Genomic DNA, 72,089 nt, shown 5'->3' on the forward strand with positions numbered 1-72,089 from the left:
TGTGAGGTCAAGGTCATGTGATCATCACATGGGGTGTTAAATACCTGGCCATGAGAGAAAGTGGGTGTCGTGTCTTGGGAGAGCAGGGACTCCCAGATAGCTCCTGAAGGAGCTAAGGACTGTGCGGGTTAACTGCAGGTTGAAACCTGCAGAGATAAGGACATTATTTTATTTGTTTTGTTTTTCCGTTAAGCCAGAAAGGCTCTGCTTTTGCTTTTGTGAACCCTGCCTTGGTGTATGCTGACGTTAATAAACCAACAGATGTTTCATCACTAAAGTGTTCCTGTGTCTACCTGAAGAAGCAGCTAAGCGTGTCAACCCTTCACATGTGGTGTTTTCAGTGCGGGCAGCGTTACAGGAACAAGCACAGAGGAGCTTGTTAAACATCTTGTCCAAGTACAGCATCAACACCAGCTCACCAGTCAACAGCAGCAAGTGGCGCAGCAGGAGACAAATAAGCTGTTAGCATAGCAGCTTCAACACCAGCTACAGCAGCAGCGACAGCAGCAGGAGGCGCTAACATGGCAAATGGAGCTCTTCGTAGAGGCGGTTCTTGTAAGGCCGGCGGTCTCCTCGTGATGATGCATACATCCGGAAAATGGAAAATGACCCCGGGGGATAATATCGAAGCCTTTTTGACTGTGTTCGAGTGGATAGCCAAGTGGGAGAGGCTACTGCCAGAGAAGTGAGCAGAGATGCTGACCCCCTATTTGACTGGTGAACCCCAAAAAGCATATTATGACCTAGCCCTGCAGTATGCCAAAGAGTATTGCAAATTAAAAAATGAAATTCTGGCATGCCTGGTAGTGTCAATGTCTGTAAGGGCTCAGCGAGTCAACCACTGGACGTATGCTGGCGACAAACCCCCACGTTTCCAGATGTTTGATCTGTGCAGATGACTTGGTTGGCTGAATTGAGAGACCAGACCTCGCTACTTCCCCATACTGGGATACCCAAAAGGGGGCAGGCTCACCACGGAGTGTGGCTAGATCCACAACTGGGGAGCGTCCCAACCCTGCTGATTGGTCACCTAAGCCTGTTATAAAGGATGTGGTCTGTTTGCAGTGTCACAATCCTGAGCATGTCGCTGCCTGAGCCTATGGACTGTAGTTTATGCAGGCTCTGCTCCTTCTATGCCTATCCAGCCTGCTGTGTGGACTGTCAACCTGGCAAGGGTCCCCAGTTGTGTGCCATGTCCATCAATGGGGTAATGGTTCTGGGACTGTTGGACTCTGGAATTCTGGTGACCCTAATCAGCGCTGCACTGCCCCACCAGTTAATCCCTAACAAGTTTGTGGGCATCTTCTGCATACACAGAGACGCCAAGGACTACCCTGTAGCTCGTGTAACCATGGGAACAGACTGTGGTGATAGAGCCCATGAGGTTGGGCTAGTAAAGGACTTAATCCATCCTGTCATACTTGGGTGAGATTTTGCTCTGTTTTGGAACTTGTGGCAAAATCCAGGCCCCTCTGAAGATGAGTCCGTCAAAATCAGAAGTGAAGGACTTTCCCCTATGCGTCCTTGCTGGAGAGGAGGACGAGACGGTAACAGAGGAATCCAGCTTCCCTGACTTAGAGGTGCCCGAAGAGAACTTTGGGACTGCTCAACTTCGGGACCTTACATTGAAGGGGCATTTGAGAATGTGACTGTATGCAATGGAGTTGCTCAAGAGCTGGGGGAAGACACCAGGTTCCCTCATTTTGCAGTACATGGGGAGTTATTGTATCGAGTGACCAAACTGAGGGGAGGAGAGATAGTAGAGCAGTTGTTACTTCGGGGACCCTACTGGCAGAGAGTTTTAGACATGACCCATTCACATGTTTTGGGTGGACATCTGGGAGTGGAGAAAACTCAGGAGAGAGTGTTACATAGGTTCTATTGGCCAGGGTGTTACGGAGAGATCCTGAATTATTGTAGGTCTGGCCCCACAGGAAGATAACTGCTCCTATCTCTCACTTCCAAAGCCCCTTAGTGCCCTTACCTGTCATAGAAATCCCCTTCGAGAGGACTGCCATGGACCTGGTAGGCCCCCTCGTTAAATCAGCACCCAGCCATCAGTACATCTTAGTGGTCCTGGACCACGCGACTCGATACCCGGAAGCAGTGACACTGAGGAATACCTCAGCTAAGAGTATAGCCCGGAACTTTGTCCATATCTTTGCCAAGACCGGTTTGCCCAAAGAGATTTTGACAGACCAAGGGACCCCGTTTATGAGCAAAGTGATGCGGGAGCTGTGTAGAGTCCTCCAGATCGCCCAGCTATGAACCTCCGTTTACCATCCACAGACCAATAGGCTGGTGGAGCGCTTCAACAAGAGCTTGAAGGCCATGCTCAAGAGGGTCATTGAGAAAGACGGCCGGGACTGGGATTATCTGCTCCCGTTCTTGCTCTTTTCTGTCAGATAAGTCCCACAGGCTTCCACTGGCTCTCGCCGTTTGAGCTCCTGTACGGCCGACATCCACGAGGGCTACTGGACATCGCCAAGAAAACTTGGGAAGCCGAGGTCATGCCACACAGGAGTGTCATTGAGCATGTTGCTCAGCTGCAAGAAAGGATGGCACACATAACACCTATCATAAGGGAAATCATCTCCATGCACAGGAGGCCCAAGCAAGGGTATACAACCGATCAGCAAGGCTAAGGCAATTCCAGCCTGGGGACCGCATGCTACTACTTATCCCTATGGTGGAGAGCAAATTCTTGGAAAAGTGGCAAGGCCCATATGAGATAGTGGAAAAATTTGGGGATGTGAAATACAATGTACACCAGCCTGGTTACAGGAAGCCGCACCAGGTATACCATGTTAACCTACTCAAACCTTGGCAGGACTGTGAACCACGGGAAGCTCCTTGCCTGGAGGCCCATCCTGAAGCAAAGATCAAGGAGGTCATGATGGCTGAGATGCTAACACCGGCCCAGAAGCAACAATGTCGAGAACTGCTGCAGCAGAACCGTGACCTGTTCTCAAAGTTGCCAGGGCTTACACAGGTCATGGAACACGATGTGCTAATGGAGCTGCATGTAAGGGTAAACCTCAAACCCTACAGAATCCTCTAAGCACACTGGGAGATAATCTTCAAGGAGGTGAAGAGAATGCTGGAACTCGGGGTGATAGAGGAATCAAGAAGTGGCTAGTCCAGTCCCATTGTCCTCATACCGAAGCCCAATGGCGAATGGCGGTTTTGTAATGATTACCGCAAGCTCAATGAGGTATCTCGTTTTGACACATACCCGATGCCCCGCGTGGATGAACTCATTGAGCGACTGGGACCCGCAAGGTACATCACAACCCTCGACCTGACAAAGGGGTACAGGCAGATCCCCATGTCCCAAAGCACTAAGGAGAAGATGGCCTTCTCGACACCGGATGGGTGTTTTCAGTACACCAGGATGCCTGTTGGACTGCAGGGGGCCCCAGCTACCTTCCAGATGGCAATGGATTGAAACTTAGCTCCACATAAGAAATATGCCGCAGCCTACTTGCATGACATTGTCATCTTTAGCCCTGACTGGAGTTCACACCTGCCCAATGTACAGGCGATCCTCGATGCATTGAGGAAAGATTGATTTACCATAAATCCAAAGAAGTGTGCCATTGGGAAGGAGGAGGCCATGTATTTAGGCTACATCATCGGGAGAGGCGAGATTAAGCCCCAGTTGAATAAGATATAGGCAATTCATAAGTGGCCACAACCGCTATCCAAGAAACAAGTGTGGGTGTTTTTATCCTGCACTTTGCCATAATTGCCACACCGATAATGGATCTCCGTCTGGGCACCAAGTCAACAAAAGGTGAAATGGACTTCTGACACAGAGATGGCATTTCAAGAACTCAAGCAGGCTCTGTGCGAGCACCCTGTTCTGGTTGCACCAGACTTCAGCATTATATATGAGGGGGTTACATTATATTCCATGAGAGGGGCTACCCAAACCCCTGCTATATCATTAAGACTTGTATAGCGTGTTTTACCGCACAATTGGTGGTCTTGTATTTATTTCTATGTAGCTACATAGTGGACACCAAGAATGATTTTGGTGCTCCAGTCCAACGCTGCAGCCTACATGACATCACTGATAAACTCATGTAAAATGTGCTGCAAAAGCCGTATTATAGATACAGTTTAAACAGCAAGTTATTTTGGCAAAGGAAACTGTACAAAATAAGACTTAGTAAAAAAAAGATATGTAAAAGCAATTCTGAATGTGACCACACATTTGAGGTCAGTGGGTAAGAATATAAAACACAGCCATGTTACAGCCATATTGCTATACCTAACACATAATTTACCTGACACATAGGAGCAGACTCATTAAAATTGGCTTTGCACATGCTGGTCTTAATGAAGGGCTCCCTGGAGTATCTTGCAAAAAATTCATTAAGGGACACACACTTCCTAACTAAATAGGCCCATCTTCTCGTTGATGTGAGTCTCCATGCGCCTTACCAGAAGTGCTGCTCCAGTCAGAGAGTGGAGTAGCATTTCTGGTGTAACATTTCTGGTGCTGAATTTGATAAGTGGCTATAGCCATGTCACTTTCCTCCCTGGCTCCTCTCCATCTCCACCCATTTTGGAGGAGCTCCTTTAAACTGGTGGAAAATGCCAAAAGTTGCAAAAAATGTGTGCAACTCCACATTACGCAAACATTCTTTGTGATATTTTTTTAAAGAGTTTTACGTCAATTTTCTAGTTAAAACACTTTTATTAATTTCCCCTATATAGAGTGCAAATCAATGCACTATAGATTTGATTCAGATGGGACACTGGAATTTGTAAAGACACATACTAGTTGAATGCCGGAGAAAAAAAAAGAACTTATCGAGGACTGTACAGAAAGCAACAATGTATTCGTTATTACAGTAAATCAATAGATATATGGCCACACAATACCTTAGATTTGGCAGATGTATCTGTGGCATCAGAAACTACAGCATGTTTCAGATGATACAGAGATACTTAAAGAAAGGTTGCATAATGTGTTAAGCAGAACATCATAAACAATTTCCAAAAGAGACCAAACAAAGGTCAAATGACAAGTAATAAAAGTTAAATTATGGAATAGTAGCTGCAGAGCCCAGTAAAACTTAATTTTTACTTTCTAATTTTTCCTTATCACTGAGTAAATATAAGCGTTTAAAATTTAGATGATAGTTTTTCTAAAGTTGAATTGGGCGTTACCAGAGCTTTGTCTCTGGGGGCGTGTTCTTCTTCCCCTGCATAAAGATGGCCAATCATAAGCAGGCAGCAACACAAGGAAAAATAAACACTCCCTCCTCTCCTTACTGATCTCTGCAGCTACTGTATAAACAGCAGAGCAAAGTTATATATCACTACAAACACAGCCAGCGAATATGAGCACATATCTTGAAAATATATATCTCATCTCTCAGAAGGGAAATCCAATAAATAGATAAAGGCTGCAGGGGAAGAAATGAGATCCATGCATGACACCAAAAACATGGGCACTAACAGAGCTGTCAGCTGGGAGAAAGACCATAGGATATAAATTGACTTTTAAATTACAATACAATATAGATGGTATTGATGAACGATACAAAGCAAGACTGGCTGAGAAAGCACACACACAAAAATATGGAGAGGATTATTATGAGGCATTTGCTTTAGTAGGCAAACATACTACAATCAGGACTTTGCTAGCAGTAGCTGCCACAAAGAAAATGCAGGTGAAACATTTTTATGCGAAAACAGCATTCCAGCATGATAATTTATAAGAAAACATTTACCGTACATGGAACAACCAAAAGGATTGAAAGACAAGACTTAGTATGCAAATGTCAGAAAAATATCTATGGTCTAAAGCAAGCCACTAGAGATTGGAGCTTCAAAATAAATGGAATGCTTACAAATGAAGGCTTTCAGAGAACAAAGGCAATTTTTTTCCCTGAACAAATAGCACAAGATACAAGAAATAATTGAAACTTTTGATTTTAAAGATACAAAATAGGAGAAGTCTCCAGTAGAAATCAACTATTGGAAGTAATTTGCTGGTAAATGACAATCAGTACAGGAATGCAATGTGCCGAAACTCAGATGAGCAGTTGTAATGCAGCATTGTTGCAGTAAGGTAAGCTGGGTGGATCACCAGAGACTGAAGAAGAATAGATGATATATGAACGAATAGAGGCTGTAGAATCAGGAAGGCAGTTAGAAGACTGAAGGCTCCAGAGACTAAAGAATCAGCATAGGAAGGCTGATGAAGCAAAGCAACAATGGCACAATAGCGTAGTCTCATTGATGTTGAAGAGCTGAGTAGGACAGGAGAGCTACAATACACATGGAGCAGAGTTAAGTCTTGTAGCAGGGAGCAGAGTCCAGGGACACAGCAGAGCCAGGCATATCAGATGACTCACTTTTGATGATGCAACAGAGCCAAGCAGTATAGCAGATCTGGGTATGTTAGTAGACTCAAGATAATCTGGCAGAGTCCAGTGACGTAAGGCAACTGAGTATTTCAGGAGGAACACTTGGCTGGAACTCTTGTGACAGAAAATATACCAGTAGCTATCTGTTTCTACTTTCTAAACTTGAAAATAACGAATCTCTTAGGCTGGTTTCACATTTGAGGTTGCGTCCACAGCGTTTCTGACGCATACATCCGCATGCGTCTTGATTTCCTACCTTTAACATTGTAGACGCAGGTGCATGCGTTTGCATGCGTTTGCCCACGTTTGCTTACTCATGCGTCTTTTCGCGATGTGCAACTGGGCGCGGCTGACGCACCATGTTGCATTTTTTGTGGCGGCAAATTTCAACCGCCATATGCATGCGGACGCTTGCGGAAGGAGTGCGTCAAATAAACGCATTACAGTCTATGGGAACGCATGCGTACGCAAGTACATGAGTACGATTGCGTTTGCGTATGCATGCGTTCTTATGAGTAAACATGTCTAGGAACTTGTTTTAACCCATTACTTGCCAAATTAAAATTTTTACAAATACGGATTTTTCAGAAAAGGGCGTCCCAATATTCATTTAAAAATTACAATGACATGATTTCCTATTTTGAAAACAATCATTTTACAAATACAACACAAAAAATTGGACCTAATTATAAAAATTACAAAATCTGAGTTGCTAGAAGCTAAAGATTAGGCGTCCCAAAAAAAGGACAATGGTAGATAATGGGTTAAGCCACCCCCCAAACAAACCTTATAAAAGAAGGTGTGGGCAGTGGAAATCCATTACTCACAGAGTGGACAGGAGACTGAAGTGAGTACATTTGTTACTGATTGGTAAATATTCACTGTCACTATTACATGTGTGGCAAAATATTTATTTTTCTTTTTACAGAACCATTCCAGTGCAGATGAACAGGAGAGGCAGGCTCAGGCCCAAGTTCCAGTTGCAAGATGGCTGTCATGTCGGACGCTGTTCAGACCAGGTCGTCCGACAGACAGCGGTAATTCCGCTTTTGACCACTATTTGCTCATTGGCGTCTGCTAGATTTTATCTAGCTGTTCCGGGGTTAATTTACCTAATCCTTGGATTGGAAGCTGGGCCATGCCCACTGCCTTTAAATAGTTCTCCTGATCTTTGGGCGTCGCCGATTATAGCTTCTGTCTTGTGCGTTGTTATCTCGGTCTGGTGAGGAGAGCTGGTGGTTGGAGATTCGTTGCTGGTGGTGTATTTTCCTTTGTCTTATTTACTCCTTCCTATATTTGTATTTATTTTGCCCTGCACATTTATAGTGTATTCCTGAGTGACTGCGGCGTGGTGTATATTTTCCTTTATCCTTGTCTGTGCTAACTGTGGGTATTGGGGAATAACATCTTCACTGGGTGGTGGGCGGAGGTTTCAGCCTAGGGCTGAGCTCAGGAGACAGGGTGAGGTTCGAGGCCTGGACATGCACACCTTCAGTGTAAACTCCAGGTAGAGGGTCAGTCAGGATTTCCCTAGTCTGAGGGAAACTGCAGGGGCCCGGGTTATTAGCTCTCGCTCACCTAGTCTCTCCCTGACATTATAATCGGCCCAACAACACACACAAAAAAAAAGGGGTTTCTTTTTTTTGTGTTTTGTCATGGATCCCATGACTTCCATAACTCGCCAGTTGGAGGCGCTGTCCCTACAGGTCACGGAGTTAAGGGGGGCAGTACAGCAACAGGGACTAGCAGTGTCTAATGTGCAAGCTGGAGCGACAGGAAGAGTTGCTGAGCCTAAATTTCCTTTGCCTGAAAAATTTGCTGGGGAACGCAGTAAATTTGTTTCTTTTCGTGAAGCTTGCAAACTATATTTCCTTATGCGCCCGATATCTTCAGGTAATGAGGATCAGCGTGTGGGCCTGGTGTTGTCATTGTTGAGTGGGGATCCCCAAGCATGGGCGTTTTCTTTGCCATCTGATTCTGCTGCATTTGACTCTGTGGAGAGTTTTTTTTTCTGTCTTGGGAAAATCTACGATGAACCTGACAAAATGGCTCTAGCAGAATCTAAGATATGCTCTATTCGCCAGGGGGAGCGAGTTGCAGAGGATTACTGTTCTGAATTTCGTCGCTGGGCGATCGATACACAATGGAATGATCCAGCATTGCGGAGTCAGTTTATACATGGGATTTCTGGAAGGATTAAAAAAGCCCTTCTGATGTACGAGACTCCTGCTTCTCTAGATTCCGCCATGAGTCTGGTTGTCCGCATTGATCGCCATTTGCGTCAGGGGGAGCATGTGACACCGCCTATGGGAGAGGGTTTAGGTTCACGTGAGGTTGCTGCAGGTGAGCCCACGGAGCCTATGCAAATCGCAGGGGTGTCACATGTGAAGCGTCCAGTCCCTGAGCTCCGGAAGCAGGGAGCCTGTTTTTACTGTGGTAAAACGGGTCATTTTATTAACATCTGTCCTCTGCTGCCTAAGAAAAACGCAACGACGGAAAACTTCTAAGCTCAGAGGGTGTGGAGGAGACCAGTCTGAGCTTATGTATATCCTCCATGGTGGTTTCTCAGTGCATGCTCCCTGCTAAGGTTTTTGTTGCTGGCAGTGAGCTGCCAATTACTGTTTTTGTGGATAGTGGTTCAGCCACAAATCTCATTGATGAGGAGTTTGCATGCACAACAGGTTTTAGGATTGAAAAACTGTCTCATCCTATCCGCGTGGTCACCATCAATGCTGCTCCTCTCTCTCAGGGGGAGATTACTGAATTTGTGGCTGAGGTGAAACTCCACATTGGAGTTCTACATTCCGAGCGGGTTACATGCAAGGTGCTCAGGAATCTTCCTGCTCAGGTGGTTTTGGGTTTTCCTTGGTTGTCTATGCACAACCCGGTAATTGACTGGAAAACTCAGGACATAATTCGGTGGAGCGAGTTCTGCCAGGAGAATTGCCTGGCCACATGTGTGGCTGCAGTGACTTCAAGCGTTCCGGAGTCACTTCAGGATTTTGTGGATGTGTTCTCTGAGAAGGGTTGTTCAGAGTTGCCGCCACATCGTCCTTATGACTGTTCTATCAGGTTTAAACCAGGGGCCAAATTGCCTAAAGCAAGGATGTTTAACATCTCTGGTCCGGAGAGACAAGCGTTAAAAGATTACATTGCTGAAAGCTTGAGCAAAGGGCACATCAGGCCGTCATCCTCGCCGGTGGCAGCAGGGTTCTTCTTCGTGACGAAGAAAAATGGCGGATTACGCCCGTGTTTGGATTTCAGGGAGTTGAACCAGATTACGGTTCGTGATCCATACCCTATGCCTCTGATACCAGATTTGTTCAACCAGGTGGCAGGTGCTAAGTGGTTTACCAAGCTTGACCTCAGGGGGGCGTACAACCTCATAAGAGTCCGTCAAGGTGATGAGTGGAAGACGGCTTTTAATACCCCTGAGGGTCATTTTGAAAATTTGGTGATGCCGTTTGGGTTGACTAACGCACCTGCAGTGTTCCAACATTTCATCAATGATGTGTTCTCGCATGTTTTGGGGAAATTCGTTATCGTGTACCTAGATGACATTCTCATATACTCTTGCGACCGTGATACTCATTTAGATCATGTCAGGCAGGTGTTACAGCTTCTCAGAGAGAAAAAGCTGTATGCTAAACTTGAGAAATGTGTATTTTCTGTTCAAGAGTTGCCTTTCTTGGGTTTTATTGTGTCTGCTTCTGGTTTTAAAATGGACGCCGCTAAGGTGCAGGCGGTGCTGCATTGGGAACGTCCTGATAACCTGAAAGCACTTCAGCGGTTCCTTGGGTTTTCTAACTACTATAGGAAATTTATCAAGGATTTTTCCATCATTGCTAAACCGCTAACTGACATGACTAAAAAGGGTACCAATTTCTCCGTTTGGCCTGAGGCTGCTGTGCGCGCATTTGAATTTCTTAAGAACAGTTTTGTTTCAGCCCCCATTCTTGTGCAGCCAGACGTATCAAAACCTTTTGTTGTGGAAGTCGATGCGTCTGAGGTAGGTGTGGGGGCGGTACTATCTCAAGGCTCATCTTTGAGTGGTTTACGTCCGTGCGCCTATTTCTCCAAGAAACTGTCGTCCACCAAACGTAACTATGATATTGGCAACAGGGAGTTGTTGGCAATTAAGTTGGCCTTTGATGAATGGCGACACTTCTTGGAGGGGTCGTACATCAGGTAACTGTTATTACCGATCATAAGAATCTGTTGTATTTGGAGTCTGCCAAGCGTCTGTCCCCCAGGCAGGCTCGCTTGGCATTGTTTTTCACGCGGTTCAATTTTGTGGTCACTTACAGTCCGGGGTCTAAAAACACTAAGGCGGATGCTCTGTCCAGGTGTTTTCCGGGGGGAGAACCTCGGGAAGATCCAGTACCCATCCTCCAAAAGGGTGTTGTGGTTTCGGCTCTCACTACCGAGGTTGAGGCTGAGATTGCCGAGGCTCAGGAGGAAGTACCATCTGAGCTTCCCGTCAACAAATCTTTTGTGCTTGATAAAGGTCTGTTGACCAAAACGTCGCTACAGGAAACAGAATAAATGTAAGCTCCTATTTTTTCACCATCCATTGTGGCACTGTCTCTTTGTTTTTTGTGGTCTTGGGACAATGCCACGTCACGAGTCAGAAAGTTCATAAGTATTGTAGTGTGGTCTGATGGGGCAGTGAACCTGAAGGCCGGGATCAAACAAACGTGTGTGATGCGAGAAACTCCTGCGAGGTTCTCGTATCACAGACGGTTGTGTGATCCCGGCCTAATGTGCATTGTTTAACAATTTTTTTTCCCTATTCACAGTAAACAAAGTCAAAACCTGTTGGTGTTTGATGAAGGATTGCTTCAACAAGGACCTGAGACAGGAGATCCCAGTTCGCAGTGGTGCTGCATCAAGGATCGGGAAATACAAATACCACTGGGTGCTGTCTTTCCTGAGTCCTGTCCTTGCTCAGAGAACGTAAGTATTTTCGTGTTGTATTCCATTGTCTTGTATTCATAATCTGAATTTTTCTAGTCCACAGGAGCTGGCGCTTTTACAATTGTTATTTTTTGGTAGTAATGTCTTACTTTTCACAGAACCTGTAGCAGCATCCTCGAACCTGGAACATCCTCTGGAGCGGTCCCTCATCGAACAGCCATGGACCAGTCCCAGCCATCCATCAGCGAAGCAGCAAGTGGGCCAGCATCACAGTCTGGAGAACAGGCAGCTGGTCCTTCAGGTGTTTCCCTGTGTCCTCTGCCTCTTTTTTTGGGTTCTTCCCGCCAGCGGCAGAAGGCCTCGGACAGGTCACTAATGCCCGAGTTTATTCTCTTGAGCTCGGTCTTCCAGAATGGCTTGAAGGCGCTGGGAGATAGACTGGAAAGTGGTCTGACCCATATTACACACTTTTCCAGGATGTCAACCAACGCCTTAACCGTCTGGAAGCCGACCTCCAGAGACCAGCACACCATTTTTTTAATAAGACGCTGACACGCCGATACAGTTACATTCTGAGGCAGAGCAGGGAGAACCGATCTCCCTGCTCTGACGCCGGCCGCTACGGGGCCCCGGAGCAGGTGGGGGGGGCCCGGTGCCAGCAGTGGGCCCCCCGCCCATCATCACAGGGTCAGCTGTATTGGCTACATGCTGATACAGCTGTCCGCATTGATGAGAGAGGGAGCGTTACGCTCCTTCTCTCATCATCCCCCTGTCAGCGTCTGACGACACCGACGCCGACACTCACAGGGGTCACAATGACGTCACTGCCCGGCGCCCGTAGTCTGGAGATGTGCGGGCGCTCAGAGCAGCGGAGGAATCAGGAAGAAGAGAGGTGAATATTTATTTATTTTTTATAGGGGTTTCCTTATGTTACAGAGTCTGCCTATGGGGGGCTTCCTCATACTACAGAGTCTTCCTATGGATGTCCATTATACAATATAGCATCTGCATATGGGGGGTGTACAAAAACAGAGGTTACGCACCCCACGAAAAAAGAGCAGTCCAATATATGATAAAAGGGTATAAATTTATTCAGAATTACATAGTGAGAGGCTTGTAGCAGCAACAATGAAAATGCAAGAATTAAAAGAAACGCTTACAGGTCGGCAGAACATGCAATGGGCCCAATATAATAGATATATATAGATTATTATGCAGACATGATCCCATATAATTGTGTGCAAATAGTAAAAAACAGATATAAACACACATGACGTATAGTAGAAAAATTAGCAGCAAAGTGGTAAATAGAATAAGGACCTATTTGTCCTACCACCAGTTAAAATTGTAGCTGCGCTGTCAGCAGCAGATGCACCATATAACAAGAGGTATGCCAATTACCTATAGTTAGAGAGCAAAGACTATAATAATAATTTCAAGTAGACAGCAAGGGAGTACATAAAGTATAGACATAATAGTCCTACCCCCGTCTATAAATAATAGCAGCTGTACTGCAAGCAACACATATGGTATATGATAATAGGCATACCAATTACCTGCCGTTTACAGGGGATGATGGTGGCCCAGAGCGTCTGCCAGACCGCCCCAACGCGCGTTTCGGTTGGCACCTTCGTCAGGGGGCATGGCAAAATATAGAAACGCCGGTTTTTTATCATGATGCATACCGGAAATGACCCCAGCCGCGAACCGGAAGTGACGCATGCGTCGCCGCGGCAACCACAACGCCGGCCGGCACCCGCATCATGTGACCCAGGGCATCAGGACACACGTAAACACCACGTGACCCGATGCCCAGGGACACATAAAGACACAGGACACCGGCAGATGGAGCAGAGATACAGCGCGCATGCGTACTGATCGCAGCGGGGGTGAAATAGACATAGAATCAAAACAAGCAGAAGTACAAATAGGGTCACTACAATCCATCTCATAGTGGAGATATGTGACACAGCACCATTCAATAGATGATATAGCCACCTCAACAGTATGCATATATATTTTAAATACTAATAATGTAAATTATAATAAGAAAATACATAACAATACAACAAACCCATATCCAAGACTATACATAATAATTACAAATGTGCATAATCATCCAATAACATTAAGTATATAAAGCATTATACAGCATAATACACTAAATGAAATAACAAACAAATACAGAAATTATAAAGATAATAATAATAAAAGAGGAAAAAAGAGGCCACATATTTTGCTTGGTGGGATAATATTCCATAATGAATGGTAACCAGGCATCACCTGCAATGGATGAAGATTATTCCCAAATAACCGGACGAATACTATATAATCCTAAAAGTAAACAGATAAATGTGAAAGGTTAAAAGAAACTAAAAACAACATTTTCACCACAGCAAACGAAGATAACCGCAAGATAGATCCAAACAACACCAAATATATGTCATATTTCATAAAAATGAGGAGAAAGGGAGATGTTCATTTAATCCTAATGGATGGACTGTTTGTAATGTCCAGATCCACCTGGCTTCTGCCTGTGCCAGGCGTTGTGACAAATTGCCACCCCTAATATTGATATCTAGGGAATCAATGCCCCTTACCCTTAGTAAATCACTATTACACTGATGGAATTCCCAGAAATGTCGTGGTATCGTTTTAAGAGTGGAGGCGTCCGTGGTGCCAGCAGCAGCCTGTATGCCCAGTACGTGTTCGCGAACTCTTACCTTCAATAAGCGTGATGTAAGGCCTACGTAGATAAGACCACAAGGGCATACCGCATAGTAGATTACGTACCGCGTTGTGCATGTAATAAATTTCTTGATTTTGTATGTTTTAGATCCGCTTGAATTAGAAAACGAATCACTTCTGTCTACATTGCAGCAAGCGACACAATGGCCACACGGAACGCATCCACTCCTACGATTACCTTGATTTAAAAAAGTAACCCTAGGCATATCCTCATAGTGACTTTTAGTGAGCAGATCACGTAGGTTTTTGGATCTTCTAAAAGTTATGGGTGGTTTATCGGGTAGGAATTTAGCCAAGATCGGATCGGCCTGTAGTACATGCCATGATCTCGAGAGGGCCTGCCGCACTTTTGTCGAATGGCAATTAAAATTGGTAATGAATCTACTCTGATTATCTGAATGTCTACTATTGTTAGTGCGTTTATAGAGCAGATCATTACGGGAAGAGTATTTTGCCCTGTTATAAGCCTTCTTCAAAGTACGGCGGCTATATCCCCTCTCAAGAAAACGATTTTTCAAATCACCTGCCTGCCTTTCAAAGTCCGTATCGGAGGAGCATATCCGGCGGAGACGCAAAAACTGTCCAATAGGGACAGAATTGATCATGTGTTGCGGATGGGAAGAGGAGGCATGCAGCAATAGGTTCGTAGAAGTTGGCTTTCTATAAACTTCAGAGTCTAATTCTCCGTTTGGGCCTCGTTTCACAGTCACATCCAAAAATTCAACCGAAGCTGAATTGGTGATATGTGTAAGTCGGATGTTAAGATCATTGCTATTCAGATCATTTAGAAAGTCATCCAGTGCGTGAGTTGAACCCTGCCAGACCAGGAAAATATCGTCGATGTACCGCGTCCAAAGAAGGACGCGGTCCATCGACGTCTGCTGGTCTGACAGGAAGAGGTCCCTTTCCCACAGCCCCAAGAACAGATTAGCATAGGAGGGCGCAAAGGCCGCTCCCATGGCTGTTCCTTGGAGCTGCAGGAAAAAGGACCCCTTAAAAATAAAAAAATTGTGCGTCAAAGCGAACTCTAAGAGTTCCACTATGAAGCTCTTCATGCCATCGGAAGATGTGGACATGTCCAAAAAGTACTTGACGGCCCGAAGGCCATCAGTGTGTCTAATACTTGTATACAATGATTCAACATCAATTGTTGTAAATAGAGAATCAGACTCAATGGACAGTCCATCAATCTTCCGAAGGAACTCACTAGTGTCTTTGAGATAAGATGGCAAATTGCACACTAACGGCTGTAGGACTGAGTCTATCCATCGACCAACATTTTCAAGATAATTCCCCCTCCCAGATATGATGGGACGTCCAGGGGGGGTATTGATATTTTTATGCAACTTAGGGAGGAGGTACAAAGTTGAGATGGTAGGTTCGCAAACCGCTAGAGCTGATGCAAGATCTTTTGTAATGATCTCCCTGGTAAAAGCCTTTTTAATGATGGCATCTAACTTAGAGGAAAAGGCAGATAAGGGGTTGTACGTCAATTTCTTATAACAAATCTTGTTATTAAGTTGGCGATAAACCTCTTTTTCGTACATGATCTTTGGCCAAATCACGATGTTTCCCCCTTTATCTGCCGGCTTTATTACCACATCAGACAGATTTTGTAGAGCATTTAAGCGGTTGCGCTCCTCCCTAGTTAAATTATCAAAACGCCCATAATGTGGAATTTTCAAAAAATCATTAGAGACTAACTTAACAAACATATCGATATTAGTACTGGAAGACAGTGGTGGAAATTTTTTAGAATGAGGGCGAATGGAGGGAGGTATCTTACCTCCTTCCGGAAGGTTATGTTCGATGGATAGGTCCTCCAAGTCTCTCAACGCAGCCTGTTCCTCCGCTGTTGGGAATAATTGGTGCAAATTGTCATCATAAAAGTGACGTTTGAATAGCAGTGATCTAGCAAAGATATGAAGGTCTTTGATTGCTGTAAAAGTATCAAAGCCCATTACCGGAGAAAAAGAAAGACCCTTATTCAATAGTGTGAGATCAGCATTAGAGAGAATATGATGGCTTAAATTAATTACCTTATTATCCTTCCTTCTGTATTCAACAGGGGAAGGATCACGGCGTCTATATGGATGGAAGGTATAGTCGGACTGTTTCTTATTGGACGTTCCAGAACGTGTGACCATAGACGTTGATGGCGCATCTGACTGATCACTTATTGAAGAGATGGATGTATGAGAGAAGGTTCGTGATATATTTGACGATTGTTTACGCCACTGATAAACAGTTTTATTTCTAAAATCTCTCACATCTCTATTAAATTTGGTTGTTTGAGACTCATGAATTTTCTTTACTGTGGAGTCCAATAGTTTCTCCAAATCATGGTTGAAAGTCTGAATTTTTTCCGTTGGACATCCCGCCTTCAATTCCGTCTGAGCAAGATCAATAGATTTATCGAGTTCGCCTATAGATTTAGTGTTTAAATTCATCAATAATTGCATGAATACACCCGAACAATTGCTGCATGCCTCCTCCCATTAGCCACGAATATTTCATCATCCACCGGAAACGCAGGGATGACTTTGACACGTAGACCTCTAGGAATAAGTTTGTTGGAAATATATCTTTCTAGAAAAGCCCGATTCCACCATAACTTAGTGCGTCTAATTAATAGATTCTGTATGGAAGAACACAAATCATCCCACTTGCGATCACTAGGTTGCTGTGCAGCTGCTGCCACATCTCCAAACACCTGATCCATCTGACCGAGCCACGTTTTTTCTTTAGCTCGGTAGTCCATTTTTTCAAAAGAGCAACCTGTGCAGAACACAGCAATAACGTAACAATAACTTATGAAAAACATTGGTTAGACTATTAATAATACAATATAAAAAATTACAAATTAATATAAAACCAATGTATCTATGGACCAAATATGGACGATCGCAGCTACGACTTACAAAAACAGAGGTTACGCACCCCACGAAAAAAGAGCAGTCCAATATATGATAAAAGGGTATAAATTTATTCAGAATTACATAGTGAGAGGCTTGTAGCAGCAACAATGAAAATGCAAGAATTAAAAGAAACGCTTACAGGTCGGCAGAACATGCAATGGGCCCAATATAATAGATATATATAGATTATTATGCAGACATGATCCCATATAATTGTGTGCAAATAGTAAAAAACAGATATAAACACACATGACGTATAGTAGAAAAATTAGCAGCAAAGTGGTAAATAGAATAAGGACCTATTTGTCCTACCACCAGTTAAAATTGTAGCTGCGCTGTCAGCAGCAGATGCACCATATAACAAGAGGTATGCCAATTACCTATAGTTAGAGAGCAAAGACTATAATAATAATTTCAAGTAGACAGCAAGGGAGTACATAAAGTATAGACATAATAGTCCTACCCCCCAAAATATAGAAACACCGGCGTTTCTATATTTTGCCATGCCCCCTGACGAAGGTGCCAACCGAAACGCGCGTTGGGGCGGTCTGGCAGACGCTCTGGGCCACCATCATCCCCTGTAAACGGCAGGTAATTGGTATGCCTATTATCATATACCATATGTGTTGCTTGCAGTACAGCTGCTATTATTTATAGACGGGGGTAGGACTATTATGTCTATACTTTATGTACTCCCTTGCTGTCTACTTGAAATTATTATTATAGTCTTTGCTCTCTAACTATAGGTAATTGGCATACCTCTTGTTATATGGTGCATCTGCTGCTGACAGCGCAGCTACAATTTTAACTGGTGGTAGGACAAATAGGTCCTTATTCTATTTACCACTTTGCTGCTAATTTTTCTACTATACGTCATGTGTGTTTATATCTGTTTTTTACTATTTGCACACAATTATATGGGATCATGTCTGCATAATAATCTATATATATCTATTATATTGGGCCCATTGCATGTTCTGCCGACCTGTAAGCGTTTCTTTTAATTCTTGCATTTTCATTGTTGCTGCTACAAGCCTCTCACTATGTAATTCTGAATAAATTTATACCCTTTTATCATATATTGGACTGCTCTTTTTTCGTGGGGTGCGTAACCTCTGTTTTTGTAAGTCGTAGCTGCGATCGTCCATATTTGGTCCATAGATACATTGGTTTTATATTAATTTGTAATTTTTTATATTGTATTATTAATAGTCTAACCAATGTTTTTCATAAGTTATTGTTATATGGGGGGTGTATTATACAATATAGAGTAGGCCTATGGGGAGTGCATTATACTACGTGGAGGCCTATGGGGAGTGCATTATACTATATTGAGGACTATCTGGTGCATTATACTATATGGAGGCTATCTAGGGGGCCATCATGCAGTGTGGAGATTACAGTGAGGGGGCCATCATACAGTGTTGGAGCCATCAGTTTCGGGGCTACTAAGAGGTCAGTGTACTGTGTGAGTGGTACTATACAGTGAGAGGGCATTATACTGTGTATAAGAGAGCATCATACTGTGTATAGGGGAGCTGTACAGGGGAGAGACTCGGGACATTATTAAATGTAAAGTGGGCACTTATTGTTATAGGGGAACTACTACTGTGACTATTAAAAGGGCACACAGGGCATTATTACTTTCTAAAGGGCAAAATATAGGCCCTGTTTTCTAGGGCACTTGCACCCACATTACTATATTATAGAGGGTTGCTTTTGAATTTAGAAGGTACAGAGAACCACACAGCAGGTGCAGTAACAGGGACACATACGGCAGCAGCGGCTCAGTATTGGGGTATCCGGGTCAGTAATAGGGACACATACGGCAGCAGCAGCTCATCATTGGGGTATCAGCAGGATGCGGAGTTTGTGCAAGTTGGGAATAGATGGTGATGGGGCTGGAATATGTGAAGTGAAACGTGTCTTTGTTGTATTCTCTGCAGCCGAATCGTTGCTGGAAGAAGTCGTCATGTCGGTCTGGGCCAGATGGAAAAGACTTGAAAAGTGAACGATTCCATCAGAATGAATGCCAGCAATAAGTCATTATCTGCAACTGTACTGTAATCTCTTATATGTTCTGTAGGACTGGTATCTATCACTGACCATATGGCGGTAATATCCATGTTGGTCTTTATATATTGTCTTCAGTAACAGCGCAGTCATCTGCTGAGGTTCTCCTCCACTATTAGGGTGCGTCACCGAGTTGTAATCAATGTTACCTGGTTAGGGGCCGACTCAGAAGTTTCTCCCCCCTGAACCGAAAACCTAGCTACGCCTCTGAGACCTAGACTTTGCTATCGAGTCTTGCCCAAATACGTTTCTGTTGTGAATTTGGATTCTGGGCTCCCCCGGTGGCCGCTTGTGGAATTGGACTTGTCATCCTCTTTCCTGTTTCACCTGGTTCCATCAGTAGTGGGTGTCGCTATTTAAGCTCATTTCTCTGGTGGTTTCTTGCCGGTCAACAATGTTATCTGATGCCTCTCAGTGCTTGTTCCTGCTTCTAGACAACTTCTAGATAAGTTGGACTTTTGTCCATGTTTTGTTTTGCCTATTTGTTCCAGTTCACAGCTGAAGTTTTGTTACTGTGTCTGGAAAGCTCTCGTTGATCAGGGATTGCTACTCTGGCGTTATGAGTTAATGCCAGAGTTTAAGGTAATCTCTGGATGGTGTTTTGTTAGTGTTTTTCTGCTGACCATGAAAGTATACTATCTGTCTTCTGCTATCTAGTAAGCGGACCTCAAATTTGCTAAGACTATTTTCCTGCTGCGTTTGTTGTTTCATCTGAACTCACCGTCATTACATGTGGGGGGCTACTGTCTTCTTTGGAATATTTCTCTAGAGGTGAGCCAGGTCTTATATTTCCCTCTGCTAGCTATTTAGGTCTTAGGCCAGAGCTGGGCATCTAGCGATAAATAGGAAATGCTACCTGGCTATTTCTAGTTGCGCGGCAGGCTTAGTTCATGGTCAGTATAGTTCCATCTTCCGAGAGCTTGTCCCTCTATAGGCTTGCTATGATCTCTGCCTGCAGAGATCATGACAGTTTGACCGGACTATAAAGTGTTAAAGACCCAGGTTGAGAAAGGAGAGTTATAAGAAGTCTGCTGGAATTTTTTTTTTTTTTTTTTTTTTTTTCCTCCAGTCTGCCTTGCTGCAGTCTTTTTTCTCTCTCTCCTCCTAATCTCTGTATGCTCTGTGTGCACCTGACAATAATGGATCTCCAGAGTGTAACTGCGGGTTTGAATAATCTCATCACGAAAGTACAAAATTTACAAGATTTTGTGGTACATGCTCCGGTATCTGAGCCGAGAATTCCTTTGCCGGAGTTCTTCACAGGGAATAGAGCTAGCTTCCAGAATTTCCGAAATAATTGTAAGCTTTATTTGTCCCTGAAGTCTCGTTCAGCTGGAGACCCTGCTCAGCAGGTTAGGATTGTGATTTCCTTGCTCAGGGGTGACCCTCAAGATTGGGCCTTCTCATTGCCAGCAGGGGATCCTGCGTTACGCGATGTGGATGCGTTTTTTCTGGCCTTGGGCTTGCTTTATGAGGAACCTCATTTGGAACTTCAGGCAGAAAAAACTTTGATGGCACTATCTCAGGGGCAAGACGAAGCTGAAGTTTTCTGCCAAAAATTCCGTAAATGGTCTGTGCTTACTCAGTGGAATGAGTGCGCCTTGGCGGCAACTTTCAGAGAAGGTCTCTCTGATGCCGTTAAGGATGTTATGGTGGGGTTCCCTTTGCCTGCAGGTCTGAATGAGTCCATGACAATGGCTATTCAGATTGATAGGCGTCTGCGGGAGCGCAAACCGGTGCACCATCTGGCGGTGTCTATGGAAGAGACGCCAGAAAGTATGCAGTGTGATAGAATTCTGTCCAGGAGCGAGCGACAGAATTTTAGACGGAAGAATGGATTGTGTTTCTATTGTGGGGATTCTACTCATGTTATATCAGCATGCTCTAGGCGTACAAAGAAGCTTGATAAGTCTGTTTCCATTGGCACCATTCAGTCTAAGTTTATTTTGTCTGTAACCCTGATTTGTTCTTTGTCATCCATTGCCACGGACGCCTATGTTGACTCTGGCGCCGCTCTGAGTCTTATGGATTGGTCCTTTGCCAATCGTTGTGGTTTTGATTTAGAGCCTTTGGAGACTCTTATTCCTCTGAAGGGGATTGACTCCACCCCATTGGCTAATAATAAACCACAATACTGGACACAAGTAACCATGCGTATCGATCCGGATCACCAGGAGATTATTCGTTTCCTGGTGCTGTATAATTTACATGACGATTTGGTACTGGGATTGCCATGGTTGCAGTCTCACAACCCAGTCTTGGACTGGAGAGCAATGTCTGTGTTGAGCTGGGGATGTAAGGGTATTCATGGGGACGTACCTTTGGTTTCTATTTCGTCGTCCATTCCCTCTGAAGTCCCTGAGTTCCTCTCTGATTATCAAGACGTCTTTGACGAACCCAAGCTTGGGTCGTTACCTCCGCACCGTGAGTGCGATTGTGCCATAGATTTGATACCGGGTTGTAAATATCCAAAGGGTCGTTTGTTTAATTTGTCTGTGCCGGAACATGCTGCTATGCGGGAATATATAAAGGAGTCTTTGGAAAAGGGACATATTCGTCCATCTTCTTCTCCCTTGGGAGCTGGGTTTTTCTTTGTCTCAAAAAAAGACGGCTCTTTGAGACCATGTATTGATTATCGGCTTCTGAATAAGATCACTGTTAAGTATCAATACCCATTGCCATTGCTTACTGATTTGTTTGCTCGTATAGAGGGTGCTAAGTGGTTCTCTAAAATTGATCTTCGTGGGGCGTATAATTTGGTGCGGATCAGGCAGGGGGATGAGTGGAAGACCGCATTTAATACGCCCGAGGGCCACTTTGAGTATTTGGTCATGCCTTTTGGTCTTTCTAATGCCCCTTCAGTTTTCCAGTCTTTTATGCATGATATTTTCCGCGATTTTCTGGATAAATTTATGATAATATATCTGGATGATATTCTGATTTTTTCTGATGACTGGGACTCTCATGTCCAGCAGGTCAGGAGAGTTTTTCAGGTTCTGCGGTCTAATTCTTTATGTGTGAAGGGGTCTAAGTGCGTTTTTGGGGTCCAGAAAATTTCCTTTTTGGGGTATATTTTTTCTCCCTCTTCCATTGAGATGGATCCCGTCAAGGTGCAAGCTATTTGTGACTGGACTCAGCCCTCCTCTCTTAAGGGTCTTCAGAGATTTTTGGGCTTTGCCAACTTTTACCGCCGATTTATTGCTGGTTTTTCGGATGTCGTTAAACCACTGACTGATTTGACCAGACAAGGCGCTGATGTTGCTAATTGGTCCCCTCATGCTGTAGAGGCCTTTCAGGAGCTTAAGCGCCGTTTTGCCTCTGCCCCTGTGTTGCGTCAGCCTGATGTGAATCTGCCTTTTCAGGTTGAGGTTGACGCTTCGGAGATCGGAGCTGGGGCAGTGTTGTCGCAGAAAGGTTCCGACTGCTCCGTCATTAGGCCTTGTGCCTTCTTTTCTCGCAAATTTTCGCCCGCAGAGCGGAATTATGATGTTGGGAATCGGGAGCTTTTGGCCATGAAGTGGGCTTTTGAGGAGTGGCGCCATTGGCTCGAGGGGGCTAGGCATCAGGTGGTGGTATTGACTGACCACAAAAATTTGATTTATCTTGAGACTGCCAGACGCCTGAATCCTAGACAGGCGCGCTGGTCTTTATTTTTTTCTCGCTTTAATTTTGTGGTGTCATACCTACCGGGTTCTAAGAATGTTAAGGCAGATGCCCTTTCTAGGAGTTTTGACCCGGACTCTCCTGGTAATTCTGAACCCACAGGTATCCTTAGGGAGGGAGTAATTTTGTCGGCCGTTTCTCCTGATCTGCGGCGGTCCTTGCAAGAGTTTCAGGCGGATAGACCGGATCGTTGTCCGCCTGATAGACTGTTTGTTCCGGATGATTGGACCAGCAGAGTCATCTCTGAGGTACATTCTTCTGCATTGGCAGGTCATCCCGGAATTTTTGGTACCAGGGATTTGGTGGCAAGATCCTTCTGGTGGCCTTCCCTGTCACGAGATGTGCGAGTCTTTGTGCAGTCATGTGACGTTTGTGCTCGGGCCAAGTCTTGTAGTTCTCGGGCTAGCGGACTGCTGTTGCCCTTGCCTATTCCTAAGAGGCCTTGGACACACATCTCGATGGATTTTATTTCAGATCTGCCTGTTTCCCAGAAGATGTCTGTCATCTGGGTGGTCTGTGACCGTTTCTCTAAAATGGTCCATTTGGTTCCTCTGCCCAAGTTGCCTTCTTCTTCTGAGTTGGTTCCTCTGTTTTTTCAGAATGTTGTCCGATTGCACGGTATTCCTGAGAATATTGTTTCTGACAGAGGTACCCAATTTGTGTCTAGATTTTGGCGGGCATTCTGTGCTAGGATGGGCATAGATTTGTCTTTTTCATCTGCTTTTCACCCTCAGACTAATGGCCAGACCGAGCGGACTAATCAGACCCTTGAGACATATCTGAGGTGTTTTGTCTCTGCTGACCAGGATGATTGGGTTGCTTTTTTGCCATTGGCAGAGTTCGCCCTCAATAATCGGGCCAGTTCTTCCACCTTGGTGTCCCCGTTTTTCTGTAATTCGGGGTTTCACCCTCGATTTTCCTCCGGTCAGGTGGAATCCTCGGATTGTCCTGGAGTGGATGCGGTGGTGGAGAGATTGCATCACATCTGGGGGCAGGTTATGGACAATTTGAAGTTGTCCCAGGAGAAGACTCAGCGTTTTGCCAACCGTCATCGTCGTGTTGGTTCTCGGCTTTGTGTTGGAGATTTGGTGTGGTTGTCTTCTCGTTTTGTCCCTATGAGGGTCTCTTCTCCTAAGTTTAAACCTCGGTTCATCGGCCCTTATAGAATATTGGAGATTCTTAATCCTGTTTCTTTCCGTTTGGACCTCCCTGCGTCCTTTTCCATTCATAACGTTTTTCATCGGTCGTTATTGCGCAGGTATGAGGTACCTGTTGTACCTTCAGTTGAGCCTCCTGCTCCGGTGTTGGTTGAGGGTGAGTTGGAGTACGTTGTGGAGAAAATTTTGGACTCTCGTGTTTCCAGACGGAAACTCCAGTATCTGGTCAACTGGAAGGGTTACGGCCAGGAGGATAATTCTTGGGTCAATGCATCTGATGTTCATGCTTCTGATCTTGTTCGTGCCTTCCATAGGGCTCATCCTGGTCGCCCTGGTGGATCTGGTGAGGGTTCGGTGCCCCCTCCTTGAGGGGGGGGTACTGTTGTGAATTTGGATTCTGGGCTCCCCCGGTGGCCGCTTGTGGAATTGGACTTGTCATCCTCTTTCCTGTTTCACCTGGTTCCATCAGTAGTGGGTGTCGCTATTTAAGCTCATTTCTCTGGTGGTTTCTTGCCGGTCAACAATGTTATCTGATGCCTCTCAGTGCTTGTTCCTGCTTCTAGACAACTTCTAGATAAGTTGGACTTTTGTCCATGTTTTGTTTTGCCTATTTGTTCCAGTTCACAGCTGAAGTTTTGTTACTGTGTCTGGAAAGCTCTCGTTGATCAGGGATTGCTACTCTGGCGTTATGAGTTAATGCCAGAGTTTAAGGTAATCTCTGGATGGTGTTTTGTTAGTGTTTTTCTGCTGACCATGAAAGTATACTATCTGTCTTCTGCTATCTAGTAAGCGGACCTCAAATTTGCTAAGACTATTTTCCTGCTGCGTTTGTTGTTTCATCTGAACTCACCGTCATTACATGTGGGGGGCTACTGTCTTCTTTGGAATATTTCTCTAGAGGTGAGCCAGGTCTTATATTTCCCTCTGCTAGCTATTTAGGTCTTAGGCCAGAGCTGGGCATCTAGCGATAAATAGGAAATGCTACCTGGCTATTTCTAGTTGCGCGGCAGGCTTAGTTCATGGTCAGTATAGTTCCATCTTCCGAGAGCTTGTCCCTCTATAGGCTTGCTATGATCTCTGCCTGCAGAGATCATGACACGTTTCTATCCCAATTTTGCCTTTACTTGCCAATCACTCTCTGAGTCCAATGACACTGCGGCCAAGTCCGCTATTGCTTCCTGTGATGCCACATCAGATTCATCCATGTTCTGGGCTATGGACTGTGACGTGCCATCACAAACATGTGAAAATGTTTCATATTTCCTTGGATGCTTTTCCAGTCATTGCAGGTCACAGTTTCTGGGCATGTGTGCAATGGTACATGGGATTTGTAGTTAGAATGCTGCGGGTAACCATAGGGAAGTAACCACAATAAATACAAGAGTTGTACAGAAAGGAGAGGAAACAAGCAAAAATTAGAAAAGGTATCCGCGGCTAGATGTGGGGGGCTAAATGGCATTTAGGGTAGATTTGGATAATAGTTTGGGGAATGGCTAACTTCCATGTTTCTTTATTTTAGGTTTGGATAATCCCTATAAAAGCTTTATTTTATATTTTCTTATTATGCCTAATTTTACTCCAAATTAAGAGAAAATCAGGCACCGTGCATTAAATTAGGACTGGATATGTATTTAGGAGACCGCTCATGAATTCAATACAATGTCATTTTTTATTAATAACTCAGTTTTTCCAAGTAACTTTTCTCCTTTATTTTTTCATTTCACTAACAAACTGTTTTTATCTTCTTTCCGTCAGTCATTTCTATGCATCTCTTAATACATTTCCCATTGTTCACATGGTAACCTGGAGCTTTATTCTGTCTGCTGTCACTCTGTCTTGATTAAACTGTTCACATGACACGATAGCTCTGAAAAGAATTACCATGAAGCCAGGGTGAAAAATGTCTTTAGCAGAGAGCCTGGTTGCAAGAGTCAGTCTTCATTGGTCTTTAGTTGTTGCTCTTTATGGAGCCAGTCAGCTTTCCATTTAGTGCTATTCACTAAACCTAACCATTACATTCAACATAATCTTGTATTTAACTTGTATTTGTTTGGATTTGCTACATTTGCATCCATCATTGATATCCATCAGACTGTTTATAGAAGCTGATATTAGTCTTGAATAACTACTTACTACATCTTAAGCATTAAATGTCAAGATATAAGAGATTTTCCAACTACTAAAATTAAATCCGACCACCAAACTAAGTACAAAAATGATACTGCAGAAATATTCCCCCTGCTACTCTACGTAAGATGAATTGAGAGATTATCGCCCTGTGGCCAGTGAGGATGTTTGATATCCAGTTAAAGGTAGTGGTTACTGGGTTCCTCGTTATCAATGTGCCAGTAGCCTGTTGATCCCAGGTGATCTACTTGCCGTGTAATCCCCTTGGCTCAGAAGGTGTTTTGATACCATTCGGCAAAAAGGCTTTTGGGATTACTGGTGGCATAGTTATCATTCTAATAATTGGTGACACAAGCTTTAGGCAGAATCAGTCAAATTCCGACCATGATTCTTGAATAAAATCGCTTCCGGTATCTGACAATTTTATTAGGAAGCAATCCAAAAGATATTCCGGGAGGTAATCTAATAGATATTCATTTGATATGTTTTGTATCGTAAGGTGAAATAGAGTATAACCAAATACAAAACATAAAATGACTCCCCCTTTCCTTCATTAGACAATTTTGTCACCAAAACAACGATCCCCTCTTTTCTTTACTTTGAGTGGCACATTACTAAATAGCATTATTATATATATTACTAATATATGTTAAAGAGAAATGTTTATAAAGTAATACTATCTGACGTGTCTGCTCATAAAGGTCTACAGTGCCCCCATAACACACAAGGTCCTCAAAATGATGCAAGCAACAAAATGTCCTACATGGTAGTGTAAGCCGTAGTGTCCCCATTACAGAGCCAAGCACACTATATGCCCATTTTTACCAGCTACACATTGCTCCCATCAATATCTTGCAACAATAACACTTATGCATGTACTTGTCTTCGCATTCCACCTTCTGACACGGTATATACATTTGAGCAACCGTCAGAAGATAAGAGCAAAGCTTCTATCTAATCATAGCATCTTAAGTTTTGTATCAGAAAGATTTGGCTTTGTTTTTTACCTACTGAATCTGTGTCCTGACGGATGAGTCAACATAGAATCGCATTATGGTCCACAAGCTGTGCATCCCTACTCTACAGTCATTGCACATATTGCACTGGTATTACATTGTATTGCATTTGCTTTTCTCACCAGACAATGCCGTATTTGTTCTAAGGGCGGCAATGGTGATGTAGAAGATGTCAGGACCAGAAGCTCTGGGCATTGCTAGGTCAGTCCCAGTCCTGTCAAAAACTTCTAGTGTGGTTGGAACCTGTAGCACCGCCCAATCCTTCAGTATGGGAGCATGTGCTGTTCAGCAGGAGTAATCAGCTCCCTCTTGTGGCTAATTTTCTTCCAGCATATTGCTGCCAGGCAGCCATAGTTTATACTTGCTTTGGTTCACTCCATTTATTCAGTCCCTGTTTAGCCTGTTTGATTTTTGTTTCTGACTTGGGTTCGTGTTTAGACTATCCTTCTACATAATTATTCTGTTCCTGTACGACACCTCTTGGTATTAATATGCCATGCAGACTATCATACGCCATCGGCTCCACCAGTCAGCGGCTACTCTGTGCAACCAATACCAAGACTTTAGCCACCATGTAAGTTTTAAATCTCTGTACAGGGGTAAAAGGGTAAATGCCAGGGAAAAATCACTATTGTCTTTTTCTTCTTCCTACCATCCAGAGACCAATGGTGAGACAGAACATATTAATCAGACGCTTGACCAATATCTCCGTTGTTATGTGTCACATCATAAGTCTGATTGGGTGGAACATCCTTTGTTAGCTGAATCTGGTTTTAATAATCAATATCAACAATAGATGAAAACTCAATTTTTCTACAATTTTGGACATCATCCTCATTTTCGTTCCATTTTGGCTTCTGAGTTGGATAGTCTGGAAGTCAAATATTCTGGGGAGAAGTTACAGTTTATCAGGTCCAAAATAAGACAGAACTTGAGAAAAGCACGGGTACTCAGACCTCATCTGCTAAAATGAGACATCCCCGTGACCCAAGTTGTGGACTTGGGAACAAGGCGTGGTTGTCCACTAAAACATTGATCGTAAGGTTCCTTCTGCCAAGTTGGGTCCAAAATTTATTGATCCATATAAAATCATTTAGGTAATTAACCCTCTAACTTTCTGTTTGAAACTTCTGTAATTTAGTATACTTGTACATCACAAGTCCTTTAGGCATATCATTTGCTTGTTTACTCTCTGAGATCCTCATATCATATTGATCAAAGGCAACTCAGAGTATGAGTTACAGAAAACTCTAGATTCTCTTGTCATGTGATGAGGTTCTCATTACAATATCTGGTGCATTGAAGAAGTTATGGCCTAGAGGAGAGATCTTGGTTTCCATCGAATAACAGCAATGCTGACAATCTAATCAGAAAATTTATTATTTTGTTCACAGATAAACCTGGTCCTGAGGGACCCTAATACCCATCTTAAAAGAGTGGATACTGTCACATCTCCATGTGGACCTACTCTGCAAAGTCTTTTTCTGGCACCAGGTCCCACAATATTAATTCTGTTGGTGGTACTAGTGATGTAGGAAACCTAAGACCCAGAACAGCTAGTATGGCTGGAACAGTAGCATAGCTACCGGGCAAAGAGGGGACAGTCACCCCGGGCCCCGTGCTCTGAGGTGGCCCACCCGGAGCTATGCTAGTGTAACTGTTTTGGCATGCACAGCGCACCCATACAGTTACACTCTGCGGCAGAGCAGGGAGACTCAATCATCCTGCTCAGCCACCAGGCTGCTATGGGGCCTCTGAGCAGGAGAGGGGGGTCTAGTGTCAGTAGGTCTATCCCGGTCCCCCAGATTATCCTGAAAGATGGAGACGCCGGGGTCACAAGTCTTGCTATGCTTCTGACTTACCTTTATCCGTTCCCTTCCCAACGCCGGATAGTGTGAGGCCAAAATGTATAGAATTACACTAACCAGACAAGGGAAGACAAACAGGGATAAATGCAATCATACAATATACACTCACCAAACAACAGAGTGGAACACAGGGGAGGGTAAGGTAGGTGAAACCAAATAGGAGAGGATGAGGATGAACATGCAAACAAATTTCATAGAGAAATTACCAGAACAACTCTCCAAATGCCTACTCCAAACACAGAACAACACCTGCAACTCCAAACCAAGCAGAATGAACTATCACTGGCAATTCCCAAATGCCAGTGGAAAGCATATATACCAGAGGGCAGTGTCCAACACAGAATAGCTGAGACAATCCATGATGAAGAGCTCCAGGAGGTCAACTGAACTGATTAATGCCAGAGCAAAGAAAACCTGCACTGTTCAGTACGATGGTGAAGCAGTCCTAACCAGTGCAGGAGTTCCTGGAACCAGATGCAGTGATCTTCTGGCCCCTCTCTGTAATGGTATCCCTGTGACAGTACCCCCCTTCTATGAGGGACCTCCGGAACCTCAGCGGCCGGTTTATCTATGTGTGCAGCGTGAAAAGATCAGACAACCTGATCATATGAACTTCAGATGATAGTACCTACATTCTCTCCTCAAGAAGAGATTGACATTCTAGAATTGATAATCTTAGCTTTCTGGAATTCTAGATTTTCATTAACAATGACTGGTGAATATTGAGGTGGGGATGGTTCAGAGGAAGCGATGTATTGTTTGAGAAGTGATCGGTGAAACACATTATGAAACTTAAAAGTGGGTGGTAAAGCAAGGTGAAACGCTACTGGATTGGCGACAGCAACAGTCTTATAGGGAGCGATGAACCTGTGTCCCAGTTTCCAAGAAGGAACCTTCAACTTAATGTTCTTTGAGGACAACCACACCAAATCACCAACACACAGGTCCAGACCCACCAAACGACTGACAAGAAGATAGCTGTGCAATAGATGTCCTGTGCTAGATGATACGGCCATGTCCAGATCCTGCACTTGAGTCCGGGTGGGTCAAGAAAATAAAGAGAAAGGAATATATTGGTAAAGTCTAAAACCATAAACAAACCCATAATAGTCTTAGTTGTAGAATACGTATGTAGCACATTGATTTTAAACACTGCTCCAAGCTGGAAAATGACAGACACATACATGATAGAGTTACCTTGAAACAAAATTATTGGCAGTGTGATAGATCGGCTCACTCAGCTACACATGAAGTTAGATAATGGAAGACTGTCTCTTTAATAATCTCACAGGTTTATTAGGAGTGCTGCATAAGCCAGTCCGTGTGGTTGTAGGGATCTGCCCGTACAGGAAAAAATAAAATACACTGGTTCAGCTTCCTTGTCAGGACACCCAGTACTGGAATTCCACTCTCCAGGCCTACTGAACACTGAATGCCTCAGAAGGCTGACTAATTAAACCCCAGACCAGACCCTGGAGTGGCGATAAGGTGGACAATTTCCTACCCACTCAAAGGTTGTCCACAAATACCCAGCCTTTAAAATGGATGATTAACCACTCTCAACACATAGCGTGCTGGTGGAAACTTCTGGGTTTGAAATCACTGAAGCTAATAGCCTCAGTGAAATGTATCTCTCCTCCAGCACTTTGCCAGTGACGGTGCCACAGCAGTCAATTGTAACAGTCACAGTCTGAGCTTAAAGGAGTTATCCATTAGGTTTTGTTATAACATTTTAAAAAAAAATACTCACTTGACAATCCCTACTGATATTGCTGCCGGAACTCATTTTCTGAACCTTCTCCTCTGAGAGGGACATTGTGTGACTGCTGCAACCAATCACTAGTCAATGCTTCAACCAGAGATTGGCTGCAGTGGCCACAAAGCCTGTACGACAGGAATAAGATATGTCTGTAATTTATATTTTTATAGAAGTGGACAATCCTTTTGAGTAGATGTCCACAAAGTATATTCGAAATTTGCTAAATGTACATAGACCTATTAAAGGGACCTGTAATGTCCAGAAATGCAATTTACCTCTAGATTTATGGGTAATCTTCAGGTAAATCGTGTTTAAATCCTGTTTAGCCAGCATACTGGATCATTGGCTACAGGGAGAACGTGAAGTTTTCTTCTGCAGTTGCTCACTTCCAGCCATCAGGATGGTGCAGGGAGCGGTTACTGTCACAGCTCACTATACTGTGATGGCCACTATTTACCTCCAGATTACCCTATATCTGCTGGTAAGTAGCAGTTTGGACATTACAGGATCCCTTTAATTGTTGTTAGCAGAAAACTGGACAACCTTTTTAAGAATTAAACCCTGGTGATCTACTGGTTCCCAACATTGTAGTCCTGGGTTAAAATCTGACTAAGTACAAGGATTTTTTACAATTTTCCCAGATATATGTGGGTTTTGTGCTGTGGACTTTAACCCCTTAACGTCTAATGATGGATATATCCGATAATGGACGCCTCCCCCTGTTTGGCGTTTCGCGTGGGCTTCTTCGGGCGGGAGAAATGTGCATGGGGGCTGCTGCATATGATCCTCAGGTGGCAAGAAATATGGGTAAGAACAGTCTTTGACTTGTAGTGTGTACTCGTGTTCCCTTAAAGGGGTACATATCCAGTTTACATTGCGGGCTTTATGTGACCCATTGTTGATTAATTGTAGCACCTGATATATGTTTCATTGCTCTATATGAGCTGAATGATATTTAATGATTTTTAAGGAATAATAAGTGATTTTCACTTCTGTTTCCACTTGGTGCTACATTGTCACTTTTGTCTGCTTGTGATTTATAAGGGAACAACCCTATGTGAGTCGCACTTGCACTTTTCTATGAAAATAGGTGTCATATTCTGCCCTACCCTCCACTAGTATTTGGGATCTTTATACTCTTACACCTGTTATTCATTAAATTGCTTTGTCTATCATTGTATTCACTATGTATGTTGTTTTTATGATATATGTATTTTTGAATAAAATTTGAATAACTTCTACCTTTGGGACATTTTGTACTCTTTTTCTTCTTTTTGGTATTTATCATGTCTTTGAGAGTGTCCTTGGCTATTTTAACCTCCCTCATTACAACTTTGAGGGTGTGACTATATAAAATAAATATGCTTTCTGATTTGAGGATTGTGTATATTAAATAAGAAATAACCTATGTTTGGAGTCTGTGAACTCGTAATGACATGGAAAATAATAACAGCAGGTCAATTTTAGCATGTAGTGAATATGGTAAAAAAAGAAGCCAAAAAACAATTGTGGAATTGCATTTTTTTTGCAATTTCATTGCACTTGGAATTTGTTTCCAGTTTTCGAGTACACGACATGGTAAAACTAATGGTGCCATTCAAAAGAACAAAAAACAACAAGCCCTGCATGGACATTTTGATGGAAAAATAAAAAAGTTATGGCTGTGGGAAAAAGGGGAACAAGAAATGGAACCACGAAAACAGAAATAAGTTTTTTGGGGGAGCTGTTTGTTTTTGTTTTTTCTCTTTTTCATCATTTGCTGCAGAATATGTTGGTGGTGTATATATACAGTAAGAAGAATAAATAAAGGAAAAGTATCACAACATATTCAACAAAACTTTGCATGCAGAATTCTGTCTTTGTGTCATGGAACAAAACTACAAGGTTGTGTAGTTACTGGCACCGAGAGCACTTCTTGGTGTTGTAAATTGCAGCCAAGAATGAATCAATATTGTTTATACAATTTCTATGTGAAACAAAGATTGAAGTACTGTCCTTGCATCGTCTGCACTGAGAGGAGCAAAAAACAGAATTTTCCTAAGTGACAGTCTTAGCAAGCCAAAAACCTGCGAATGAAGACCATGGAAATCAATAGCAAAACAGCTGTTGAAAGAAAGGGTATAATAATGAAGAGATGTGAACACAGTGAAACAAAAATATGAGAAATTTTAGAGCAGTAATGAAATGTCTTAAGGGGAGAGAAGTCACAAGTCTCAGTTGCATGTAGCTTGCATCGATGTCTATGACAAGTGAGTCGGACAAGTGAGTCGTATGTGATCGGCAAACAGTGATTCAAAATCCAACACATTTGGAAACATTAACAACTCTGCGTTGCAGGAGGCCGCAATATAACACAATTGGGAATCATTACACGCAATGTTGCGATTTCAAAGTTGTGTACCACATGTCGCCATGAAATGCCAAAGAAATCAGCTGGAGCATATGTTGGTTTACGTGCAATTATGCTTTTATTTTTTTTTTAATCAAAATAGTGATAACCAAGTATCCTATTTTATTTACATGTATTATTACTAATTACTTACTACAGGGTATATGCTCATTTTGTTTTGTTTTTCTTTGATTTTGTCTGTGAAATGGCCACAGTATGAACATGCTCTTACAGTTTGCATGTATACTAACTTATGCTTAGGGCTCCTCATTACTTAAGTTTTGCTGTAGTTTCTTGTACTTTGTACAAACTAGGCATTTCATCTGTATATCTTTCCAACAGACAGGTGTTCCTTGGTCATGATCTGACCTTATCTGCATTGTAGTCGGCTGACACAAGGTAAATGTGGAGACACGGGGAGTCAGTGGGTGCTCCCATCTGCTGGCACAAGACCGCATGGATCAGGGCTCATCCCACTGAACGCCTGATATCCTTTCTCATGGGCATAATGCTACTCAGACAACACATGGTGTGGCAACACTTTATTGAACCACCAACAGACCATAACATATAGAACAGTCCCAGCAAATGCACAAGATGGTGCAAAATGGAGTCTCACCCTCTGCTGACTCACTGGAATTAGAGCAGCTGAGACTTTGGGGCTTCCAGGGCTGACTACCCCCATCAGTAGCACCCCGCTTTTGGTGGATACCCACAGAGATGAGATAACAAAAATATTAGGAAGCTGACAGTCCATTGAAGCACATAGCCAGGTGACTGGAGGGTCCCAACCTGGCTTCTTTGAATGTCTCCATGGGCTAGGTGACTGGAAGGTCCCAACTTGGCTTCTCTGAATGTCTCCATGGAGCCAGGTGACCGGATGGTTCCAACCTGACTTTTCTAAATGTATGCATGGGGCCAGGTGACTGGAGGGTCCCAACCTGGCTTCCCCAAATGTATACAAGGGTTCAGTGATGGAAAATGGAGCAGATCTGTATTCCTCCACATACGACCGAGGTCCCTTAAGCTGGCATCCTGTAGAATGTCAAATCTGTGTTCCCCTTGATGGTGCCATGGCTGTTGTTCTGAAGAATCTCTCACCCCTTGCAGAAGGATAGAAATCTCTTTTTATACCCACATCTGTGGTTCATGTAATCATCCACAGGTCAGTGGGCAGGTGGGAGGAGATTAACTCTCATTGTTTGAGTATTTAGTCAATCTACATAGTTTGTGCTCCACTGTTTTGCAGGTCAACAGCTACATGGACTTATACATATTACCAAACATCGATTGTTCAATGACCCTGCATCCTTGTCCTCCAAAGATAGCAAACAATAACCTTTAAGAGCTGATAAAAGAGGTAAACAGCAGCCATTCAACAATTCACAAACAACAATTCAAGAGTCAACATTCAGACTCATATGACAAGAGTCTATGTTTCTTGACCCACTGAAAAAAACACATCAATTCAATAGTCAGCATTCAGACAATAGCCTATTTCTCCTGATGTACTGAAATTAGACGTCTGGTATAATTAGGATTAAATGCTGTGTTGTCAGAGTAAGGTTTTAATACCAGAGAAAGGAAGGACCATCCCAATTGGGTATGCCTTGTTGTGGCGGGATGACTTTTACATATTTTTTATCAAAATAGTGTTAACCCTTTCACGACATGCGCCGTACATGTACGGCGCATGCCGTGAATCCCCCTTTGATGTAGGCTCCGGCGCTGAGCCCACATCAAAGTCGCGACATGTCAGCTGTTTTGTACAGCTGACATGTGCGCACAATAGCGGTGGGTGAAATCACTATTCACCCGCCGCTATTAACCTGTTAAATGCCGCTGTCAAACGCAGACAGCGGCATTTAACTACCGCATCCGGCCGGAAATGACGTCATCGCCGACCCCTGTCACATGATCGGGGGTCGGTGATGTGTCAGGACAGTAACCATAGAGGTCCTTGAGACCTCTATGGTTACTGATGCCGGCCTGCTGTGAGCGCCCCCCTGTGGTCGGCGCTCACAGCACACCTGCATTTCAGCTACATAGCAGCGATCTGATGATCGCTGCTATGTAGCAGAGCCGATCAGGTTGTGCCAGCTTCTAGCCTCCCATGGAGGCTATTGAAGCATGGCACAGGTAAAAAAAAAATGTTTTTAAAAATATGAAAAAAATATAAAAAATATAAAAGTTTAAATCACCCCCCTTTCGCCCCATCCTAAATAAAACAATAAAAAAAAAAAATCAAACATACACATATTTGGTATCGCCGCGTTCAGAATCGCCCGATCTATCAATTAAAAAAAAGCATTAACCTGATCGCTAAACAGCGTACCAAGAAAAAAATCCGAAACGCCAGAATTATGTTTTTTTGGTCGTCGCGACATTGCATTAAAATGCAATAACGGGCGATCAAAAGAATGTATCTGCACCAAAATGGTATCATTAAAAACATCAGCTCGGCACGCAAAAACTAAGCCCTCACCGGACCCCAGATCACGAAAAAAGCAAAGTTTTGAATTTTTTTTCACCACTTGGATAAAAAATAAACTAGATATGTTAGGTGTCTATGAACTCGTAATGACCTAGAGAATCATAATGGCAGGTTAGTTTTAGCATTTAGTGAAGCTAGCAAAAAAGTCAAACAAAAAACAAGTGTGGGATTGCACTTTTTTTGCAATTTTACCGCACTTAGAATTTTTTTCCCGTTTTCTAGTAAAAGACATGGTAAAGCCAATGGTGTCGTTCAAAAGTACAACTCGTCCAGCAAAAAATAAGCCCTCACATGGCCATATTGACAGAAAAATAAAAAAGTTTTGGCTCTGGGAAGGAGGGGAGTGAAAAACAAAAACGCAAAAACGAAAAAGGGCCGCGACTTGAAGGGGTTAAACAAGTACCCTATTTTGTTTACATCTACAATTGCCATTTACTTACTACAGGCTATATGCTCATTTTGTTTTTGTTTTCTGGAGATTTTTTTTTTCACATATCGCCTTGTAGCCATAGTCTTACTCTTACAGCAAATATTCTATTCCTGTGCAGTGTGTCCACAGGGTAAATTACAGCAGTACGCTATGTCAATTAAAACATATTGGCTGTCCATGTAATGCACTGACATGCTGGGTCCTTCACAGGGAGCAATCCTCTTTGTAGCCACTCTTTTTGTAGTAAATAAAGGTCCAAATCAATTGAAGAGGACCTGTGATCAGGTTAATAGTGGGCAGTTTTTGCTTTCATTTTATCCCTGCTGCATCCTTGAGGTTTTTTTTCTTATTTAATACAGTTCTAGAAATATAGTCCTTTTTATTTACTGCAACAAATAGGTAAAATTTGACGGCTTTAACTAAAGGTGAGTTACTCACAGGATTCTCTGGTGACATATCTTTACACTGCTCCACATTATTACCCTGTGAATAATGACTCCTTGATAAAGCCCATAAAAATGTGCACTAAATAAAAAGGCCTATATCTCTGGAACAAAAAAGGGTTTAATACAAAAAAAGACAAAATCAAACAAAAAACAAAATACTCAAGAGAGCAGTAGAGATAAATAAGTACTGACTTACTGATAAATACTGAGTACTACAGTCTCAGAATTTAATACTAATTTATAGAGCCTTTTTGGCTGGTAGGACCTGGTGTAAGCATGATACATAGTCAGACACCAGTGTCTGGTAGAGTTCCTGAGGAATATTAGCTCATTCTTCATAGGCAATGACCTTCAGTTTAATGTTCACTAATGTCTACTAATATTCTTGGGTTTGCATGCTGCAATCCCCTGCTTCAAATCGCACCAAAGACTTTCTATGGGGTTCAAGTCATATGACTGTGATGACCACTCCATAATCTTCCAAGATTTGTTCTGAAGCCCAACCATGGTGGATTTTGCGTTGTGCTTGTATTAGTATGCTTTAAGAAGGTCCAATGATTCCCAAGCTTTAGCTTCTTCCCAGAAAGAATGATGCTTACTCCTATGATTTAATCATACTTGACTTAATTCATCTTGCACTCCACGTCATCACTGAGTCATCACTGCTTTACTGTAGGCATGGTGTTTTGGTTGAATTCATGATTCATTCTGACTCCTCCAGACCTACCGCTGATCCATAAGCTCAAACAGATAAAGTTTTGTTTCATTGCTCTACAGACCATAATTCCCAATAATCTGAGGCTTAGTTATATGGTTATTACCATACTGGAGCTGACTTTTCTTGTCAGGGTCAGTGGAGGTGTATGTGATGGAGTGGCAAGGGATGGCAATATCTCTTGCCCCGTTCCAGGCTACTAATATCAACTCACAGCTGTCTGGTCTGTTTATCTGTTGCTGTTTTGAATCTTTAGGAGGGACCTTATGTCAGTATTTTCTGGTGTCCCCTGTAAATTCACCAGGAAAGACTAAGCAAACAGCTGTGAACGGTAATTAATAGCCTTGGAACCTTATGGGGTATTGTCCCTTGTCCCATGTTATTAACATTGTGGGCTTTCCCTCTGCTGATTATGAAAATTGTGCTGGAGCCCACTCCATTTTTTAAAAATTTCATTATTTATTTTACATAGGAGGTACACATCTGCGGCTAAATACAACTCCCATCATTGTTTCCTGGTCGCTCTGATCTCAGTTCGGGCAGGAGCCAATGATGAGGGCTGCCGGCCGGTGCCAGGGGACAGCACGAACTGTACAGCTTGTTCCCAAGTGCCAGTATGTGTCACGCTGATGACACACAAATGACATTTGTGTATCATCAGTGCGCACGTGTGCGGCACACATTTTGTCCGTGCTGCACAGGAAAAACTGACATGTCTGCAGGTTTTTCACACGGGCACACGATCCAAGTGAAAAACCTGACATGTGCTCACCACCATTGAATGCAATGGGTGTGAGTATATCTGTATTTGCGGTCCTTAAAACACGGACACGTGAACAAGGCTTCAGACATTTAAATATCACATTACCAACATTTTGCAAACTTCTTACACAACAAATCCTGAAATCTGCTAAGGCAGTCATAGCTGTGATTGACAGATCTATGCCAAAACAAGCTCTGCGTCAGCATGGGTTAAAATTATTGACATAAAGTCTCCAAATTTGACATAAAGTATTGCATATGATAAAAGCTGACACAAGCCTAGGGAATAAATGTCCTCATGCATACCACCATTTCTAACCCCTCTGTTCCATGCAGATATTGCTTAACGTTGCTGCGATATGACAAGGTGCCTCTGGTAACGCTGCTCTGAGCATCCTGCTCCATGTTTAGTTTGTTTAATCAGGCCTCCTCCACTCCTAAAATAAACTGGGTTGTCCTTATGTCTTTCCCAAATTAGAGAAAAATAGAATCTGTTCCACGAGTCACTCTTATAACAGATTTTCTCCATTTTCCTTCCATTCTTCAGGTTAAAATTAGAAATGATGAAACACTGGCTGGTGAATCACATGTATCTATGTGGGTATTTTTATTCTCATTGGAATAAGAATTGTGTTTTTGTTTCTGGAAATTGCCTGTTTATTGGAAATAATCAGCTCTGAGTATGATTATGAGACCCCTCCTTGTGCACGAGCCTCACAGCTGGTAGTTTACTGGTGAGTCCAAGCCAAATGATTGTTAAAGGGCTGACAATTCTGACATGATTCAGAAGAATAGAAGACCTTTGGGCATTCAACTGCATCGAACAATAATGTTTTGTATCAGCTCTTTCCTGTGTATACTGGGAAGAGTTGTATATATATATATATATATATATATATATGTATATATATATATATATATATATATATATATATATATATATATACCCTGTGAACGTTTCCACAGTTGTTCAAGTTACCCCCAGAAATTTAAGTGTACTTTATTGGGATTTTCTGTGATATACCAACTCAAAGTAACAAGTATTTGTGAGTTGTAAAGGAAGGAAATGATACAGAGTTTTCTAATTATTTTTAAAATATAAATCTGAAAATCGCGAAGTGCATTTGTATACAGAACCCCTGAGTCAATACTTTGTAGGATCACCTTTCGCTGCAATTACTGCTCCGTGTTTTTGGGTAGTTGTAGATTGTAAGCTTGAAAGCAGGGACCTCACTCCTAATGTCACTGTTTAAATTGTCTTAACTCGTACCGAATTTATCGTTTGTACATGTCCCCGCTTAATTGTAAAGTGCTGCGGAAAATGTTGGCGCTATATAAATAAAAATTATTATTATTATTGTTATTGGGCATGCCTCTACCAGCTATGCACATGGAGCGCCCCCAGATGCAGGGCCGCGGGGTACTCGGTACCGGGCCTCTCTGTCTCGGTCCTGGGGTTGTCACGGTGGCTGGACCCGGTCCGTGACCCTGCTAAGGGGCGTCCAATGAAAGATGTGATGATGGTGCGTGGTGCAGGTCACAATGAATAACAAGGACACAGGGTTGCAGTCTCTTTACCTCTTTACTGAAGGCTTCAGGATCCTCAATCCAGAGTACTGCTAACAGGGCTGGCTGAGACCGGCCGATCCGAAGGCACATCCAGAGTTTCCTTTGCAGGTGGAAATCAGTGCCTACCTTCTAGCGCCTGTGTGTTGTAGTACCTCCCTGCTGAGCACCACGGGATAGTCCTCACAACTGTTGTGTCTGTTTTTGATATTCTTCTCTCTCACAACTCGTATCTATTCTGATGTTCTTTCTCCGTCCCCCAGATGATATGGATAGGACTCACCCGTATGACGGGTAGGCCTGGACTTCTTCCGGGACCCTAGCGTTGCCCCTCTCCCACAATTGCCCCCTATGTCTGCTTAGGTGATTTAGGTGAGACAGCCAACCTAAAATTAACTGTCCTGCCGCTGTTTGAAGTATTGCTTGGAGCCAAATACTTCCTCGGCGTTCCGGCCACCGGCTACGCGCCTCAGTAGGATGTTGCCTCGATCTTACAGCACAACTCCAACTGACTTTATCTCCTTTTTGCTGCAATCTCGTTTCTCACTTCTCCAAAATAAACTTCTCTTCGCTTCCTTTCTTAGGATGCCGCCGCAATGGGTGCAGGCGCGGCTCCGTAACGCTCTGTTCTGTTCGCTAGGCCACTGTCAGGATCCCACCCCTGACAGAGACCCCCTGAATCTTCCCCTGCAACACCCTCTGCCACAGGATGTTGCCTGGATCCAACCCAGTCAGCTTCTGAGTGGCCTAATACATAGAACCCTTTGCTCCCCCTGGTGGCCAGAGTGTGAAATGTAGTGTGTGACTGTGATACCTGGTCAGGTGAACTCTTTAAGTGCCATCAGACGTACCATCACTCCCCTTAGCGGCGGAGCATCAGTACTGCAACGACCAGGACTCTGGGGCGCTGCACACATATGAAGGATGACAATTTTGCCCATTCTTCTTTTCAAATTAGCTGTAGCTCACAGATTCTCAATGAGATTTACAGTAGGTCTGGACTGTGACTGGGCCATACACGCACATGAATATGCATTGATATAAACCATCCATTGTAGATATGACAATATGTTTATGGTTGTTGTCCTGCTGGAAGGTGAACCTACGTCCCAGTCTCATGTCTTTTGTAGCCTGAAACAGAATTTCCTCCAGGATTGTCCTGAATTTAGCTTCATCCATTTTCCCCACAAACTCTAATCAGCTTCTCTGTTCCTGCTGAAGAAAAGCATCCCCACTGCATGATACTGTCACCACTGTTATGACCCCAGTGGACAGGGTCTCAGAGGAACGTGTAAGTCTGCGAGATTCAAAAATCCAGCTCATAGGGCTGTGGTAACTGGGTTGACCAAATAGCTACTCCTAACGCCAACACTAGAAGTAGCCGGGGATCATGCCTACGGTGATCGCTAGATGACTCGCGCCAGCCGGAGAATCTAACTACCCCTAGGAGAAGAAAACAAAGACCTCTCTTGCCTCCAGAGAAAGGGACCCCAAAGCAAGATACAAGCCCCCCACAAATAATAACGGTGAGGTAAGAGGAAATGACAAACACAGAAATGAACCAGGTTCAGCAAAGAGAGGCCAGCTTACTAATAGCAGAATATAGCAAGATAATTTATCTGGTCAACAAAAACCCTATAAAAATCCACGCTGGAGATTCAAGAACCCCCGAACCGTCTAACGGTCCGGGGGGAGAACACCAGCCCCCTAGAGCTTCCAGCAAAGGTCAGGATACAGATTGGAACAAGCTGGACAAAAATACCAAACAAAACAAAAGCAAAAAGCAAGGAAGCAGACTTAGCTTGAAATACAGGAACCAGGAACATAGGACAAGAGCACAACAGATTAGCTCTGATTTCAACGATGCCAGGCATTGAACTGAAGGTCCAGGGAGCTTATATAGCAACGCCCCTGAACTAACGGCCCAGGTGAGGATATAGGAAAAGACAGAAGCTCCAGAGTCAAATCACTAATGACCACTAGAGGGAGCAAAAAGCAAAATCACAACAGTACCCCCCCCTTAGTGAGGGGTCACCGAACCCTCACCACGACCACCAGGGCGATCAGGACGAGCGGCGTGAAAGGCACGAACTAAATCGGCCGCATGAACATCAGAGGCGACCACCCAGGAATTATCTTCCTGACCATAGCCCTTCCACTTGACCAGGTACTGAAGCCTCTGCCTGGAGAGACGAGAATCCAAGATCTTCTCCACCACGTACTCCAACTCGCCCTCAACCAACACCGGAGCAGGAGGCTCAGCAGAAGGAACCACAGGCACAACGTACCGCCGCAACAAGGACCTATGAAACACGTTGTGGATAGCAAACGACACAGGAAGATCCAGGCGAAAGGATACAGGATTAAGGATTTCCAATATCTTGTAAGGACCAATAAAACGAGGTTTAAATTTGGGAGAGGAAACCTTCATAGGAACATCAGGCACAAAGCTCCTGGAAAGAGCATCGGCCTTCAATTTTTTGAACCTGGTAAATACGAGACAACAAAGTCAAAACGGGAGAAAAACAATGACCAGCGGGCCTGTCTAGGATTCAGGCGTTTAGCAGACTCGAGATACATCAGATTTTTGTGATCAGTCAAGACCACCACACGATGCTTAGCACCCTCAAGCCAATGACGCCACTCCTCAAATGCCCATTTCATGGCCAACAACTCCCGATTGCCCACATCATAATTTCGCTCCGCAGGCGAAAACTTCCTAGAGAAAAAGGCGCAAGGTCTCATAACAGAGCAACCAGGGCCTCTCTGCGACAAAACGGCCCCTGCTCCAATCTCTGAAGCATCCACCTCAACCTGAAAGGGAAGCGAGACATCAGGCTGGCACAAAACAGGTGCCGAAGTAAACCGACGTTTCAACTCCTGGAAAGCCTCCACGGCAGCAGGAGCCCAATTAACCACATCGGAGCCCTTCTTGGTCATATCCATCAAAGGCTTCACAATGCTAGAAAAGTTAGCGATAAAACGACGGTAGAAGTTAGCGAAACCCAAGAACTTCTGAAGACTCTTAACTGACGAGGGCTGAGTCCAATCAAGAATAGCTCGGACCTTGACTGGGTCCATCTCCACAGCAGAAGGGGAAAAAATGAACCCCAAAAAGGGAACCTTCTGTACACCAAAAAGACACTTTGAGCCCTTGACAAACAAAGAATTTTCACGCAAAATTTTAAAGACCATCCTGACCTGCTCCACATGCGAGTCCCAATTATCAGAAAAAACCAGAATATCATCCAGATAAACGATCAAAAATTTATCCAGATAGTTCCGGAAAATGTCATGCATAAAGGACTGAAAAACTGAAGGGGCATTAGAGAGCCCAAAAGGCATCACCAAGTACTCAAAATGACCTTCGGGCGTATTGAATGCGGTTTTCCATTCATCCCCTTGCTTAATGCGCACAAGGTTGTACGCACCACGAAGGTCTATCTTGGTAAACCACTTGGCACCTTTAATCCGGGCAAACAAGTCAGACAACAGCGGCAAAGGATACTGAAATTTGACAGTGATCTTATTTAAAAGCCGATAGTCAATACAAGGCCTCAAAGATCCGTCCTTTTTAGCCACAAAAAAGAATCCCGCACCAAGAGGGGAAGAAGACGGACGGATGTGTCCTTTCTCCAGAGACTCCTTGATATATGAACGCATAGCGGTATGTTCAGGTATCGACAGATTAAACAGTCTTCCCTTAGGAAATTTACTGCCTGGAATCAAATCTATAGCACAGTCACATTCCCTATGAGGAGGCAATGCACTGGACCTGGACTCGCTAAAGACATCCTGATAATCAGACAAATACTCCGGAACTTCCGAAGGCGTAGAAGAAGCAATAGACACAGGCAGGGAATCCTCATGAATACCACGACAGCCCCAACTAGACACTGACATAGCCTTCCAGTCAAGGACTGGATTATGGGTCTGTAACCATGGCAGCCCCAAAACAACCAAATCATGCATTTTATGTAGAACGAGAAAACGTATCACCTCGCGGTGTTCAGGAGTCATGCACATGGTAACCTGTGTCCAATACTGCGGTTTATTTTCTGCTAATGGCGTAGCATCAATACCCCTAAGAGGGATAGGATTTTCTAATGGTTCAAGAATAAAACCACAGCGCTTAGCAAATGAGAGATCCATAAGACTCAGGGCAGCACCTGAATCTACAAACGCCATGACAGGATAAGATGACAGTGAGCAAATCAAAGTTACAGACAGAATAAACTTAGGATGCAAATTACCAACGGTGACAGGACTAACAACCTTAGATATACGTTTAGAGCATGCTGAGATAACATGTGTAGAATCACCACAGTAGTAGCACAAGCCATTCCGGCGTCTATGAATTTTCCTCTCATTTCTAGTCAGGATTCTATCACATTGCATCAAATCAGGTGTCCGTTCAGACAACACCATGAGGGAATTTGCGGTTTTTCTATCACATTGCATCACATCAGGTGTCTGTTCAGACAACAACATGAGGGAATTTGCGGTTTTGCGCTCCCGCAACCGCCGGTCAATTTGAATAGCCAGGGACATGGTATCATTCAGACCTGTGGGAATGGGAAAACCCACCATAACATTCTTAATGGCCTCAGAAAGGCCATTTCTAAAATTAGCGGCCAGTGCACACTCGTTCCAATGTGTCAGCACGGACCATTTCCAAAATTTTTGGCAATACACCTCAGCCTCGTCCTGGCCCTGAGACATAGCCAGCAAGGCTTTCTCTGCCTGAATCTCAAGATTGGGTTCCTCATAAAGTAAACCGAGCGCCAGAAAAAACGCATCAATATCAGCCAATGCCGGATCTCCTGGCGCCAACGAAAAAGCCCAATCTTGAGGGTCACCCCGTAAGAATGAAATAACAATTTTTACTTGTTGAGCAGAGTCTCCAGACGAACAAGGTTTCAGGGACAAAAACAATTTACAATTATTCCTGAAATTCCTAAACTTAAATCGGTCTCCTGAAAACAGTTCAGGAATCGGAATCTTGGGTTCAGACCTAGGATTTCTGGTAACATAATCTTGTATACCCTGCACACGAGCGGCAAGCTGGTCCACACTTGTAATCAAGGTCTGGACATTCATGTCTGCAGCAAGCTTAAGCCACTCTGAGGTAAAGGGGAAAAGAAAAAAAAAAAAAAAAAAAATGAGAGAGGGAAAAAAAACCCTCAAAGTTTTCTTTCTTATAATCCCACTTCTGCAATGCATTAAACATTTAATACTGGCCTGGCATACTGTTATGACCCCAGTGGACAGGGTCTCAGAGGAACGTGTAAGTCTGCGAGATTCAAAAATCCAGCTCATAGGGCTGTGGTAACTGGGTTGACCAAATAGCTACTCCTAACGCCAACACTAGAAGTAGCCGGGGATCATGCCTACGGTGATCGCTAGATGACTCGCGCCAGCCGGAGAATCTAACTACCCCTAGGAGAAGAAAACAAAGACCTCTCTTGCCTCCAGAGAAAGGGACCCCAAAGCAAGATACAAGCCCCCCACAAATAATAACGGTGAGGTAAGAGGAAATGACAAACACAGAAATGAACCAGGTTCAGCAAAGAGAGGCCAGCTTACTAATAGCAGAATATAGCAAGATAATTTATCTGGTCAACAAAAACCCTATAAAAATCCACGCTGGAGATTCAAGAACCCCCGAACCGTCTAACGGTCCGGGGGGAGAACACCAGCCCCCTAGAGCTTCCAGCAAAGGTCAGGATACAGATTGGAACAAGCTGGACAAAAATACCAAACAAAACAAAAGCAAAAAGCAAGGAAGCAGACTTAGCTTGAAATACAGGAACCAGGAACATAGGACAAGAGCACAACAGATTAGCTCTGATTTCAACGATGCCAGGCATTGAACTGAAGGTCCAGGGAGCTTATATAGCAACGCCCCTGAACTAACGGCCCAGGTGAGGATATAGGAAAAGACAGAAGCTCCAGAGTCAAATCACTAATGACCACTAGAGGGAGCAAAAAGCAAAATCACAACACACCACCATGTTTGGCGGTGGGAATGGTGTTTTCAGGGTGACATGTGTTATAATCTGGTGGCCTAAGAGCCGCATGAGACGTTCTCTGGAGAATGTGGTACCTGTACTGACCGCAGACCCTGAACTTAACACCGCAACTAGAAGTAGCCGTGGAATGTACCTAGCGCTCCCTAGACATCTCGACACAGCCGGAGGACTAATTACCCCTAGAGATAGAAAAGGGAAAACTATCTTGCCTCAGAGAAAATCCCCAAAGGATAGACAGCGCCCCACAAATATTGACTGTGAGAGGAGAGGAAAAAACATACACAGACTGAAATCAGAATTTAGCAAAGGAGGCCACTTCTAGCTAAATAGAAAGGATAGGACAGAGTACTATGCGGTCAGTATTAAAACACTAGAAAATATCCACCACAGAAAATACAAAATCTCCACAGCTAACTAAAGATATGGAGGGTATATCTGCATCTCCAGAGATACCAGCTTGACTAAACAAATCCTTATACAGACCAAGCTGGACAAGACAAAAAACATGGAAAAGAACTGAACAATAAGGCCACAGCATGTGGACAGCAAAAAATCAAGGCCAGAACTTATCTTTGATGAAAAGAACTGCAAAGCAGGAGAGACCAGGCAGAGATGTGAATCCTTCAGGAACAATGGACAACTGGCACTGACTAAAGGGTGAAGCAAGACTAAATAGCCCAGTCACAATTGCAAAAAGTGAACACACCTGATAAATGCTGTGATTCAGAGACAGCAGCGCTACCACTTACAACCACCGGAGGGAGCCCAAGAGCAGAATTCACAACAGTACACCCCCTTGAGGAGGGGTCACCGAACCCTCACCAGAGCCCCCAGGCCGATCCGGACGAGCCAAATGAAAGGCACGAACCAAATCATCAGCATGAACATCGGAGGCAACAACCCAAGAATTATCCTCCTGGCCATAACCCTTCCATTTGACAAGATACTGAAGCTTCCGCCTCGAAAAACGAGAATCCAAAATCTTCTCAACCACATACTCCAACTCCCCATCAATCAACACCGGGGCAGGAGGATCAACAGAGGGAACAACGGGCACCACATATTTCCGCAACAAAGATCTATGAAAAACATTATGGATGGAAAAAGAGGCCGGAAGGGCCGAACGAAAAGACACTGGATTGATAATCTCAGAAATCCTATAAGGGCCAATAAACCGAGGCTTAAACTTAGGGGAAGAAACCTTCATAGGGACATGACGGGAAGACAACCAGACCAAATCCCCAACCCGAAGCCGGGAACCAACACACCGACGACGGTTAGCAAAACGCTGAACCCCCTCCTGAGACAACACCAAATTGTCAACAACATGAGCCCAAATTTGCTGCAACCTGTCAACCACAGAGTCCACACCAGGACAATCAGAAGGCTCAACCTGCCCCGAAGAAAAACGAGGATGAAAACCAGAGTAACAAAAGAAGGGTGAAACCAAGGTAGCAGAACTAGCCCGATTATTAAGGGCAAACTCGGCCAATGGCAAGAAAGCCACCCAATCATCCTGATCAGCAGACACAAAGCATCTCAAATAAGTTTCCAAAGTCTGATTAGTTCGCTGGCCATTTGTCTGAGGATGAAATGCGGAAGAAAAAGACAAATCAATGCCCAGCCTAGCACAAAAGGCCCGCCAAAACCTAGAAACAAACTGGGAACCTCTATCGGACACAATATTCTCCAGAATGCCATGCAAACGAACCACATGCTGAAAAAACAACGGAACCAAATCAGAAGAGGAAGGCAAGTTAGGCAAAGGTACCAAATGAACCATCTTAGAAAACCGGTCACAAACCACCCAGATAACTGACATCTTCTGGGAAACCGGAAGATCCGAAATAAAATCCATAGAAATATGCGTCCAAGGCCTCTCAGGGACCGGCAAAGGCAAAAACAACCCACTAGCGCGGGAACAGCAAGGCTTGGCCCGCGCACAAGTCCCACAGGACTGCACAAAAGAACGCACATCCCGTGACAAAGAATGCCACCAAAAGGACCTACCAACCAAATCTCTGGTACCAAAAATCCCAGGATGACCAGCTAACACAGAACAATGAACCTCCGAAATCACTTTACTAGTCCATCTGTCAGGAACAAACAATTTCCCCACTGGACAGCGGTCAGGTTTATCAGCCTGAAATTCCTGAAGAACCCGTCGTAAATCAGGGGAGATGGCAGAAAGAATCACCCCTTCCTTCAGAATACCGACCGGCTCAAGGACCCCAGGAGAATCAGGCAAAAAGCTCCTAGAGAGGGAATCCGCCTTAACATTCTTAGAACCCGGAAGATACAAGACCACAAAATCAAAACGGGAGAAAAACAGGGACCATCGGGCCTGTCTAGGATTCAGCCGTTTGGCAGACTCGAGATAAATCAGATTCTTATGATCGGTCAAGACCACAATACGGTGCTTGGCCCCCTCAAGCCAATGTCGCCACTCCTCAAATGCCCACTTCATAGCCAATAACTCGAGATTGCCGACATCATAATTGCGTTCCGCAGGCGAAAACTTTCGAGAAAAGAAGGCACACGGTTTCATCAAGGAACCATCAGAATTCCTCTGAGACAAAACGGCCCCTGCCCCAATCTCAGAAGCGTCAACCTCAACCTGAAAAGGAAGAGAAACATCCGGCTGACGCTACACAGGGGCAGAAGTAAATCGGCGTTTAAGCTCCTGAAAGGCAGAAACAGCCGCAGAGGACCAATTTGTCACATCAGCGCCTTTCTTCGTCAAATCGGTCAGGGGTTTAACCACACTGGAGAAGTTGGCAATTAAACGGCGATAAAAATTAGCAAAGCCCAAAAATTTCTGAAGGCTCTTCACGGATGTGGGCTTGATCCAATCATGAATGGCCTGAACCTTAACCGGATCCATTTCTATAGATGAGGGAGAAAAAATGAAGCCCAAAAAAGAAATCTGTACTCCAAAGAGGCACTTAGACCCCTTCACAAACAAGGCATTATCACGAAGGATCTGAAATACCATCCTGACTTGTTTCACATGAGACTCCCAATCATCTGAAAAAATCAAAATATCATCCAAATATACAATCATGAATTTATCAAGATAATTCCGAAATATATCATGCATGAAGGACTGAAACACAGATGGAGCATTAGAGAGTCCGAATGGCATCACAAGGTATTCAAAATGGCCTTCGGGCGTATTAAACGCAGTTTTCCATTCGTCACCCTGCTTAATACGAACAAGATTATATGCCCCTCGAAGGTCAATCTTAGTAAACCAACTAGCCCCCTTAATCCTAGCAAACAGATCAGAAAGCAAAGGCAAAGGGTATTGGAATTTGACCGTGATCTTATTCAAGAGGCGATAATCAATTCAGGGTCTCAAGGAGCCATCTTTTTTGGCAACAAAAAAAAAACCTGCTCCCAATGGTGAAGAAGATGGCCGAATATGCCCCTTCTCCAAGGACTCCTTAACATAGCTCCGCATGGCGGTATGTTCTGGCACAGACAGGTTGAAAAGTCAGCCCTTAGGGAACTTACAGCCTGGAATCAAGTCAATAGCACAATCACAGTCCCTATGCGGTGGAAGGGAACTGGACTTGGGCTCATTGAATACATCCTGGAAATCTGACAAAAACTCAGGAATTTCAGAAGAGGGGGAGGAGGCAATTGACATCAAAGGAACGTCACCATGAACCCCCTGACAACCCCAACTAGTCACAGACATAGATTTCCAATCTAATACCGGATTATGCACCTGTAACCATGGGAAACCCAGCACAATAGCATCATGCAAATTATGCAACACCAGAAAACGACAATCTTCCTGAGGGGCTGGCGCCATACACATGGTCAGCTGTGTCCAAAACTGAGGTTTATTTTTAGCCAACGGTGTAGCATCAATGCCCCTCAAAGGAATAGGACTCTGCAAAGGCTGCAAGGGGAAACCACAATGTCTGGCAAATTCTAAGTCCATTAAGTTTAGAGCGGCGCCTGAATCCACAAATGCCATGACAGAAAATGATGATAATGAGCAGATCAGGGTCACAGATAACAGACATTTAGGTTGTACAGTACTGATGGTAACAGAACTAGCGATTCTCTTGGTACGCTTAGGGCAATCAGAAATAACATGAGCAGAATCGCCGCAGTAAAAACACAACCTATTCTGACGTCTGAATCCTTGTCGTTCAGCTCTAGACACAATCCTATCACACTGCTTAGGCTTAGGACTCCGCTCGGAAGACAATGCTATAGTGTGCATAACTCTGCGCTCGCGCAAGCGCCGATCAATCTGAATGGCCAGAGACATGGAATCACTCAGACCAGCAGGCGTGGGGAACCCCACCATAACATCTTTAACGGATTCCGAAAGACCCTTTCTGAAGATTGCCGCCAAGGCATCCTCATTCCATTTAGTCAGTACATACCATTTTCTAAACTTCTGGCAATATGATTCTGCCGCTTCTTGACCCTGAGACAGGGCCAACAAGGTCTTCTCAGCATGATCCACTGAAATAGGTTCGTCATACAATAACCCAAGCGCCTGAAAAAAGGTGTCTACATTAAGCAACTCCGGATTCCCAGGTTCCAGGGCAAATGCCCAATCCTGGGGGTCACCACGCAGCAGAGAAATAACAATTTTAACCTGCTGGATGGGATCACCAGAGGAACGGGGTTTCAGAGCAAAAAACAGTTTACAGTTATTTTTAAAGCTCAGAAATTTGGACCTATCCCCAAAAAACAAATCAGGAGTTGGAATTCTAGGCTCTAAAACCGGAGTCTGAACGATATAATCGGAAATACCCTGTACTCTAGCAGCAAGTTGATCCACACGAGAAGCCAATCCCTGAACATCCATACCAGCGCCGAACTCCTGAGCCACCCAGAGGTAAAGAGGAAAGAAAAAAAAAAAAACACAACATACTACAGAAAAAAAAATGGCTCAGCACTTTCCTTCCCTTCTTCTGAGATGCGGTTAACTCATTGTGGGCCAGTTGTACTGTTATAATCTGGTGGCCTAAGAGCAGCATGACACGTACTCTGGAGAAGGTGGTACTTGTACTGACCGCAGACCCTGAACTTAACACCGCAACTAGAAGTAGCTGTGGAATGTACCTAGCGCTCCCTAGACATCTCGACACAGCCGGAGGACTAATTACCCCTAGAGATAGAAAAGGGAAAACTATCTTGTCTCAGAGAAAATCCCCAAAGGATAGATAGCCCCCCACAAATATTGACTGTGAGAGGAGAGGAAAAAACATACACAGACTGAAATCAGAATTTAGCAAAGGTGGCCACTTCTAGCTAAATAGAAAGGATAGGACAGAGTACTATGCGGTCAGTATTAAAACACTAGAAAATATCCACCACAGAAAATACAAAATCTCCACAGCTAACTAAAGATATGGAGGGTATATCTGCATCTCCAGAGATACCAGCTTGACTAAACAAATCCTTATACAGACCAAGCTGGACAAGACAAAAACATGGAAAAGAACTGAACAATAAGGCCACAGCATGTGGACAGCAAAAATCAAGGCCAGAACTTATCTTTGTTGAAATGAACTGCAAAGCAGGAGAGACCAGGCAGAGATGTGAATCCTCCAGGAACAATGGACAACTGGCACTGACTAAAGGGTGAAGTGTTATGACCCCAATGGCGAGGGTCTCAGAGGAACGTGGAAGTCTGCAGAATACAAAAATCCAGCTCATAGGGCAGTGGTAACTGGGTTGACCATATATCTACTCCTAACGCCAACACTAGAAGTAGCCGGGGATCATTCCTACGTTGATTCTAGATGACACGCGCCAGCCGGAGAATCTAGCTACCCCTAGTAGAGGAAAACAAAGACCTTTCTTGCCTCCAGAGAAGGGGACCCCAAAGCTGGATAGAAGCCCCCCACAAATAATGACGGTGAGGTAAGAGGAAATGACAAACACAGAAATGAACCAGGTTTAGCACAGAGAGGCCCGCTTACTGATAGCAGAATAAAGAAAGGTAACTTATATGGTCAACAAAAACCCTATCAAAATCCACACTGGAAATTCAAGAACCCCCGAACCGTCTAACGGTCCGGGGGGAGAACACCAGCCCCCTAGAGCTTCCAGCAAAGGTCAGGATATAGATTTGGAACAAGCTGGACAAAAATACAAAACCAAAACAAATAGCAAAAAGCAAAAGGCAGACTTAGCTGATATAACTGGAACCAGGATCAGTAGACAAGAGCACAGCAGACTAGCTCTGATAACTACGTTGCCAGGCATTGAACTGAAGGTCCAGGGAGCTTATATAGCAACACCCCTAACTAACGACCCAGGTGCGGATAAAAGGAAAGACAGAAAAACCAGAGTCAAAAAACTAGTAACCACTAGAGGGAGCAAAAAGCAAATTCACAACAGTACCCCCCCCTTAGTGAGGGGTCACCGAACCCTCACCACGACCACCAGGGCGATCAGGATGAGCGGCATGAAAGGCACGAACTAAATCGGCCGCATGAACATCAGAGGCGACCACCCAGGAATTATCCTCCTGACCATAGCCCTTCCACTTGACCAAGTACTGAAGCCTCCGCCTGGAGAGGCGAGAATCCAAGATCTTCTCCACCACGTACTCCAACTCGCCCTCAACCAACACCGGAGCAGGAGGCTCAGCAGAAGGAACTACAGGCACAATGTACCGCCGCAACAAGGACCTATGAAATACATTGTGAATAGCAAACGACACAGGAAGATCCAGACGAAAAGATACAGGATTAAGGATTTCCAATATCTTGTAAGGCCCAATAAAACGAGGTTTAAATTTGGGAGAGGAGACCTTCATAGGAACAAAGCGGGAAGAAAGCCACACCAAATCCCCAACGCGTAGTCGGGGACCCACACCGCGGCGGCGGTTGGCAAAGCGCTGAGCCTTCTCCTGTGACAACTTCAAGTTGTCCACCACATGATTCCAGATCTGCTGCAACCTATCCACCACAGAATCCACCCCAGGACAGTCAGAAGGCTCCACATGACCCGAAGAAAAGCGAGGATGGAAACCAGAGTTGCAGAAAAAAGGCGAAACCAAGGTGGCGGAACTAGCCCGATTATTAAGGGCAAACTCAGCCAACGGCAAGAATGTCACCCAATCGTCCTGATCAGCAGAGACAAAACACCTCAAATAAGCCTCCAAAGTCTGATTGGTTCGCTCCGTCTGTCCATTAGTCTGAGGATGGAAAGCAGACGAAAACGACAAATCAATGCCCATCCTACTACAAAAGGATCGCCAGAACCTGGAAACGAACTGGGATCCTCTGTCTGACACAATATTCTCAGGGATGCCGTGCAAACGAACCACGTTCTGGAAAAACACAGGAACCAGATCGGAAGAGGAAGGCAGCTTAGGCAAAGGAACCAAATGGACCATCTTGGAGAAGCGATCACATATCACCCAGATAACGGACATGCCCTGAGATAGCGGAAGATCAGAAATGAAATCCATGGAGATATGTGTCCAAGGTCTCTTCGGGACAGGCAAGGGCAAGAGCAAACCGCTGGCACGAGAACAGCAAGGCTTAGCTCGAGCACAAGTCCCACAGGACTGCACAAATGACCGCACATCTCTTGACAAGGAAGGCCACCAAAAGGACCTGGCCACCAGATCTCTGGTGCCAAAAATTCCCGGGTGACCTGCCAACACCGAGGAATGAACCTCGGAAATGACTCTGCTGGTCCACTTATCCGGAACAAACAGTCTGTCAGGTGGACAAGACTCAGGCCTATCAGCCTGAAATCTCTGCAACACACGTCGCAGATCCGGAGAAATAGCTGACAAGATAACTCCATCTTTAAGAATACCAACAGGATCAGCGACTCCAGGAGCATCAGGCACAAAGCTCCTAGAAAGAGCATCGGCCTTCACATTCTTTGAACCTGGTAAATACGAGACAACAAAATCAAAGCGGGAGAAAAACAATGACCAGCGGGCCTGTCTCGGATTAAGGCGTTTAGCAGACTCGAGATACATCAGATTTTTGTGATCAGTCAAGACCACCACACGATGCTTAGCACCCTCGAGCCAATGACGCCACTCCTCAAATGCCCATTTCATGGCCAACAACTCCCGATTGCCCACATCATAATTTCGCTCGGCAGGCGAAAACTTCCTAGAGAAAAAGGCACAAGGTTTCATAACAGAGCAACCAGGGCCTCTCTGCGACAAAACGGCCCCTGCCCCAATCTCCGAAGCATCCACCTCAACCTGAAAGGGAAGTGAGACGTCAGGCTGGCACAAAACAGGCGCCGAAGTAAACCGGCGTTTCAACTCCTGGAAAGCCTCCACGGCAGCAGGAGCCCAGTTAGCTACATCGGAGCCCTTCTTGGTCATATCCGTCAAAGGTTTCACAATGCTAGAAAAATTAGCGATAAAACGACGGTAGAAGTTAGCGAAGCCCAAGAACTTCTGAAGACTCTTAACTGACGAGGGCTGAGTCCAATCAAGAATAGCTCGGACCTTGACTGGGTCCATCTCCACAGCAGAAGGGGAAAAAATGAACCCCAAAAAGGGAACCTTCTGTACACCAAAGAGACACTTTGAGCCCTTGACAAACAAAGAATTTTCACGCAAAATTTTAAAGACCAACCTGACCTGCTCCACATGCGAATCCCAATTATCAGAAAAAACCAAAATATCATCCAGATAAACAATCAAAAATTTATCCAGATACTTCCGGAAAATGTCATGCATAAAGGACTGAAAAACTGAAGGCGCATTGGAGAGCCCAAAAGGCATCACCAAGTACTCAAAATGACCTTCGGGCGTATTGAATGCGGTTTTCCATTCATCACCTTGCTTAATGCGCACAAGGTTGTACGCACCACGAAGGTCTATCTTGGTGAACCACTTGGCACCCTTAATCCGGGCAAACAAGTCAGACAACAGCGGTAAAGGATACTGAAATTTGACAGTGATCTTATTTAAAAGCCGATAATCAATATAAGGTCTCAAAGATCCGTCCTTTTTTGCCACAAAAAAGAATCCCGCACCAAGAGGGGAAGAAGACGGACGAATATGTCCTTTTTCCAGAGACTCCTTGATATATGAACGCATAGCGGTATGTTCAGGTACCGACAGATTAAACAGTCTTCCCTTAGGAAATTTACTGCCTGGGATCAAATCTATAGCACAGTCACAGTCCCTATGAGGAGGCAGTGCACTGGACTCAGACTCACTGAAGACATCCTGATAATCAGACAAATACTCCGGAACTTCCGAAGGCGTAGAAGAAGCAATAGACACAGGCAGGGAATCCTCATGAATACCACGACAGCCCCAACTTGAGACTGACATAGCCTTCCAGTCCAGGACTGGATTATGGGTCTGTAACCATGGCAGCCCTAAAACGACCAAATCATGCATTTTATGTAAAACCAGGAAACGTATCACCTCGCGGTGTTCAGGAGTCATGCACATGGTAACCTGAGTCCAATACTGCGGTTTATTTGCTGCCAATGGTGTAGCATCAATACCCCTAAGAGGAATAGGATTTTCTAATGGTTCAAGAGTAAATCCACAGCGCTTAGCAAATGAGAGATCCATGAGACTCAGGGCAGCACCTGAATCTACAAACGCCATGACAGGATAAGATGACAGTGAGCAAATCAAAGTTACAGACAGAATAAATTTAGGTTGCAAATTACCAACGGTGACAGGACTAACAACCTTAGCTATACGTTTAGAGCATGCTGAGATAACATGTGTAGAATCACCACAGTAGTAGCACAAGCCATTCCGGCGTCTATGAATTTTCCGCTCATTTCTAGTCAGGATTCTATCACATTGCATTAAATCAGGTGTCTGTTCAGACAACACCATGAGGGAATTTGCGGTTTTTCTATCACATTGCACCGAATTAGGTGTCTGTTCAGACAACACCATGAGGGAATTTACGGTTTTGCGCTCCCGCAAACGCCGGTCAATTTGAATAGCCAGTGCCATAGTATCATTCAGACCTGTGGGAATGGGAAAACCCACCATAACATTCTTAATGGCTTCAGAAAGGCCATTTCTAAAATTAGCGGCCAGTGCACACTCGTTCCAATGTGTCAGCACGGACCATTTCCGAAATTTTTGGCAATACACTTCAGCCTCGTCCTGCCCCTGAGACATAGACAGCAAGGCCTTTTCTGCCTGAATCTCAAGATTGGGTTCCTCATAAAGTAAACCGAGCGCCAGAAAAAACGCATCAAGATCAGCCAATGCCGGATCTCCTGGCGCCAGCGAAAAAGCCCAATCCTGAGGGTCGCCCCGTAAGAACGAAATAACAATCTTTACTTGCTGAGCAGAATCTCCTGATGAACAGGGTCTCAGGGACAAAAACAATTTACAATTATTCACGAAATTCCTAAACTTAAACCTGTCTCCGGAAAACAGTTCAGGAATCGGTATTTTAGGTTCTGACCTAGGATTTCTGATAACATAGTCTTGTATGCCCTGCACACGAGTAGCCAGCTGGTCCACACTTGTAATCAAGGTCTGGACATTCATGTCTGCAGCAAGCATAGCCACTCTGAGGTAAAGGGGAAGGAGAAAAAAAAAAAAAACTCAGAATCTTCTTTCTTATAATCCCTCTTCTGCAATGCATTAAACATTTAATACGGGCCTGGCAAACTGTTATGACCCCAATGGCGAGGGTCTCAGAGGAGCGTGGAAGTCTGCAGAATACAAAAATCCAGCTCATAGGGCAGTGGTAACTGGGTTGACCATATATCTACTCCTAACGCCAACACTAGAAGTAGCCGGGGATCATTCCTACGTTGATTCTAGATGACACGCGCCAGCCGGAGAATCTAGCTACCCCTAGTAGAGGAAAACAAAGACCTTTCTTGCCTCCAGAGAAGGGGACCCCAAAGCTGGATAGAAGCCCCCCACAAATAATGACGGTGAGGTAAGAGGAAATGACAAACACAGAAATGAACCAGGTTTAGCACAGAGAGGCCCGCTTACTGATAGCAGAATAAAGAAAGGTAACTTATATGGTCAACAAAAACCCTATCAAAATCCACACTGGAAATTCAAGAACCCCCGAACCGTCTAACGGTCTGGGGGGAGAACACCAGCCCCCTAGAGCTTCCAGCAAAGGTCAGGATATAGATTTGGAACAAGCTGGACAAAAATACAAAACCAAAACAAATAGCAAAAAGCAAAAGGCAGACTTAGCTGATATAACTGGAACCAGGATCAGTAGACAAGAGCACAGCAGACTAGCTCTGATAACTACGTTGCCAGGCATTGAACTGAAGGTCCAGGGAGCTTATATAGCAACACCCCTAACTAACGACCCAGGTGCGGATAAAAGGAAAGACAGAAAAACCAGAGTCAAAAAACTAGTAACCACTAGAGGGAGCAAAAAGCAAATTCACAACAGTGAAGCAAGACTAAATAGCCCTGTCAGAATTTGCAAAAAGTGAACACACCTGATAAATGCTGCGATTCAGAGACAGCAGCGCTACCACTTACAACCACCGGAGGGAGCCCAAGAGCAGAATTCACAACAGACATGCAGTGTTAGTTTTTGCTTCACGCATTTAGTAAAAAAAGTTCTGCTTTGGTCTCATCTAACCAGAGCACCTTTTTTCCATATGCTATCTGTGTCCCCTACATGTCTATTTGCAAACTGCAAACAGTACTTTTATGACTTTCTTTGAAAAATGGCTTTCTTCTTGCCCCTCTTCCATAACGCTCAGATTTGTGGAGCAAATGACTAATAGTTGTCGAACGTACAGAGTCTCCCACCTGAGCTAGGGATCTCAGGAGTGGCCATGGGCCTCTTGGCTGCTTCTCTAGTTAGTGCTTACTTACTTGGGATGTCAGTTTAGGTGGATGGCCATGCCTTGGTAGGTTTGCAGTTGTGCCATACGCCTTTTATTTTTGGATGATGGATTGAACAGTGCTCTGTGAGATGTTCAGTGAGCTTCAGCTATTTTTTTTATAACCTAACCCCACTTTACTCTACTTAACTTTATCCCAGACCTGTCAGATGTGTTCCTTGATTATCATGATGCTGTTTAATCCCCATGTTCTCAACCAAACCTCTGAGGCCTTCACAGAACAGCTCTAGTTATACTGAGAATAAATTACACACAGGTGGACTTAATTTACTAATTATGTGACCTCTGGAGGCAACCAAATTTTCAAAACATCTCAATTTATTCAGTATGAAGTATAACCATCACGTGCAAAATTCCCTGTACTTACACACCTTTGCTGCTATGAATCAGGTGGATTAAAGGTTGTTGTGTGAGGAATGTTCTGCCAAGCTGAATGCACTTGGGCAAATCAAGATCCGCTGCTGGTAACTCCCTTGCAATTGCTGAACAATGACGTCACAGATGTGCTTAAATGGATACAAGTCCGCAGACGCTGCAGGATATAAAAGCACGTTTTGGCTACGCAGACTGCAGAAACGACTCCTGGGACACTTTGTAGAAATGGCTGTACTGCTGGTTCCACGACCAAATCAATGTAACACCGAGCTGTTGGTGGACCTGGAATGAAGACTAGAGGGGTCTGTTTACCATACACTATGTCACCGCACACCATAATCCTGAGAGTAGGACTAATGTGCTGGGAGAATGGGAGATAAAATAAAAAAAATATAGAAATGAATATTGGCTGTAGATGGAATTACATTAAAGAGAGTAGGTGAGAGCAAAATAACTCTACAAATCTAACACTGCACCTTGTAGGGGAAATACAATAAAAAGATATTATCCAAAGCTCCCAAGTTTCAAAGAAGACAAAGAGGGACAAATTAAAATTTTGTGCCACACCCTTAACCACACACCACAAGTCACACCCATTTACCATTTCATCACGTACCATAACTGTTAGAGAGAAAGGCTGTGTTCACACTACTGCTAAACCCTTCTGTTGACCTGTTCCATTATAGGAAAGCTGATCGGGATGGATTAATCTTTAGACACACGAATGGAACTCCACCATCTCCAATGACTATAATGAGCTCCATCAACTTTCTGTAAAGATTCCCATCATATTTCACAACTAAGTTCTTGTTTATATAAGTCTACGCTCAGGCCATCTCAGCTCTTTCCTTCAGCCATAAGGCCAAGGCTTGTCACGACTTTGAATATCACAAAGTAGCCCAAAGGCAGCAGGTAGAATCTTAAAAAAGGCTGTCTTCATAACCAACTCTTTTAAGAGGATTTCCCCCTTTCATGGTTCTGTACACCATCAGCATTACTCACCATCCCCTGCTCCAGTACTAGCTCTTTGCCACTATTCTTCTCTTTGTTTACAGGCCACAGTGATGACATCACGTATGTAGCCAATGTGACCGCTGAATCCAATCATTGAGCTGACTAAACCAACATCAGTCTGTCTTCAGTGAATACAGATTTTACCTTGGAATTGAGAATTTTGATAATGACTGATAATTTTGGCAGAGAAAGATGCAGATTTCTCTGATAAGATATATTACAAAGTTGCTTATTTTCATGTGCACAATGGATTTATGAAATAAAAATTAAAACGATAATTACTCTAATAATTACATAAAAAAATCGGTTTGCTTTATTCCTGCATTCATTTAAAAAGTTTCATGCATGGCTCCATTTTGTACATCTGATGTACTGCATTTCCAGCGTGACTAATGCATTATTATGACTAAGGGCACTTGTTACGCCGGAAATATGTTAGAGGTGCAATAAGGAGCCATGCATGTAGCTTTTTAAACGAATGCATGGATAAAGGAAACTGAATTTTTAATGTTCTTTGGAAGTGCCAGCTTTTTCTTCAACATTTCCTATGTACTGCCGGTTATGCGTGGAGTGGCACACATTCATACAATAGTGGAGAGACCTTTTTGTTTTTACTCTTTAAGTTATCAATATACAGCTTTGTTTTGGCAGTATATTGGTGCATATGAAGTGGGGAGTGCACAGGAAGTGACATTTACGCTCCAGTATGGAACTCAGCCCATGTAGGCCTGACATGCGTTCATAAGTGGAGCGCGCACCGGAAATGACATCCATACCTCAGAGTAGGACACGACCCTCCCGGAAGTGATCCATATTCTCATAAATACATGCCAAAGCGTGTGCAGGAAATGATGGAAAGGTTAACGCCAACTGCATCAGAATGAATCGTCATGTGCTCCAACATGGAACGCACACTGCCCAGATGAAGACAGAAAGGCATGGATCAAGCCAGAGCACATGACTGAAAATGTCACTTGCATTTCTTAATGGAGCGCAGAAAAAAATAAACAGATCCAAAGTGAAACGCAACAATGGAAAATATACACAAAAATCTCCTGTATTCTTCAAATGTCTGGCCTGTGGAGTAGGATTACAAGTCAGAAACTTCTTTCTTATCGAAAAACAATTTCCAAGCTTAGCTATGTTTTTCCAAAACCTACATCAAGTCTGCCAAAAGCATGTGACAAACTGTGCTATGGTCTGCTGAGACCAAGGTTGAACTTTCTGACCCTAATTTGAAAAAGTATCCAAAAAAAAACAAAATTGCACATCACCATAAGAACACCATACCCACAGTGAACCGTAGTGGAGGCAGCATTATATTTTAGGGCTCTTTTTTAAGCTATTAGAACTGGTTTGCTAGTCATGTTGGAAGGAATTCTGAACAGTTCCAAATATCAGTCAATTTTGCTTCTAAACCCTCAGGCATCTGCTAAAAGATGAAGATGAATTACACCTTTCATCATGACAATGACACTAAGCATTCCTCGAAATAAAGAAAAGAATGGTTTTCCCAAAAGAAGATTAGAGTTTAGGAATGGCCCAGCCAGGGCTCAGACCGTAATCAAATTGAAATCAGTAAGGTGACCTAAAGAGGGCGCTGTATACAAAAGATGCCCTCACAATCTGACAGATTTGGATTGCCAATTTTAGATTTGCCATGCTGATAGACTCCTAACCAAAAATACTAAATAATGTCTTCAATTCAAAGGGTACTTCAAGAAAGTATTTTTTAAAGAACCACTCCGGTGTTTTTCTTTTTTAAATTACCCACTGGAGTAGTATCAATAATGTAAGTTCCCTGCCTGTAGTAGAATACTTATCAACCATCATCTTCTACTCTTCTCAGTGCTGCTCAAATCCTTTTTTGCTAGTTGTGGCTACAAATAGCCTCTCATAGCTTTAAATTGAGAGCTTGTGACCATTAGCGGTGACTTCCGGTAGGTCTGGAGCTGTGATCACAAGATGATGAAATGGGACCCGAGAGGCGACGGGAAGAGCAGAAGACGGCGACTAGTGAGTATTTTACCATGAGCAGGGAGCAGAAATAAGTGATACCGCTCTGGGGTGGGGAATAAGAAAAATATCTGTGAGGTGCTTAAGGCTATGTGCACATGTTGTGAATTTTGATGCGTTTCCACAGCGTTTCCGCAGTGTAGTGCACAAGCAATGTTAGTCAATGGGAAATTGAGAATTATTGTGCACATGCTGTGGGAAAAAACACGCTGATTTGCAGCGTTTTATTTTCCGCAGCATGTCAATTCTTTTTGCGGATCTGCAGCATTTCTGCACCCATTGACTACCATTGAGTCAGGCATTGTGTGAGTATCTGTGTGTGAGTGTGTGTGCGGGTCTGTATGTAGGCAGAAACTGTCCGATGGGACTCCAAGTCCCATCCGGCTATGCCTGCTACAGTGACAGCTTGCCGGATGATGGGACAGCAGTAGTCCCATCATCCGGCTACTGTGTTCAAGTGTAAAAAAAAAAACACATACACACACATACAATATATACTCACCAATCACCTAGTCCCCGACGCCCTCGATCACCTGTAAAAAAATTCAAAAAATAAACCAACAGTATACTCCCTGTTCTAATGTAATCCATTTAATAATGAGTGTCCCATGACGATCTCCCGTGGAAAGCTGTCTCACCGGCAGATGTAACCGCTCTCCAGGGGCTCCACGCTGCCATGAATTCAGCAGAGTTCATACTGTCACTTGCGGCACTGCTGCATGGGAAAATTCTCACGCAGCAGTGCCTTAAAGTGACAGCATGAACTCATTGAACCCTCAGTGATAACACTGCAGGAGCCATTGTCTCCTGTCAGTGTGTCACTGGATGCCCTGTAGAGCGTTCACATCTCCTGATGCGACTGCTCTGAAGGGGAGATCATCATGGGACACTTGTTATTAAATGGACTACATCGAACCAGGGAGTATGTGTTGTTTTTTTTTTTTTGCAGATCGAGGGCATCGCATAGATTAGGCATAACAATAAAGATGGCAAAGTGTGTAGTGTTTTATTTCATTAAAATACTTTATTCTGGCTGTGTGTTTATTTAACCCTTTCACAACTATAGGATTAGTAATGGATAGGTACCTTATTGTTGCCTCTCCATTACTAAGCCGGCTTGATGTCACCTTACAATTCAAAGATGACATCAACCCCACAACTATTACCCCATATGCCACCGCTGCAGGGCAGTGGGAAGAGAGAGGCTAAGTGCTGGAATTGGCTCATCTTAGAGATGCGACATTTCTTTGGTGGCCGTGTGCTGGTGTTTGTAGCTGAAGGGGCCATATACATGGTGTTAGGGTTGGCGGAACGCACCGAATATATTTATTAGATGGGACAGGTGCGTTCGCAACCCGGGATCCACCGTGCAGGAAAGAACCTGCTGCTAAGTAAGGCGGTGAAGCAAATTAGAATAAACAAACTCTGTTACTTCACAGAGCCCATAGTAAAAAGAACACTGTGCCCTGTTTAGCTCACAGGGGACACAGCTATTGTGTAGAGCCGACAGTGGTCATGCAGTCCAACTAACACGCAGCTCCTCTCCGGTGGAGCCGGAATTCTATCGGCTATTAGCCAGCCCTGAATTCACACATAAACTCCTCGCCGGAGGCGCCAGCATTCTAGGGGCTTATTTCAGCCGGGTCTCTGACTGCATACAGAAAACTCCACGCCGGCAGTTCCAGCATTCTAGGGGCTTATTTCAGCCGGGTCCCTGACCACACACACGACCACACTGGTGCTGAGCTCGTACATATTTGACACTAGCACTTGGCCGTGCGGTCATGAGAACCTTATATATCTGCAGCACCTACAGGACCTTCCAAGAAGGACCAATGGAAGGCTTCCACGGAACTTGATCAGGTACAGGACCTTCCTGGAGGACCAATGGAAGTTGCTGCAGTACCTGAGCATGTGACCCTTGATCTCCACTGAGAGATCTTACCCTGGGCATGCTCAGTGTGTGCAAAGCAGGACTTAGTCCCAGAAAAGCCTGCTCGCCGCAGGTCAGTGCAGGGTACAATAGCAGAGCCTGGAGAGACAGCAGTAACCCTTTGCACAGTATCAGACTCAGCGAGACGCTGGGACCGACGTCTCCGCTGAGCAGGCTCCACTGTGGCCGATGCAGAATGGGAGATCGCAGCAGACACGGCTCGAGATTCCCCCTCTGCAGCAGCGGGAACTCGACTCCTAACATTACCCCCCTCCTAGGGCCCCCCTTGAGCCTCGCTACGCTCAAAAGCTGCAATGAGCAGCGAAGCCCGAATGTGCTCCACAGGTTCCCAGGTTCTATCTTCTGGACCGTGAACCTTCCAGTCCACCAGATAAAATTTCTTGCCACGTACCACCTTGCACCCCATGATAGCATTCACCTCAAACTCATCCGAGGATGAACCCGATGTCCCAGCAGATGACTCAGAAAACCAGGACAAATGAACGGGCTTTAAGAGGGAAACGTGAAAAGTGTCGGTGATACCAAGGCATGGAGGCACAGCCAAACAGTAGACCACAGGGTTGACCTGTTCCAAAACCTTGAACGGGCCAATGTATCGAGGCGCAAACTTAGTGGACTCAACTCGCAGCCTGATGTTACGGGCGGAGAGCCACACTAAGTCGCCAGGAGCAAAGGTCGGAGCGGGGCGCCGGTGTGTATCAGCAGAAACCCTCATTCTCTCCTTGGAGGCCGGATGGCATCATGTGTGCGGTCCCAGATGTCACGTGCCTCCACCGCCCAGTCTGCCACCCTAGAATTGGTGGATGACATGGGCATGGGCACAGGGACACGCGGATGCTGGCCGTAATTAAGGAGAAAAGGAGTCTGCCCAGTGGAATCGGCTACGGCGTTGTTCAAGGCAAATTCCGCCCAAGGTAGCAAAGATGCCCAATCATCCTGCCTAGCAGAGACAAAATGTCGCAAGTATGTCACCAGAGTCTGGTTGGTCCTCTCTACCAACCCATTCATCTCGGGATTCAACTCTATGCTGAGTAAACGGCAGAGCTCTCTCCAAAACCGAGACGCGAACTGGGGACCCCGGTCACTGACAATTTTATCAGGCATTCCATGTAAACTGAAAATGTGCTTTAAGAATAACGCCGCCATGGCCCGTGCAGAAGGTAACCGTGGAAGCGGCACCAAGTGCACCATCTTAGAGAAATGATCGGTGACAACCCAGATAATGGTGCAGCTACGCGACTTGGGTAAACCCACCACGAAGTCCATCCCGACCATTTCCCAAGGCCTGTCTGCCACCGGTAGGAGGTAAAGCAACCCAGCAGGCCGTTGCCAAGGAGACCGATTCTGGGCGCAGGAAACGCACACCCGAATATAGTCCCCGACATCACGGGCCATATGAGGCCACCAGTACGTTCTCGCCAAAAGCTCGGTTGTCCTTTTGGTCCCAAAATGCCCACCCACTCTGGACGAGTGAGCCTGAGAGAGAATCTCCGGTCGCAAATTCGCTGGTACGAAAGTCTTGCCCGGGGGCACAGACTCTAACGAAACCGGAGCTACAGTTCTCAGGCTCTCAGAAGGGACAATAAGCCGAGGCTCCTCCTCCTCAGATGACACTACGGAGCGGGAGAGAGCATCGGCGTGAATGAATGTTCTTCTCCCCGGAGAGAAAATGAAGAGTAAAATGAAACTGGGAGAAGAACAGGGACCATCTAGCCTGGCAAGAATTCAGCCGCTGGGCTGTCTGTAGATATACCAAGTTTTTGTGGTCAGTGAAAACCTGGAAGGGAAAGCGAGCTCCCTCCAAGAGATGTCTCCACTCTGAGAAAGCCAACTTCATGGCTAGCAACTCCCTGTCCCCGATAGAATAATTCCTCTCCGCCGGTGTGAAGGTCTTGGAGAAGAAGAAGCATGGATGCTTCCGACCTTGAGCATCCTTTTGGAAAAAGACTGCTCCAGCACCAACGGATGAGGCATCCACCTCCATGATAAATGGCTTATCTACATCGGGGCGATGAAGTGTGACTTAATCGAGAGAAAGGCCTTGGAGACATCCTCTGACCACAACTTAGGATTTGCTCCCTTCTTGGTGAGGGCAACCAAGGGAGCTACCAAAGTTGAGAAGTGTGGGATGAACTGACGATAGTAATTAATGAACCCCATAAAGCGCTGCACCGCTTTAAGTGAATGGGGTTCCTGCCAGTCCATCACAGCCTGTAGCTTGGCAGGATCCATAGCCAAACCCTGGGCAGAGATGATATAACCAAGGAAAGGCAAGGACTCCTGCTCAAACACACACTTCTCCAACTTGGCGTAGAGGGAGTTTGCCCGTAAGAGGTCGAAGACTTTGCAAACATCTCTCCGATGGGAGTCATGTTGTGAATTCTGCTCTTGGGTTCCCTCCGGTGGTTGTTGATAGTAATGCAGTTGTCCCTGGGTTGCAATCCTGGGCAGGTGTCCCTGCCGATTGCAGCTCTGACTGGGATATCTGGGTGTGCAGGATTCATTAGCCCTTGCCAGTTGTCCATTGTTCTTGGAGATTTTGCATCTCTGTCTGGTTCCTCCTGCCCTGCTGCCAAATCAGCAAAGATGTGTCTGGTTTTTGTTCTACAGCACACATGCTGTGTGCTTTACAATTCAGTGCTATTCATGGTTTTTTCTTGTCCAGCTTAGACTGTGTTTGGATATTTTCAGTCAAGTTGGATTCCCAGGAGAAGCAGATATACATTCCATGTCTTTAGTTAGATGGTGGAATTTTTGTATTATCTGCTGTGGATATTTTTAGGGTTTTAATACTGACCGCTTAGTATTCTGTCCTATCCTTTCCTATTTAGCTAGCGTGGCCTCTTTTGCTAAATCCTGATTTCTGCCTGCGTGTGTCTTTTCCTCTAATACTCACAGTCAATATTTGTGGGGGGCTGCCTATCCTTTGGGGTTCTGCTCTGAGGCAAGATAGAATTCCCATTTCCATCTATAGGGGTATTTAGTCCTCCGGCTGTGTCGAGGAGTCTAGGATGTGTTCGGTACACCCCACGGCTACTTCTAGTTGCGGTGTCAGTTTAGGGTTTGCGGTCAGTACAGGTTCCACCTACTCCTGAGAAAGTCCCATGTGGCTCCAAGGTCACCAGATCATAACAGTACAACTGGCCCGCAATGAGTTAAATGCATCTCAGAAGAAGGGAAGAAAGGTGTTGAGCCATTTTTTTTTCTGTAGCCTGCTTTGTCTTTTCTTCCCTCTTTCTCTGGGTGACTGAGGAGTCTTGTGCTAGCATGGATGTTCAGGGATTAGCTTCTCGTGTAGACCAGCTTGCTGCTAGGGTACAGAGTATTTCTGATTATATTGTCCAGACTCCAGTTTTAGAGCCTAAGATTCCTACTCCTGATTTGTTTTTTGGGGACAGGTCCAAATTTTTGAGTTTTAAAAACAACTGTAAACTGTTTTTTGCTCTGAGACCTTGATCTTCTGGTGATTCCATTCAGCAGGTTAAAATTGTCATCTCCCTGCTGCGTGGCGATCCTCAGGATTGGGCATTTTCCCTGGAATCTGGGAATCCGGCCTTGCTTAATGTAGACGCCTTTTTTCAGGCTTTAGGATTATTATATGATGAACCAAATTCTGTGGCTCAAGCGGAGAAGACCTTGTTGGCCCTGTCTCAGGGTCAAGAAGCGGCAGAATTGTATTGTCAGAAATTTAGAAAATGGTCTGTGTTGACTAAATGGAATGAGGATGCTTTGCGGCAATTTTCAGAAAGGGTCTTTCTGAATCTGTTAAAGATGTTATGGTGGGGTTTCCCACGCCTTTCGGTCTGAGTGATTCTATGTCTCTGGCCATTCAGATTGATCGGCGCTTGCGGGAGCGCACAACTGTGCATGCTGTGGCGTTGTCCTCAGAGCAGATGCCTGAGCCAATGCAGTGTGACAGGATTCTGTCTAGAACGGAACAACGGGGATTCAGACGTCAGAATAGGTTGTGTTTTTATTGTGGCGATGCTTCTCATGTCATTTCAGTCTGCCCTAAGCGTACCAAGAGGATCGCTAGTTCATTTACCATCAGTACTGTACAACCTAAATTTCTGTTATCTGTGTCCTTGATTTGCTCATTGTCATCATTTTCTGTCATGGCGTTTGTGGATTCAGGCGCCGCTTTGAACTTAATGGACTTTGAGTTTGCCAGGCATTGTGGTTTTCACTTACAGTCTTTGCAGAACCCTATTCCTTTAAGGGGCATCGATGCTACACCTTTGGCTAAAAATAAGCCCCAGTTCTGGACACAGGTGACCATGTGCATGGCGCCAGCCCATCAGGAAGATTGTCGATTTCTGGTGTTGCATAATTTGCATGATGCTATCGTGCTGGGTTTTCCGTGGTTGCAGGTACATAATCCTGTGTTGGATTGGAAGTCTATGTCTGTGACTAGTTGGGGATGTCAGGGGGTTCATAATGACGTTCCTTTGATGTCAATCTCCTCTTCTTCCTCTTCTGAAATCCCAGAGTTTTTGTCTGATTTTCAGGATGTATTCGATGAGCCCAAGTCCAGTTCCCTTCCACCGCATAGGGACTGTGATTGTGCTATTGACTTGATTCCAGGCTGTAAGTTTCCTAAGGGCCGACTTTTCAACCTGTCTGTGCCTGAACATACCGCTATGCGGAGTTATGCTAAGGAGTCTTTGGAGAAAGGGCATATTCGGCCATCTTCTTCACCGTTGGGAGCAGGATTTTTTTTTGTTGCTAAGAAGGATGGTTCCTTGAGACCCTGTATTGATTATCGCCTCTTGAATAAGATCACGGTCAAGTTTCAATACCCTTTACCTCTGCTTTCCGATTTGTTTGCTAGGATTAAGAGGGCTAGTTGGTTTACAAAGATTTACCTTCGGGGGGCATATAATCTTGTTCGTATTAAAGGGAACCTATCACCCCGTTTTTTTCGGTATGAGATAAAAATACTGTTAAATAGGGCCTGAGCTGTGCATTACAATAGTGTAGTTTGAGGACCCCGATTCCCCACCTATGCTGCCGAAATACGTTACCAAAGTAGTCGTTTTCGCCTGTCAATCAGGCTGGTCAGGTCGGATGGGCGTGGCTTCTTCCCCCAGATATTGCGTAGTTTTCCGTTGGTGGCGTAGTGGTGTGCGCATGTCCAAGGTCCCCAATCCTGCACGGGGGGGTGAAAATAGCAGCGATGTCCGTTATTCCATTGGTGGTCGGTGGGCGCGGCCATCTTCCTTTGGCCGCGCGTGCGCAGAAGCGGCGCTCTGCTGGCCGCGGCTTCAGGAAAATGGCCGCCGCGATCTCCATCTGCGCACGCGCGGCATCCCGCGGCCATTTTCCTGAAGCCGCGGCCAGCAGAGCGCCGCTTCTGCGCACGCGCGGCCAAAGGAAGATGGCCGCGCCCACCGACCACCAATGGAATAACGGACATCGCTGCTATTTTCACCCCCCCGTGCAGGATTGGGGACCTTGGACATGCGCACACCACTACGCCACCAACGGAAAACTACGCAATATCTGGGGGAAGAAGCCACGCCCATCCGACCTGACCAGCCTGATTGACAGGCGAAAATGACTACTTTGGTAACGTATTTCGGCAGCATAGGTGGGGAATCGGGGTCCACAAACTACACTATTGTAATGCACAGCTCAGGCCCTATTTAACAGTATTTTTATCTCATACCGAAAAAAACGGGGTGATAGGTTCCCTTTAAGCAGGGTGATGAATGAAAAACTGCATTTAATACGCCGAAGGCCATTTTGAATACCTTGTGATGCCATTCGGGCTCTCTAATGCTCCATCTGTTTTTCAGTCCTTCATGCACGATATCTTCCGGACTTACCTTGATAAATTCATGATTGTATATTTGGATGACATTTTAATTTTTTCCGATGATTGGGAGTCTGATTGGGAGATTGTGAAACAGGTCAGGATGGTATTTCAGATCCTTCGTGATAATGCTCTGTTTGTGAAGGGGTCTAAGTGTCTCTTTGGAGTGCAGAAGGTTTCTTTTTCAGGCTTCATTTTTTCTCCCTCATCTATAGAGATGGATCCGGTTAAGGTTCAGGCCATTCATCATTGGATTCAACCCACATCCGTGAAGAGCCTTCAGAAATTTTGGGGCTTTGCTAATTTTTAACGCCGTTTCATTGCTAACTTCTCCAGTGTGGTTAAACCCTTGACTGATTTGACGAAGAAAGGCGCTGATGTGACGAATTGGTCCTCTGCGGCTGTCTCTGCCTTTCAGGAGCTTAAACGCCGATTTACTTCTGCCCCGGTGTTGCGTCAACCGGATGTTTCTCTTCCGTTTCAGGTTGAGGTTGACGCTTCTAAGATTGGGGCAGGGGCCATTTTGTCTCAGAGGGATCCTGTTGGTTCCTTGATGAAACTGTGTGCCTTCTTTTCCCGTAAGCTTTCGCCTGCTGAACGCAATTATGATGCCGGCAATCGGGAGTTGTTGGCTGTGAAGTGGGCGTTTGAGGAGTGGCGACATTGGCTTGAGGGAGCTAAGCACCGTATTGTGGTCTTGACCGATCATAAAAATGTGATTTACCTCGAGTCTGCCAGACGGCTGAATCCTAGACAGGCTCGATGGTCCTTGTTTTTTTCCCGTTTTGATTTCGTGGTCTCGTATCTTCCGGGTTCTAAGAATATTAAGGCTGATGCCCTCTCTAGGAGTTTTTTGCCTGATTCTACTGAGGTCCTTGAACCAGTTGGCATTCTGAAAGAAGGGGTGGTCCTTTCTGCCATTTCCCCTGATTTACGACGCGTTCTTCAGGAATTTCAGGCTGACAAACCTGATCGCTGTCCAGTGGGGAAACTGTTTGTTCCTGATAGATGGACTAGTAGAGTGATTTCTGAGGTTCATTGTTCGGTGTTGGCTGGCCATCCTGGTATTTTTGGTACCAGAGAATTGGTTGGTAGGTCCTTTTAATGGCCTTCTTTGTCACGTGATGTGCGTTCTTTTGTGCAGTCCTGTGGGACTTGTGCGCGGGCCAAGCCTTGTTGTTCCCGTGCTAGTGGGTTGCTTTTGCCCTTGCCGGTCCCTGAGAGGCCCTGGACGCATATTTCTATGGATTTTATTTCTGATCTTCCGGTTTCCCAGAGGATGTCGGTCATCTGGGTTGTTTGTGACCGGTTCTCTAAGATGGTCCATTTGGTGCCTTTGCCTAAATTGCCTTCCTCTTCCGATTTGGTTCCGTTGTTTTTTCAGCATGTGGTTCGTTTGCATGGTATTCCGGAGAATATTGTGTCCGACGGAGGTTCCTAGTTTGTTTCTAGGTTTTGGCGGGCATTTTGTGCCAGGCTGGGTATTGATTTGTCTTTTTCTTCCGCATTTCATCCTCAGACAAATGGCCAGACCGAGCGAACTAATCAGACTTTAGAAACTTATCTGAGATGCTTTGTGTCTGCTGATCAGGATGATTGGGTGGCTTTCTTGCCATTGGCCGAGTTTGCCTTTAATAATCGGGCTAGTTCGGCTACCTTGGTTTCGCCCTTCTTTTGTAATTTTGGTTTTCATCCTCGTTTTTCTTCGGGGCAGGTTGAGCCTTCTGACTGTCCTGGTGTGGATTCTGTGGTTGACAGGTTGCAGCAGATTTGGGCTCATGTGGTGGACAATTTGGTATTGTCTCAGGAGGAGGCTCAACGTTTTGCTAACCGTCGTCGGTGTGTTGGTTCCCGTCTTCGGGTTGGGGATTTGTCTTCCCGTCATGTTCCTATGAAGGTTTCTTCCCCTAAGTTTAAGCCTCACTTTATTGGTCCTTATAGGATTTCTGAGATTATTAATCCGGTGTCTTTTCGATTGGCCCTTCCGGCTTCTTTTGCTATCCATAATGTCTTCCATAGATCTTTATTGCGGAAATATGTGGTGCCCGTTGTTCCCTCTGTTGATCCTCAGGCCCCTGTGTTGCTTGATGGGGAGTTGGAGTATGTGGTTGAGAAGATTTTGGATTCTCGCTTTTCGAGGCGGAGGCTTCAGTACCTTGTCAAATGGAAGGGTTATGGCCAGGAGGATAATTCATGGGTTTTTGCCTCTGATGTCCATGCTGCTGATTTGGTCTGTGCCTTTGATCTGGCTCGTCCTGATCGGCCTGGGGGTGAGGGTTCGGTGACCCCTCCTCAAGGGGGGGTACTGTTGTGAATTCTGCTCTTGGGTTCCCTCCGGTGGTTGTTGATAGTAATGCAGTTGTCCCTGGGTTGCAATCCTGGGCAGGGGTCCCTGCTGATTGCAGCTCTGACTGGGATATTTAGGTGTGCAGGATTCATTAGCCCTTGCCAGTTGTCCATTGTTCTTGGAGGTTTTGCATCTCTGTCTGGTTCCTCCTGCCCTGCTGCCAAATCAGCAAAGATAAGTGTCTGGTTTTTGTTTCTACAGCACACATGCTGTGTGCTTTACAATTCAGTGCTATTCATGGTTTTTTCTTGTCCAGCTTAGACTGTGTTTGGATATTTTCAGTCAAGTTGGATTCTCAGGAGAAGCAGATATAAATTCCAAGTCTTTAGTTAGATGGTGGAATTTTTGTATTATCTGCTGTGGATATTTTTAGGGTTTTAATACTGACCGCTTAGTATTCTGTCCTATCCTTTCCTATTTAGCTAGCGTGGCCTCTTTTGCTAAATCCTGATTTCTGCCTGCGTGTGTCTTTTCCTCTAATACTCACAGTCAATATTTGTGGGGGGCTGCCTATCCTTTGGGGTTCTGCTCTGAGGCAAGATAGTATTCCCATTTCCATCTATAGGGGTATTTAGTCCTCCGGCTGTGTCGAGGTGTCTAGGATGTGTTAGGTACACTGTCATGTTCTCAATGGCAAGAGAACATAGCATAAGCATATATAGGAACTAGCTCTTGGAAGATGGGAACTGAGCTGACCATGAACTAAACCTAACGCACAACTAGCAGTGGCCGGGTAGCATGCCTACGTTGATTCTAGATGCCCAGCCCAGCCGGAGGACTAAATAAAGCTAGCAGAGGAAAATATTAGTCCTAGCTCACCTCTAGAGAAATACCCCGAAAGGAGACAGAGGCCCCCCACATGTATTGGCGGTGAGTTGAGATGAAATAACAAACGTAGTATGAAAATAGGTTTAGCAAATTTGAGGTCCACTTACTACATAGCAGAAGACAGAAAGGACACTTTCATGGTCAGCTGAAAACCCTATCAAAAAACACCATCCAGAAATTACTTTAAAACTCTGGCATTAACTCATAACACCAGAGTGGCAATTCCCGTTCACAAGAGCTTTCCAGACACAGTAACGAAACTACAGCTGTGAACTGGAACAAAATGCAAAAACAAACATGGACAAGAGTCCAACTTATCTAGTAGTTGTCTAGGAGCAGGAACAAGCACAGAGAGGCTTCTGATAACATTGTTGACCGGCAAGCAACTAACAGAGCAGCAAGGTTATATAGCGACTCCCACATCTTGATG

Source organism: Ranitomeya variabilis, chromosome 7 (genome assembly GCF_051348905.1).
Source record: "Ranitomeya variabilis isolate aRanVar5 chromosome 7, aRanVar5.hap1, whole genome shotgun sequence".
NCBI classification, from domain to species: domain Eukaryota; kingdom Metazoa; phylum Chordata; class Amphibia; order Anura; family Dendrobatidae; genus Ranitomeya; species Ranitomeya variabilis.